This window comes from Pelophylax lessonae (assembly GCF_965119305.1).
Source record: "Pelophylax lessonae genome assembly, chromosome: 11".
NCBI lineage: Eukaryota > Metazoa > Chordata > Amphibia > Anura > Ranidae > Pelophylax > Pelophylax lessonae.
Window position 1 is genome coordinate 16,911,862 of NC_138778.1, and position 72,089 is coordinate 16,983,950.

The window sequence follows — 72,089 nt, forward strand, 5'->3', positions numbered from 1 at the left end:
AGGGGGGGGGGCACGAGGGGAGGGGGGCTGGACACCAAGGGGGTAATAAGATGTGGACAGCCCAGGGAGAGGGGTCGTTGCAGCCGGACAGGAGGACAATTACAGAGCAATGCACTGTGTCTGTGTCTCTCCCTCCAGCTGCTTAAAGCCAGTTTCTCTCCTTCTCTCTCCTGCCGGCTTTCAGCTGCTGGAGGGAGAGACACAGACACAGTGCATTGTTCTGTAATTGTCCTCCCATCCCGCCGCACCGATTCCCCTCCCTGGGCTGCCCACATCTTATTCCCCCCTGTGTGTCCAGCCACCCCCCTCGCCCCCCCTGTTGCGCCGGCAGCTTCCCTCTCCCGCCGGCTGCTGCGGTTACACAGGCGGATGGAGAGTGGGGAAAGGGGCCAGTAAATATTTGATTTACTGGCCCTTTGCTTTTCTGAAGTGGACACAGTGAGCGATTGGTACCAATCGCTCCTGTGTTCATTCATAACTGTGTTTACTATGCTTCAGTTTATGAATAAACGCAAAGCCTCTGCCTCCTGTTCATTCATCCTCAGTACAACTGAGGCAACTAAGAAAGAAACTTAAGAATCTGTGCCCTCAATTCCTTTCTCTGTCGCAGGGGTCTGTTTAGACCCCTGATATTTCACCCAAGCCCCCCCAAATAAAAAACAAAAAACAAGTTGTAAAAAATAATTTAAAAAATGTAAAAAAATAATAATAATAACTTTAAAACTGTAAAAAGAAAATAATTTAAACATTGGATAAAATCATTTTTAAAAATTTACATTTTTGTAATTTTGGGGGGGGTTGCCCTGTCAGGTAGGCTGCACAGGGCCCCTTGATTTCTACCAGCAGCCCTGCACAACTGCACCAGATTCTGTGCTCCAGTTTTAGTAAATCTCCCTCCATGGTGTCTACGATCGTATTGACGAAAGTATGATTGGAAGATCGAAAAGATTGTTCGATGCACCATACACTGAACGATTATAATGATCAATCTACTTTTCTATGATCTGATTTTGTCATCCAGATCAATAATTTTGATGAAGTTGATCTGGTTTGCTCAGAACTGATCGATGACACAAAATGTATCACTTTAATTATTGATCAAAGTATTTGAATTTGTGAAGGACCATTCAATCAGATTACATATACGGCCACCATAACGGTAATCGAAAAAAAAAAAAAAAAATGAATGATTGATGACCAATATAACAAAACGATCAAATTAGACATCGATCAAGCAAGACGGCACAGCTGATAGATAATGATGGGATCAATCAACTCAACTCAATTAGGTGTGGTGGGAAAAAACAATCCTACGGGGTTAATCAATGGTATTTCTTTTTGCACCTTTGTCCCATATACCCCTAGACCATAAAAAACGCCATTAATCGATCTATTTTGATCAATTTCTTTCTGCAGAAACCGAAATAAGCCCATACTGTCTGTCACTCATTGCTCCTCCATGCCGTTTTGTTTGATTCAATTGTTTTTTTTTTTTTTCAAGTTGGACAACAGTCAGGAATGGCCACTTTACGGCTCCAGAGTCTGTAAGTGAATGGAAACATGTTAGCAGGACTTATTTTCAGCGGGAACGCAGTTCCGGCACCTCAAGCACTGAATGTATGTAATGGCAAGGGGCGCTGGGGTGTGCTGAAGGGTCCACTGATGCTGGCTGCTGGGGGATCTATTGTTCCTGAACAAGATCTATTTTTGCATGATGGTCCATTATTGCTGGGGAGATCATTTATTATTGCTGGTGGGGGGGGGGTCTATTATTGCTGGGGGAGGTCAATTGTTGCTGGAAGAGATCTACTGTTAGGAGGGGTCTAATGTTCCTGACTGCTGGGGGATCTATTGTTGCTAGAGGGTATTTATTTTTCTGGAGCAGTCTATTGTAGCTGGGGAGGTCTATCGTTGCTGGTGAGCAAACTTTTGTTGCTGGGCGGGGTCAGTTGTTGCTGGAAGGGATCTACTGTTGAGGGAGGGGTCTTTGTTGCTGGACAGCTTATAGATGCTGGGCTGGCTGTTGGGAAATCTGTTGTTGCTGCCAGGATCTATTGTTGTTGGGGACCATTGTTGCTGGGAAATCTATTGTTGCTGGGGGGGGATGTCTACTATTACTGCTGGCTGTGGGAGATCTATTTTATTGCTTTTCTTGTTGCTATTAACAATATGCATACAAAATACTTATAACCACAAATACTTGGGTCTGTATTCTCTAAAAGGGGCGGTACTGGGAGGTGGGTAGAGGGTGGAACCAGGGGATGGTGCTCAGAGGTGGGTAGAAGGTAGAACCAAGGGATGGTGCTCAGAGGTGGGTAGAGGGTGGAACCAGGGGATGGTGTTCAGAGGTGGGTAGAGGGTAGAACCAAGGGATGGTGCTCAGAGGTGGGTAGAGGGTAGAACCAAGGGATGGTATTCGGAGGTGGGTAGAGGGTGGAACCAAGGGATGGTGTTCGGAGGTGGGTAGAGGGTCAAACCAACTCATGGTGCTTAGAGGTGGATAGGGATGGAACCAAGCTATGATGCTCATCAGTGGTTAGGGGGTGGAACCAAGGAATGGTGCTCAGAGGTGGGTAGGGGGTGGAACCAAGGAATGGTGCTCGGAGGTGGGTAGGGGGTGGAACCAAGGAATGGTGCTCGGAGGTGGGTAGGGGGTGGAACCAAGGAATGGTGCTCGGAGGTGGGTAGGGGGTGGAACCAAGGAATGGTGCTCAGAAGTGGGTAGGGGGTGGAACCAAAGGATGGTGCTCAGAGGTGGGTAGGGGGTGGGACCAAGGGATCTGCTCAGAGGTGGGTAGGGGGTGGGACCAAGGGATCTGCTCAGAGGTGGGTAGGGGTTGGAGACAAGAAGCGACAAAAAAGGGGGCAGTTCCTGCACTTATTCCCTGAGAAAAAAGCCCTGCATGTTAGCTAAAGCTTTCTCTTCAGGGCGGAGCCCAAGCTTGGCATTTATGATGAGGTCCAGCAGCAAAGGAATAGCAAATGTTTTCCAGCACGAGGGATTAATGCAGCACATTTTCTAAAGGGTAAGACCACCCAGACTCTGTATTTTTTGGTAGATGCTGATGAGTGGATGTCCAACTCCAACCCAGAAATATTAGAGCCGCTGTCAGGATTTTCAGTTGCTGTCTGTCTCTGTTGAAGTGACTTTTTCTTATTTCCTGTGAGGACAGGAAGCGATTAGAAATCTTTCAACTCGGCAAGCCACAATAAATTAGCTGCATCCACCAAGCAAAGCATCCATGTTGTATGTACAGCCTCCTCTGGCTGTATGTTAGGAGGACTCAGTTGTCTGTTTTTTACTGCCCCCCCCCCCCCCCCCCCGGATGCCCATGTGAAAGATGCCAGTGAACTTCTCTGTCCTTTCTAGATCTACCAGGCTGGAACTTCTGTTGGTTCTTCACATATGTGGCGTTTTGGGAATGGGCTCATTCTACAACAGTGTTTCTCAACCATGGTTGTGAGCCAGCTGCCAGCACCATAGCAACTGATGACACTCTAGGTTAAGGACACATAGCGTCATTTATTGCCCCTATGCCATGGCAAGACATGATCCAAGGCAGGCGGTATGCAGGGCCACCCGCAGCATTTAGGAGAAGATGGAAATCTGCTTCCCCCAGACCTCCTCCACCTCCCACCCTCTGCCGTGCTGCTGGAGTCAAAAGGTAGGGCTTGGTGTGCAGAGGAGACTGTGTGATTGAGGGGCTCTGTGATTGGGGGACTGCATAATTGGGGGATCATTTGATGTATAGGGGAGACTCTGTAATGATGAGTGGCTCCCATGTTTGGAGGGGTATAAGGGAGACCTCTGATGTAAAGAAGAAGGGTGTAATGTGATGGGGGAACCTCTGGCATGATGAGGGGGAGGCTCTAATGTAATAATAGGACCTCTGTTGTGATGGGAGGACCTCGGAAGTGATGGGGGACCTCTGATGTGATAGGGGACCTCTGATGTGATTGGAGGACCTCTGATGTGATAGGGGACCTCTGATGTGATTGGAGGACCTCTGATGTGATAGGGGACCTCTGAAGTGATGGGGACCTCTGATGTGACGGGGGAATCTGATGTGATGGGGGACCTCTGATGTGATGGAGGACCTCTGATGTGATGGAGGACCTCTGATGTGAGGGGGACCTCTGATGTGATGGGACGACCTTTGATGTGAGGGGGGACTCTTATGTGATGGGGGAACCTCTGGCATGATGAGGGGGGGGCTCTAATGTAATAATAGGACCTCTGTTGTGATGGGAGGACCTCGGAAGTGATGGGGGACCTCTGATGTGATAGGGGACCTCTGATGTGATTGGAGGACCCCTGATGTGATAGGGGACCTCTGATGTGATAGGGGACCTCTGAAGTGATGGGGACCTCTGATGTGACGGGGGAATCTGATGTGATGGGGGACCTCTGATGTGATGGGGGACCTCTGATGTGATGGAGGACCTCTGATGTGATGGAGGACCTCTGATGTGAGGGGGGACCTCTGATGTGATAGGGGACCTCTGATGTGAGGGGGGACTCTTATGTGATGGGACGACCTTTGATGTGAGGGGGGACTCTTATGTGATGGGATAACCTTTGATGTGATAGGGGACCTCAGATGTGATTGGAGGACCTTTGATGTAATAGGGGACCTCTGATGTGAGAGGAGCTCTGATATGATGGGAGGACCTCTGATGTGATAGGGGACCTCTGATGTAATGGAGGCCTGTGATGTGATGGAGGCCTCTGATGTGTTGGAGGCCTCTGATGTGATGGGGGGCCTCTGATGTGATGGGGGACCTCTGATGTGATGGGGGGCCTCTGATGTGATGGGGGGCCTCTGATGTGATAGGGGACCTCTGATGTGATGGGGGACCTCTGATGCAATGGCAAGACTTCTGATGTGATAGGGGATCTTTGATGTGATGGAGACTTCTGATGTGATGGGAGACCTCTGATGTGATGGGAGGACCTCTGATGTGATGGGAGGACCTCTGATGTGATGGGAGGACCTCTGATGGAACAGGGGACCTCTGATGGGACAGGGGACCTCTGATGTGAGGGGGGACTCTGATGTGAGGGGGGACTCTGAAGTAAATGGCGGGGGGTGGGGCTTCTGGTGTGAAAATAATTTCATCAAGGTGGTTGTGTGCATGGTCTCAGGCTCAGGCTTCCCATTGATAGGTAACATTTGGGGGAGGGGTTTTCACAGACTGGGAGGTCTCCAGATTTTGAATTCTTTTAAAAAGTGCCGCCACTGAAAAAAAGCTGAGAAACTCTGATCCTGATCTAGGAAATTAGTGTCTCTGCAGCCAATCACTGTACATTCTGATCCAATGGTTTGAATGTATCTATTTGTTTCCGTTTCCTGTATTCTGTGCTGATCAGCATCAGTTGTATCACATTTAGTACAAATAAAAAAACACTCTCCTAGTAAACCAAGGAGGGGTTATAACATCTGACATATCCAGCCCTCCTCTCCCGGTAATAATCTCTTCTCCTATTTTTTGTCCAGGTGTCACAAGGATAGAATAGAAAGTGAGTGAAAATCTCCCCAATGGGGTCACAGACAGAAGTGAACACCGTCTGTACCCCAGGACAACGTCAGTTGTGACAAAACATGTTGGGTCGCGACGTGCTGACGTCACCGAAAGCTATGGAAATCCCAGAAGTGCAGGTGCAGCATGGAGCTCTTATTGTTCTTTTGGAGATCTACATTTGACTACCAGTGGATTTAGGAACTGCAGTGGACAAGCCACAATTGATTATCTTACCTGTATATCTTTAGCGCAGCTGGCCCTTTCGTGGTCTTTTGTTTCCGGTAAGCAGGCTTTTCATGCGGTAGTGGATTCACATTGTCGGTGGTGGAATTTCCCTACTTACTACTCACGTTGGTGTTACCAGGGAAAGAATCTGCATTTATTATTGATTTTGGACTTTCACAATTCACTCAATTGATTATTGCCATTTATCTGTATGTATTTGTTCACACTTTTTTATTTATTTAATATATATCAACATATTTATTCACAGTTATTTATCAGAAATCACAGGGCAACTTTTTGTTTTCGATTTTGAGAAGTGAACACCTGACGAAAAATTGTAACTCTTCTCCATTCCATGCAAAACTAAAAAAGACAGTTTGACTGGCGTTAAGCTTTAACTCATTATATTTGCGGCCATCCTATTCAATAATTTTGTGGAAAAACCTTGGAGTTAAAGAAACAGTTTTCATTATTTTTTCTTTCCGCCATGTTTAATCCAAGGACTGAGGATGATGTCAGCCTGCAGATGACACGGGTCGGGTGCTGCTGATGGCGTATTAATGTTTGCCACATTACTTTCCAATTACAGCCAATAACAATCTATTTACCAGAGTCAAACAAAAAGAACGCGTTTATTCCTGGCAGATATAATAAGTTGCCTTGAAACCAGGATTCTGCGTGCTGAAAGGTCATTGCGCCTCATCAGAATTCCATCTAATCTTTATGATTAGTCTTCACGGGGTTATCCTGCAGGTTAATGTTGGAGCCACAAAGCGCAGACGCTGGGCTGCGTAACGCAATGAGGTGGCGTGGGCTGGACAGACTCATATCTTTAGCAAAAACTGTTTTTTTTTTTTTTGCTCCATCACATTATACATTGCAAAGACGCACCTGTGCATGGGTGGGTGGTGTATCTAAGGCTGCAGGGCACACAGCGTATACATTTACACAGGACAGCCATCAGATATTTTTGAACCAGTTACACAGCTTTAGGCTTGGGCCCCCCCAGAGCCCGTCCATTGGTCCGCCCACTGGCCATCCCAACAAGTCCTTCAGTGCACCCACTTTTATTTTAACACTCTTAAAACTTAATACGGTAGATAAAAATGAATCCAATCCAGCAAAGAGACATCTCCATATAATCAGCAAAGAGATTGCCCAATCCAGCAAAGAGACAGCCCCATATATTCTGCAAAGATACATCCCAATCCAGCAAAGAGAAGGATCCATATAATCAGCAAAGAGACATTTACATATACTCAGTGCTTTAAGTGGCCCAAAAGAGGTGCCGGTACTCTATTATAGCCTATAAATCTTTTTTTATATCAGGACCCCCACAGAGCGCCCCCCACCTCACATCAGGGTCCCCACAGAGCCCCCCCACATCAGGGTCCCCACAGAGCCCCTCTTACATCAGGGTCCCCACAGAGCCCCCCTCACATCAGGGTCCCCACAGAGCCCCCCTCAAATCAGGGCCCCCACAGAGCGCCCCCCACCCCACATCAGGGTCCCCACAGAGCCCCCCCACATCAGGGTCCCCACAGAGAGCCCCCCCCACATCAGAGTCTCCACAGAGCGCCCCCACCCCACATCAGGGTCCCCACAGAGCACCCCCCTCCTCACATTAGGGTCCCCACAGAGCCCTCCCCTCCCATCCCACATCAGGGTCCCCACAGAGCACCCCCCCTTACATTAGGGTCCCCACAGAGCCCCCCCATCCCATCCCACATCAGGGTCCCCAGAACTCCTCCTACTCATGTTTTTATGCTGAGGCTGACACACAGGACTCACTGTGCTATGCTGGCCTGGAGTAGCTGGAGGGAGGAGGTGGGTGGAGCCAACACTCCACTCGGCGCGCAGCAGAGGAGGAAGGAGGCTCCGCAGTGTATGCTGGGGCCTCGCTCTCCTCCTCCTCAGATGACCTCACTGGTTGCTAGACGCCGGGTGGCGATATCAACCAGTGCACTGCAGTACAGGCCAGCAGCGTGGCAGCTCTGCCGCCGCTGCTGGCCTGGGCTGGGACTCCGGAGCCAGGAGGACTCACTGGTGGTGACTGGTCTGGCTCTGGAGTGGGAGGGGGCAATTGAGGGCGCAGATGTCCAAAATGAGCGTACCGGTAAGCTAAGGCGCACAGAAAGTTAGCGGTACGCTCAAGAGCCATATTTGGAAGTGGCGGTACTGAGTACCGGTGCGTACCGGCCCACTTAAAGCACTGCATATACTCAGCAAAGAGAAATCCCAATCCAGGAAAAAGACATCCCACCGGCTGCATTGGCTCACTCTGTGGCTGTCCTGCTCTAGCAATTGCTAGTTACTACAGCAGCAACAACTCAGTCTTGTTGGGGGCCTGGGCTGCCGGGTTTTTATATCCCTGTACAATAAATTGTTTGGCATAGAGAGCACTATGGTTTCTCTTTATTTTTTGGTTATAGATGATTGATGGACATCTGTGGAGGAGTCTATTTGGTTCCAGGTACATCCAGAGGAAGACCATCCCAGTGAGATCCAGAGGGACATAGTTACAGGCTATTGAGGCTCTGTAGTGGGGCCATTGCTTGGAGGTGAGCGGACATTCCAGCCACAGGTGGTGGTCACTGAAGTCACTGGATTATAGAACTGTAGAACATGATTGATTATTGCACGTCGGTGGATTTTTTTATACTATGACTATGCACATTGATTGCACTACACTTGATGTAATAATTTTAACATTGTGTGGTGGTGTTGTTCTTCAAGCATGGTAAAAAAAAAAAATATTTTCCACTCAGGACAAAACATATAAACTTGATGACTTGTATAACTGTTCCTCAGACTATGTGGTCTGATGCCAAAGATTACCTTCTTGGATGTGGAGATCTAGATTAATGGGACAGGTCTTCTTTGCTCAGGGGAGGACTGGCAAGGGGGGCAGGGTGGCAATTGCCCCTCGGGCCACTCTGAAAAGTGGTAAAAACTAGTAAAAAGGCCGCACTCAGGGCTGGATTAATATAGGGGCCAGATACTGTATACATCTGTCAGTCCAAAACCAGGTGGGCATGGATAGTGAGCTGATTCCATGGTTCAATGGGCCACTTGACTGGACTTGCCCTCCAGGCCTAAGGCTGCCAGCCCTCCCCTGCCTTTGCTCCATATTATACGGAAAACCAACAGCTGGTAATACAGTACTACATGCAACAAGTTCACATCCTAAGCCCCTACTTAAAAGTATTCCCTACAGTCACTCTTTGAGGATTAGACGCAACTTCACCATGGATATAGACTTTCAAAGAGAGGCAAATGCCCTACAAAAACAGTTATTGGAACGTAGCTATAGCAAAACATGTCTCAATAAAGCTTTCAATGGAGCAAAAGCCCAGGACAGGGTATCCCTTCCCTTATATACAAACCTAAGAGCAATCCACAATCCACAACAACCAGGATTATAACCAGATACAGTAGACAACATCAAAAGATTAAAGCTATATATCACAAATATTGGTATCTCTTGACCTCAGATCAAAAGATTTATAAACATATTAACCACTTAAGCCCCGGAAGATTTTACCCCCTTCCTGACCAGGGGGTATTTTGTGATTCGGCACTGCGTGACTTTAACGGACAATTGCGCGGTCGTGCGACTCTGTACCTAAACGAATTTGGCGTCCTTTTTTTCCCACAAACAGAGCTTTCTTTTGGCGGTATTTGATCACCTGTGCGATTTTTTGATCACGCGCTATAAACAAAAAAAGAGCGTCAATTTTGCAAAAATAGCAATATTTTTCACATTTTTTTATATGAAATTCCCCCAAAAATAAATGTAAAAATCAAAATTTTTTAATATTTTCGGCCAATTTGTTTTATGCTACCTATGTTTGGTAAAAAAAAATCGCAAAAAGCGTATTTTGATTGGTTTGCGCAAAAGTTATTGCGTTTACTAACAAAGGGAAAGATTTTTGTCATTTTTGTTGTTTTTTTTTTTTAACGCGTAATGGCGGCGATCTGCGATTTTTTTTGCGGTACTGCGACAATGCGGCGGACAGATCGGACCCTTGACTGACATTTTTGACACTTTTGGGGTTACCAGTGACATTTCTACAGTAATCAGTGCTATATATATGCACTGTTACTGTAAAAATACACTGGTAGTGAAGGGGTTAACTTTATTTGAGAGGGAGGGGCTGTGTGTGTCCCTAGGGGCGTGATTCTAACTGTGATTGGCTGGGGCTTCAACTGTATGCAGAGTGATCAATGGATCTACATAGTAGATCCATGTGATCAGCTCTCATACAGAGAGGAGAATGACAGGCGGCTTGTTTACACAAGCTGCCTGACTTTTTCCCTCTCCCCCGCCGATCGCAGAGTGGCCGGCGGCGATCGGGTCCGCCGGTCACACGCGCGGGGGGGTCCGTGACCACGCGGGAGCGGGAGCGCGCCTCCGGCGGCGCGCGCTCGCTCCCTAAACCCTCACAGGCGAGCGACGTAGCCCTACGTCACTTTGCCTGTGAGGGGCTGACCGCCCACGTAGATAGTCGTGCGGCGGTCGGCAAGTGGTTAAACTGTATCCGGAAATAACATATAAACGCTCAAGATCACTTAGAGACAGTCTAGTCATAAGCCATCATTCAATTGACACCAATAAGGGGGCCTAAGCAACAGGGTCTTTCCCATGTGGAAAATGTAATTACTGCACCCCATCCAGTTTCATCTCCTCCCTCCTGATCAGCCTGGTATCATTCTAGGCAATCGCGGACAGTAGGCGATGCCGTGCCCAGGCTGGAGTGGTTATTGGTCACATGTGCCCTTGGCTTTTATAACATATCCCAGGATGCACCACTGTTTGCGCCAACCCACTGGGATAGTTACAAAGCCTGTGTGTCACTGGCTGGGTTTCCTCCACTGTCCAACAGGCTCCCCTATTGGACACAGTGCCAATTCAGACCAAGTGAATCACACCTGGATACATGCAACAGGCCTAACTACTGATCAGGCTCCTCTGATAGGCAGATGGAGCAAACTATAGTTTACCTGCTGCTCCCCTGATAAGCAGGCAGAACAAACTACGCTCCCTAACTAGCACCTACCTAGGAGGGTGCTACATTACTTACTAGGAATTATTTCGTTTTTCAGAGCAGATATTATTTTCTGCATTATTCAGATCTGTATAAAACTTTACTCGGAACAGATCTGAACGCAGCGCATTACTATACACTCGTGTGATGGAGCCCTTAATGGACATGCACCTTTATTCAATGCTATGTGCGTTGTGCATTAGCTGCTACTGCACAGTGTGCTTGGTCGCCATTCGCAATAAAATAAATTTACCATTTCAGGCAATGTGAGCGCTCAGCCATTTCCATCAGTTTGGCGTTGAATAGGAGACCCGGCTGGGACCAGATCTAAGCCTGATATGGCTCAGAGCAAATTCTAACAGAGCCCATCTGGCCTGCCAATTCCCTATCGCCAACTGTGGAATATCTGCGCTCTTCAGACGCACTCCGCAGATGGGACGCGGCTGCACCTGTGGCCAGTGCGTTCCCGGCCTTTTGGCTATTCACACATCCTGCCTGAGGGAGGGTAAATACAGCAAAAGGTGACAACCAGGATCAGTGACACCCATAGCTTCACAGATCTGTAGAGGAATGAAAGCATTTTAAAGGGACCCTCCACTTCAAATCCGCTCTCCTTTCAGAACCCTTTGTCCAGCGCTTACAGAGACCCTGACTCCATATTACAAAATTGCAGCTAAAACCAGAGGCATAACTAGAACCTTCAGGGCCCCGGTGCAAGAAACCATGAAGGACCCCCTGGATCCCTGGCCGGGGGCCCTTTCCTTCAAGCCTGGGGCTCTTCCCACTGATCCTGGGGCCCTTTACTCTCGTTGCGGGGCCCTTTATTACGGTCCCACAGCGGGACCCTTTCACAAGTTCTGCAGTGGGCCCCCTTCCTGCTATCTTGGGGCCTCCCCACGGTGGTGGAATGCCAGGGCCCGGTCGCAAGTGTGACCTTTGCCATCCTGGAAGTTCACCCACTGGTGTCAGTAGTTTTTTTTTTTTGGTATTCTAATTGTATTATTTTTTATCATTTTATTTTATTTTTTTACAATGTCACTGACTATGACTCTGTCCATTCATAAAAGGAAGGAGCTGGTAAATTACATATTTACCGACCCCTTCCTGGTTCTCTATTGTGACACATCCCCTGCAGCAGCCGGCAGGAGAGGGGAGGGAGCACAGTAGGGGGGGGGGACCAGGGGAGCACAGTGGAGGGGACTGGGGGAGCACATTGGGGGGGGCAGGGGAGCACAGTGGGGGGCGGGGACAGGGGGCGCACAGTGGAGGGGGGGGACCAGGGGAGCACAGTGGGGGGCGGGGGGGACCGGGGGCGCACAGTGGAGGGGGTGGGACCAGGGGAGCACAGTGAGGGGAGGACCAGGGGAGCATACGGGCCCAGAGACAGCAGAACACAAGTGAACTGGATAGGAGGAGTGGGGGGGGGGCAGCATACAGAGGAACCAATCTCCTCAATTTTCCTCCTGCAGCTACAGGAGGAAAAAGGAGGACAGTGATTTCTCTACATGCTGCCCCCGCCCCTCCTATCCAGGTATACAGGGGAGCTGCACAGGCCCCCTGGAGCATGGGGCCCCGGTTGCAATTGCAACCCCTGCAACCCCTGTAGTTACGCCCCTGGTTAAAACACAGAAAAATCAAGCTTTTTTTTTTTTTTTAATTCTTGTTTGATGTGTTGTTTCCTGCCTTCGATCTTGCTAGAAAATTTGACAGCTCCAGGAAGAGTAAATTCCCAAGTCCCGCCTCCTCCCTCCTTGTATGCCATAGCCCTCTCCTGTTCTTTGAGTGCCTCATTTCCATCTGTGTTGGCCCAGCTCCTCCGCCTCTCCCCCTTCTCCCCACGTAACCTTTTATATAGCAGCCAGGCCCGTCATAGCCCTCTCATTCTCTGGGAGTGTCTAAATACAGTCTGTGCTGGCCCAGCTCCTCCTGCCAGGGGAACATTTGATAAAGGAGCGTGCATGGCTCTGTGAGAGCCTCGCGCATGCTCGGAAAGGCGTTGTGTTCCCTGACTCCATGGTGATGTCATACGCTAGCCGGCGCTGCACCTCCACCAGTGGACCGCACAGCTGAGAGCCAGAAGCAGCCATTCTCCCCGCTGAAGACTGTATGGAGATAGAAGATCCTTCACAGAACTCTAATGCTGGTCTTCTCTCTGCCGCTGTAGGAGTTTCACCCACGAAGAGCTTCACCTTATTCCTCCTACATCAGCCTTTGTCAACCTTTTCAACGCGGAGGAACCCTTGAAAAAAACTTTCAGGTCCCAGGGAACCCCTGCTAAAAATGACTATATTTACAAGTATTGATACATTAGTGTGATGGTCAGTGGGATGAATGTTCCTTACACTTGTGGACATTGGGAAGAATTACCTTCTTCCAGATAGCTAAAAAGATCAATGGTGTCAGGGGGAACTTATCTGAGAGGCAGAAATTGCTCATTGCTCAAGAAACCCCCTAGCAACCTCTGGAGGAACCCTAGGAATCCATGGAACCCTGGTTGAGAGCCACTGTCCTATATTAATGTGAGTTTTAAATGAGCTATGTACATGGGATTATTAAATACTACACTTAGAGGCGCTCTCCTATTTCTCTCTTTATTTCATATGGACCTGTGAGCTGGCTTCACTATGGAGGAGATGCCTTAGCCCTAGTGTGGATCACTGACTTTTTACAGTCTACTATTGACTCCTTTGCCGATAATCGGTCGATCCCTACTTTTTATATCCTGCTGTGGTTGATGTGAATACTGCCCCCTTGTGATAGTAACAGGTATGTAAAAAAAAAGAACAACACAGAGAATGGTAAATCATAGGAAACTTTAATAAACTGTATTGACTGAACTATGCCATGTATCATCTTTTGTATTATTAAAGCTATTGTTATTATAATAATAATAATAATAATAATAATAATAATAATATAATATAATAGATATAATTACATATTGTTTTTGTGATTAATCACTATGCTTTAATTATGTTCAATTTGTAACAATGAAAATACATCCTGCATATCAGATATTTACATTACGATTCATAACGGTAGCAAAATTATACTTATGAAGAAGCAACAGAAATAATTTTATGGTTGGGGGTCACCACAACAACACACTATTAAAGGGTTGCGGCTTTAGGAAGGTTGAGAACCACGGCTTTAACCATACTGCCACTTGTATGGAAGAATGAAGTCTTCTTGCTCTCTCTAGCAGCAGACTTGATGCACCGTCCACTGGTTCTTCTAGCAGAAGGGGGTGGCCCTCTCAGGACAGACCCCATGACACAGATCTGTACTCATTGTAGGCAGAATCAGATCCTCTCCAATGTCTTCCTTTAAGTCAGCTCTGCAGGACCTCTGGGTTCAGCTCCTCTCTGACTCTCTAGCCCTCAGGTCGACCACCTGAGGCCACGTGGCAGCTTCTACAGAGGAGCCAAACCCCTCCCTCCGGGACTCTGCTCTCTAGCTGAAAAACCCCAAACACATGTGCTCCTGGCATTTATACAGTATCCCAGCATGCACCATGACACTTTCCTCTGCCAATCACCAGGGCTGTACTAAATGCCTGTGCACTCACTTGTCAGGTTTTCCCCCACTGTCCAATAAGCCTCCCTATTGGACCAGTGTGAAACACTTCAGACAAACTGAGCTGCACCTGAGCACCGTGAGCAGACCTCACTAGCAGATCCTGCTCTCTGGTAGGCAGAAAGAAATATAGATTTACCTGGCCATCTCTCTGGTAAGCAGGAAGACCCCAAAACTATACTCTCTCTTCTAGCACCTACCTAGGAGGGTGCTACATCTGTCATAGTAAGTCCACGGATCGGAGCCACAGCTGCATCACCGAAACCATAATGCAATAACTGCTGCTTTATCATCCACCAAAAAGTTCTCAGGTTAAACAGACAGCACCTGTCTCATCCTTTCTGTTATGTCATTTATTAACCACTTACCGACCGCCCACTGCAGATGTACGTCACTACTTTGACGCTAAATACCGTGGTTATGGCAGCAGATAACTGCCATAACCATGGTATTTTTAAAAATGGCGGGCGAATGTCTTTCAGGTAAGAGTGGTCCCAGCGGCGGATTCGCCGAAGGATCACCCTTACGGGGCAGCGGAAGAGGTGCCCCCCCTCCCCTCCCGGTCCTTTTCCCCGCTAACCGGACCCACCGGCAGCGGGGAAAACGATCCCTCACTCGACTCTATGGTCTTGGATGACCGGAGCGACGTCAAACGTCATTGCCTAGCAACCGACTTAAAGAGCCGATTTCTTTAACCATTTTTTTTTTTAGTGTACTTTTTGACCCCAGATCTCACAATAAAGAGGACCTGTCATGGCTATTTCTATTACAAGGAATGTTTACATTCCTTGTAATAGGAATAAAAATTATCAATATTTTTTTAAACTGTGTAAAAATCAAAAATAATAAATAAAATAAAAAGGGAAAAAAATTAAAGGGCCCTGTCCCCGTTAGCTCGCATGCAGAAGAAAATGCATATGGAAGCCCCGCCCACATATGTAAACGGTGTTCAAACCACCCATGTGAGGTATCGCCACGATCGTTAGATCGGGAGCAATAATTTGAGCCCTAGACCTCCTCTGTAACTCTAAACTGGTTACCTGTAGAATTTTTTAAAATGTCGCCTATGGGTATTTTTAAGTACCAAAGTTTGTCGCCATTCCGTGAGCGTTGCGCAATTTTGATGCGTGACATGTTGGGTATCTATTTACTCGGCGAAACATTATCTTTCACATTTTGGAAAAAAATTGGGTTAACTTTACTGTTTTTTATATTTTTTAATTAAAAAAAGTGATTTTTTTAAAAAAAAATTACGTTTGGAAGACCGATGCGCGAATACGGTAATATTGCAACGATCTCCATTTTATTCTCTAGGGTCTCTGCTAGAAAAAAAAAAAAAAATATATATATATATATATATATATATATATCTATATATATATATATATATATAATGTTTAGGGGTTCTAAGAAGTTTTCTAGCAAAAAAAAAAAAAAAACTGATTTTAGCTTGTAAACACCAAGTGTCAAAAATAGGACCGGTCTTAAAGTGGGTAATAATGTCCACCATGGTGGTTACTTCCCCTTTAACATTTCATTTCTAAATTGAAAGCTCAAATATGATTTTACATAAATGACATCTGCAGAAGGTTCTTCCTTCCTGGTGATGATTTGTTTTACAAGCAGATATCGCCATCTAGAGGTGATCTGGAAGAAGGCTACACTCCAGTTCTTGGCATTGCTTTTTTTTTTTTTATCATAATGGCAGAGATAACGAATAAACTCATCTGATGGCACACAGAGAGTTAGGCTACGTTCACATGTGGGCGCAGCGATTCACAGGCAGAATCACTGCGTTTCTGCCCGCGATCCGGAAATCATCGCAAATCGCGGGACGCCTGTGCGATGCCCGTGATTTCCAATAGCACCCCAAGCGCTGTGTGATGTTGCCGCGATTTCCGCCTGCCGAATCGCGGTAACATCGCGCAAACAAAATCGCGGGACGCATGACGCCCAAAAAAAGTACAAGAGCTTCTTTTGTGCGTCATGCGTCTGGCAATTTTGTTTGCGCAATGTTACCGCGATTCGGCAGGCGGAAATCGCGGCAACATCGCACAGCGTTTGGGGTGCCATTGGAAATCACGGGCATCGCACAGGCGTCCTGCGATTTGCAATGATTTCCGGATCGCGGGCAGAATCACGGTGATTCTGCCCATGATCCGCTGCGCCCACATGTGAACGTAGCCTAATGGTGGGTGCACACAGAGAGTTTTTTTTTCTTCATTCAACCCAGCAGGCTGAGTGATATAAAATTTACAGATCGCTGTACTTACACACAGGGCTGCTGTTGGAAACCACGGGGTCCTGTACAGCCTACCTGGCAGGGACCCCCCCCCCCCCCCACCCCCCGAATCTATCAAGACAACATTTTTACAAAAAATTCCCTAAAATTATTATAAGCAGACACAAACATAACAGAGAACCTAAGTAAATTTAATTGTGGTTTTAATTTTTTTATAGTTAAAAAAATATATAATTTTTTTAAAAAATGTTAACATTTTGTACAATTTTAGTTTAAAATCTCTAAAATGATTCATTACAATATTTTATTATTATTATTATTTTTTTTACAATTTGTTATTTTTCTACAGGACAGGAAAGCCTGCAGCACTGTGGGGAAGGGGAGCGCATTAAAATGGGGGCACAGTAAATGAGGGGCACACGAGGAGAGGGGGGGATCAGAAGCAAGCAGAACAGGGAGGGGTGATTGGTGTCTGAGAAGCAATTACAGGAACGATGCCCTGGGTCTGTGTCTCTCCCTGCAGCAGCTGAAAGCTGGCAGGAGGGAGAGAAACTGGCTTTCAGCTGCTGCAGAGAGCCGCACAGGGCTTCCTTCTGTAATTGCCTGACTGCACTGATTCCCCGTGCTGTTGGGGCCCCCCTGTGTGCTCGGGCCCCTACAGAAGGACTGGTGGTCCCCCCCTATCAGCGGCCCTGCTTACACATCCGATGTTAGTGCAGCAATCTTCCCGCAAAAAATAATTGCGTTCTGAGAGGGGGACTGGCCCCCCCTTCTCCCTCTCAGAACACATTGGCTGTGAGTGCTGATTGGATGCTAGTTTTTACACTTGTGTGACCTAAAAGTCGCGCGATTTTGTTGTCGCAATTTTACCGCGATTTTGATGCAATTTTGACTGGGCTTTAAGCAATTAAAATCGGGCCAAAGTAGTGCAGGGACTACTTTGAAGTCGGTGCAACTTCAAGCCGCACAGATATGAACGGTACTCATTGGAAATAATGGAGAACGACTTGTCATGCGATTTTGCAGTCCCAAAGGGCTCTAAATGTTGATGTGGGGGGGGGGGTCATTCACTAAATAATGTGGGGGTTGTATGTGGCTCTGATACTAGCCTGTGCTTCACCAACCACTGACCCAATCCCCCCCCCCCCCCCCGCACACCCCTGGGAGGCAGGCCTGCCTGACCAGATACTATTACACAGAAGAGCGTACGGCCAACATTATTAGGAACATTGTAATACCCGTCCCCCCAAAAAAATCCCCCAAATAAGTTATCATGTTCATTGGTGTTGTCACGTTGTGTAATATCCCTGAGCCTCAGCTTTCCTGTGCTGCATCCTAGGAGCTTTGGGGCCCCAGCGGTGGTCACTAGGGGGGTTTTCTTTCTTCTTTTTTTTTTCTTTTAGATCTGATGGTCAGTTGGACCCTGTTGGGGCAGAGGGTGCCGGAATGCAGTTGCTGTTGGCGATCGTTCTCTCTGAGGTCAGCGCAGGGCAGAGGCGTAACTAGAACCTTCAGGGCCCCGGTGCAAGAAACCATGAAGGGCCCCCCGGACCCCTGGCTGGGGCCCTTCCCTTCAAGCATGGCGCTCTTCCCACTGATCCTGGGGCCCTTTACTCTCATTGCAGGGCCCTTTATTATGGTCCCGCAGCGGGACCCTTTCACAAGTTCTGCAGTGGGCCCCCTTCCTGCCATCTTGGTGCCTCCCCACGTTGGTGGAATGCCAAGGCCCGGTCGCAAGTGTGACCTTTGCGATCCTGGAAGTTCCCCCACTGGTGTCAGTAATTTTTATTTTTTGGTATTTTAATTGTATTATTATTTTATCATTTTATTTTATTTTTTTACAATGTCACTGACTATGACTCTGTCCATTCAGAAAAGGAAGGAGCTGGTAAATTACATATTTACTGACCCCTTCCTGGTTCTCTATTGTGACACATCCCCTGCAGCAGCTGGCAGGAGAGGGGAGGGAGCACAGTTGGGGGGGGGGACCAGGGGAGCACAGTGGGGGGGGGGCAGGGGAGCACAGTGGGGGGGGGCGACAAGGGAGCACAGTGGGGGGGGGCAGGGGAACACAGTAGGGGAGGGAGGCAGCACAGTGGTGGGGGGGGCAGGGGAGCACAGTGGGGGGACCAGGGGAGCACACAGGGGCCCAGAGACAGCAGAACACAAGTGAACTGGATAGGAGGAGTGGCGGGGGCAGCATACAGAGGAACCAATCTCCTCCATTTTCCTCCTGCAGCTACAGAAGGAAAAAGGAGGACAGTGATTTCTCTACATGCTGCCCCCCCCCCCCCTCCTATCCAGGTGTACAGGGGAGCCGCACAGACCCCCTGGAGCATGGGGCCCGGTTGCAATTGCAACCCCTGTAGTTACGCCCCTGGCGCCGGGCATGTGACAATAGCAGCATGGAAGCTTGTCCCTGTACCTCTGTCATATGTAAGAACAGGGAGAGGGTGCAAGGACAGTGGGCTCCCAGTGTTGGACCGTGTGTGCTCCCCCTATAGGCAGATGATGGGAGCAGCTGTCTGCTCTGGGTTGCAGCTGGCACAGCGAAGGTCGCCCGCAGGCTTGCCGCAGCTGACTGTTTCCGATCGATCGGCGAGCTTACACGCCAGGCAGAGGACAGCGGAGGATATGACAATTAACTCTTCATGTGCTTGAAGGTCTACAGTTGAAGGTGCATGGGAATTCAGCCATAGCCCTTGTCTTGGGGCTCATTCATATCACAGGCTCGGATATCCATGTACCACACCGTGTGGGAGAGTACCACGCATGCCTTGCAATGCCAGGTATTTTAAATAGCACCAACGCATGTCCAGAGGGCAGATTTCTTACACAGCACCAAGCGCACAATGTGTGCAGAATAATGCAGTAGGAGGGATTTTAGTTCTATTACAGCCCCTAAATCTGACCTCTGACCTTCCCTTCAGTCTTACACAGTCGTCCCGGCTCCCAGTGCCAGGACAAGGTCATCCAGCGCCCAGGGCAAAGATGCCAAACTGCGCCCCCCCCTTTCCCTAGGGTTAGGGTCAGGGTGCCCCCATTCCTGCAACAAACCATTGCGCCCAGGGCAGCCGAACCTCCTGCCCACCCCTTGTCCCGGCCCTGCCGGCTCCTCTCCTGGACTGAAATGGCTTCCTCTGATTTCACCGCACACTGTGAGCTTCTCACAATATGCATTAGAAGCTGCAGCAAGTCAGAAAGAGCCCTCCTCGTTTCCTGGCTGGAGGACGTCCTGCATTGTCTAGTCCTTTCCTCCCCAGCTTGGCTGTCCCTGGCCCCGCCCATTTCATTTATTGGATTTCAGTTCTATCAATCATGGAGGATCAGCATTGCACGTGGGCATTACCTATGTAACAATGTACATTCTGATCACTGGGGGAGGGGAGAATGAGGAAATGCTTCATGCTGCCTTATACAAAGTTACAATGTACCAGTCTGATCACTGGGGGGAGGGGACACTGAGGAAATGCCTCCTCCTCCTACAAAGTTACATTGTACAGTCTGATCACGGGGGGGGGGGGACTGAGGAAATGTTTCTTCCTCTTTCTACAAAGTTACAATGTACAGTCAGATCACTGGGGGAGGAGAGACTGAGAAAATGCTTCCTCCTCCTTCTACAAAGTTACAATGTACGGTCTGATCACTGGGGGAGGGGGACTGAGGCAATGCTTCCTCCTCCTTCTACAAAGTTACAATGTACAGTCCGATCACTGGGGGAGGGGGAGACTGAGGAAATGCTTCCTCCTGCCTGCAGCAGACTGATGACATCATCTCAGCCTAGGCAGAGTCACTGAATGGAGCTAAAGGATGACTCAATAATAATAAAAGGTGGAGCTTTTCTAAGCAATGATCTTTTTACTGTATATTGTGACAGTAAAGTCCTCTTTAGGTTATTATATATAAGGGAATGCACAACTCCAAACTTTCTGGGATGAGAATGAGGGACACCTATTATCAAAAGTATGTAGGCATAGGACACACCCCTTGCCACGCCCCCTTAAAGGAGAATCATACAAAAATAAATAATTTGGTAAACATACAAGTTCTTTTTTACCTCTATTATTGGTTTATATTGGCTTTTGGAGTTTACAAATGTAGAAATTTAGAAATTGGATGAAAGGTTTAGCACTGGGAAACACTTTTTAACCACTTTACCACCGGAGGATTTTCCTGCTTTACGTCCAGGCCACTTTTTGCGATTCGGCACTGTGCGACTTTAACTGACAATTGCGCGGTCGTGCGACGCCGTACCCAAACGAAATTTACGTCCTTTTTTTCCCCACAAAAGAGCTTTCTTTTGGTGGTATTTGATCACCTGTGCGATTTTTACTTTTTGCGCTATTAAACAAAAAAAGAGCATTTATTTTGAAAAAATAACAATATTTTTAACATTTTTTTATATGAAATTCCCCCCCCCCCCCCAAAAATGTAAAAAATCTAATTTTTAAAATTTTTGGCCAATTTGTTTTCTTCTACCCATGTTTGGTAAAAAAAAATCACAATAAGAGTATTTTGATTGGTTTGCGCAAAAGTTATCGCGTCTACAAACTAGGGGAAACATTTATGTCATTTTTATGTTTTTTTTTTTTTTACTAGTAATGGCGGCGATCTGCGATTTTTATGCGGGACTGCAACATTGCGGCAGACAGATCGGACCCCTAACTGACATTTTTGACACTTTTGCGGGGACCAGTGACATTACTACAGTAATCAGTGCTAAAATATGCACTGTTACTGTAATAATGACACTGGCAGGGAAGGGGTTAACACGGTGGGTGATCAAGGGGTTAAATTTGAGCCTAGGGGAGTGATTCTAACTGTGGGAGGCGTGGCTTGCGAAATGACTATAGAGACCTGTGATCCTATATAGAAGGATCACAGGCGCTCTGTGATCATTCCAGGGAGAAGGACGGCCAGATGTGTTTTCAACAGCTGACCATTCTTCTCTCTCAGCGGGGAGCAATCGCGGGTGTCAGGCTGCAATCGGAGCCGCCGGCCCCGTGCATCAGAGTCCCCGCTGACGAGTGGGGGCGGGAGCGTGCCACCGGCAGCACACGCTCGCCCCCTAGCCTCCTGCTCGCAACCGTCGTACAGTAACGGCGGTTTGCGGAGGAGCGGCTGCCTGCCGCAGGGCGGTCGTAAAGAGGTTAAAGGAGAATTGTATAAAAAATAGTAATTTGGGAAACATATAAGTTCTTTTTTACCTCTACTATTGGTTTATATTGGCTTTTGGAGTTTACAAATGTTGAAATTTAGAAATTGGATGAAAGGTTCAGCACTGGGAAACACTTTTTGAAAGAAAAATAATGCATTTTATATACAACTATATAGATCAGAGCAAAATGAGGGACAAATGAGGAGGAAAGAGGGACAGAGGGACTTTGTTCCAAATCAGGGACAGTCCCTTGAAATCCGGGACAGTTGGGAGCTATGGGAATGGTCTGCTCCAGTTCCTGATGTTGCCATCATACTTGGTCGGAGATTTCGGGGGTTTCTGACATAGGGATGTATTTCGGGCGGGTCGGTTGTCTGTCAGTCGGAGCTGATGGTGCGGAGAACATCGGATTGGATTTTCATGCCTTGCTGGAGAAGGAATTGATGGCAGACACAGGCAGAAGCTTGACTTTGCCCTCAGCCAGGGACATGGATGTCACCCCCAGGGGCCACACTGTGTTCCAATCTCCAGTCAATGGAGTCCAACCCCGATCTGACCCGGCCCAGACGCCCCCCCTACGGGCTCTGCTCTCCATCTGCTAATGTGTCCCTGATGCAGGAGCCCCAGCTGAGCCCCTCTGTGGAGGAGTCTTAATTGGGGGTATTATGGGCGCGCTTTACGATTCAGGTTATCAATATGTTTTACGCATCCATTGCTGTGTAAGTGTGACCGTATGTGACCCAATTATTTCCAGCCAGTGCAAAGAACGCCAGGCTGTATCAATCCCCCCCACCAACACATGGCGAGACGCCACACTGAGCATCGCAAACCTTCCCCAGGACAGGATCCACATAATCAGCACAAAAAATACCAAAACTGTATCCAAAAAGAGAATTTATTGCACATACATATCATCAAAAAGTTCTTTTATTCCAGTAATTCCATTCAAGAAGTGAAACTAAGTATATTTTATATAGATGTGTTACACACAGAGTGATATATTTCAAGCATTTCTTTTTTTTTTTAATTTTGATAAGTATGGCTTACAGCTAGTGACACCCCAAAATTCAGTATATTCAGAAAGCTAGTATATTAGTATATTATATTAGTTTATTATATTATATTAGTTTATTATTTATAATAATATTTATTACTTTATTATAATATGTATTTATAATAATTTTATAATATTTACAAATATTAATTAATATTATTATTATTAATACTAATAATAATAATACTCTCCAGATTAACTAAATAAACCCCTCATGAGTCTACAATATTGAACTTTTTTTCAATATACTATTTTCTGGGATAGTAAGTAAGCTGTAAGCCATAATCAAAAATTAAAAGAAAGAAATGCTTGAAATATATCACTCTGTGTGTAGCGCATCTATATGCCAACATTTAAAAAAAAATTTCCAGGGACACTTTGCAGCACAGCTATCAATTACTTACCACACCCACTTCCCCGAAGCTCCGCCCACTCTGCATAATTAATCTCCGCCTACTTATCAGATTATAGGGTCTACTTCATAAAGAGAGAATTACAGGAAATTGAAAAGGGAATTGAAAATTTGAGGCCAAAGTAGCAGAGTTGGAATAATTCTCCCATTCAGCTGCACTACTTCTGCCTAAAGTTTAAAATTCTCATCACAATTCCCTGCAATTCTAAAGTGTCAGCTTGTCGGAAGGTGCTCTGCCTCCCCCTGCTGGTGGATTTCGGAAAGTGCACCATGCTGACACCCTGCCTCCGGTGACATGTTAAATTTGCGACAGGCGGGAAGAGTGAGCGGGCACTGAGAGAGAGAGACAACCTGCTGCCAGAACTACAACACATAGCTGGGGTGAGAGCGACACTGTGCGGAACAAAATAAAAAAAAAAAATGATGATTTACATTGTCCCTGATTAACAGGGACAATGTAAATTACCCGGGACAGGCTCCTATTTGCCGAGATTGTCCCGGGAAAAACGGGACAGTTGGCAGGTATGAGATAGATATACAGTGGTGATCAAAAGTTTGGGCAACCCAGGTAAAAATTTGTATTAATTATTATCATACAGGATTTATATAGCGCCAACAGTTTGCGCAGCGCTTTACAATTTGAGGTAAGACAATACAGTTCAGACCAGGAGGTAACGTACATAAAGAAGCCAAGGAAAGATGGAAAAATCTCCAAAAGGCATCAAATTACAGATTAGACATTCTTATAATATGTCAATAAAAGTTAGATTTTATTTTCATTATTTACACTTTCAAAATTACAGAAAACAAAAAAATGGTGTCTGCAAAAGTTTGGGCACCCTGCAGAGTTAATATCTTGTACTGCCCCCTTTGGCAAGTATCACAGCTTGTAAACGCTTTTTTATAGCCAGCCAAGAGTCTTTCAATGGCTTCTTTATGCACATTAATACACATTTTTACCTTCGATCACCACTGTATCTATATATATATATTTATACACACATCTACATATATACAGTATATATATATATATATATATATATATATATATATATATATATATAAAAGTTTTCACATTTTTAGAATGATATTCTAATTTTTTGAGATGCACCTGTATATGTTTTTTTTTTTCTGCTTTATTTTCCCCTGGTGATCCTGCCAGTAACACACTTCCTGTTCTAGGGTGGCCACGCTCACTCACCATACTGTATCTATGGAGGGGGTTCTGGAAACAATGTATCTGCTTGGAGATGGCACAGACCCCCATCCCCATTTCCATAACATAGAAAAGAGGCGTTTTGTAGTTCATGGAGAGAAATGGAAACAATGTAACTGATAACAGTGCAGCATAGGCAGAATGTACAGAAAGCTACAAGATAGCTAGATTTCTGGCAGGATCAACAGGCTTTTTTATTTACACTTATTGAACAGATATACCAAGACGACCTAACTGGTATATTTAACAGACCAAAGGGAGCAGAGAAGAGAAGTTTGTTGTTGAGGTTTACATATACTTTAAAGGGTAACTCCACTTTCGTGGGGAAAAAATAGCAAATAAAGAAAAAACAATATAGCGTATACAATTGTGACACAAATCATATTTTCAATCTGCAGTTGTTGTAACTTTCTGAAAATGCAATACAATATGGCCGCCTGGAGGTGTTCTGTACACAGAATGTATACTGACCACACCCCCAGAAACATCATTTCCTGCTTGTGTGATTGGCTCACCAATTTTCCCAGAAGTCTGCACTAAGATACAAGTCAGATTTCTGGCATCCCCTGCAATAAAAATGTCATTTTTGGTGAGATACTCCAAATAGGAACACGTCTAAAGAATTGCCGGCCCAGCAGATTTCCTCATTAGAGCTCTGCAGCTGCCACAGCTGATAAATAATTATGAAACCCCTCCCATTAGACCCACTCAGCACAGAGGAACAAACAATGATTTCTTCAGAATAACAAAAGATAGGAATCTGCAACAAAGTTTGTTAAAATTCTTGTAATGTACAGAGATCACCCAGAGGGGAATGTTTTTTTCTCAACAAAAGTGGAGTTACACTTTAAGGAGTTTATCTCTGTTGCCATTCACAGGAGATGCTAATTGCATGCCGAGATATACAGAACACCACTAGGGGGTGTACATTACCGCCTATCTTTATTTTGTAAAGTGCTAAAAAATAATAAATAGAGGGATCACTCTGCACTTCTACTATTGGATGAATAACAACATACTGTATATGATAACAGTGCAACATAAAAAGAATGTACAGAAAGCTACGAGCTAAATTGATTTCTGGCAGGATCAACACGTTTTTTAATTTGCACTTATTAAAGGGCAAACATAAAGCTTTTATTTATATTTTTTATATTATTTATTATTATTATTATTATTATTATTATTATTATTATTATTATTATTTTATATTATTTATTTATTTTATATTATTTATTTTATATTATTTATATTTTATATTATATTTTTATATATATTTATATTTATTCTCAGCAACTGCCACCTTTGTGCTTGCCAAAAAGGGTTTCTCCACCAAGTGCTAAATTGTGTTTTGCTTGGGGATCAAATTCCTGTTTTTAATAACTGAACTGCAACTCAATTTATAACATTTGTTTTATGTGATTTTTGGTTGATATTATGTCCCTATCATTCAAAATACACCTATGATAAAAAATAATAGAGACTCAATTTCTTTTTAAATGGGCAAATTTACAAAATCTGCAGGGGATTAAATAATTATTTTCCCCACTGTAAGCAATCATAATGTGTAAAAAAAAGAAAAAGGCTGATCACCTCCCCAGAGTGGAACAGTGTTACTCTGGTAATACTGTATTGATCTGGTCACTGTATTTAAAAAAAAAAAAAAACCTAAAAACATGTAATGAAAAAAAAATATTTAAAAAATATTACTTTTTATTTTTTTTGTTTATTTTATTTTTTTTTAGATATCATCAGTCAGTGTCCCTAATCACCGCCACTCCATTTATATGATGATGCTGTACTGCACTTGTGACAGTATGAAAAAAAATTAAAAAATTGTGAAAACTTTTTTTTTTTTTTTTTGTATTTCTTTAGTTTCCAAAAAAATTGTGACAAAAAATTACAACTTTAAAAAAACTTGCCATGCCTCTTACTAAACACCCTGGGCTGTCTATTTTCCAAAAAGGGGTCATTTGGGGGATATTTGTACTGTCATTTTTAGGCCTCAAAAAATTAGATAGGCCATCAGTACATCAGGTTTGATCAATTTTCAAATATATACAGTAAACCCCCTTTCCACCGCGGTTTAGTTTTTGCGGTGCCGGTATATTGCGTTTTTTTCTGTAATGTTATTTTGCTAATTAAATCATTGAAAATTAAATATTTTTGTGTTTTCCATAGCTCTTGCTCTGTCTCTCAGTATCTTTTATGTGTTTAAATTAGTTCTATTGTTTTAAAAGTGTGTTTAAAGACCTTAAAATGCTTTTAAAAGTACAGTGACAGTTAAAAAAAAACACTGCTTACAGTGTATTTTAATAGGGTTTTTCTATTTTGCGGATTTTAACTTTTCGCGGGTGGGTCCGGAACGTAAGGGAGGGGGGTTTACTGTATCCCATAGTTTGTGGACCCTATAACTTCCCTACAGACTAAATAAAAGACACTGATTTGGGTTATTTTCACCAAAGAAATGTAGCAGTATACATTTTGGCCTAAATTTATGAAGATTATTTATTTGCAAAATGTTATAAACTAAAAAAAAAATCACAATTTTTTTTCGTTTATTTAGCAAAAAAATAAAAAATAAAAAAAGAAAGAACGCTCTATTTGTGAAAAATAAATAAATAAATAAAAATGCTAAAAATATCATATGTACAGTGTTGCATTCAAAGTGTAACAGCGCTGAAAGCTGAAAATTGGCCTGAGCAGGAAGGGGGTAAAAATGTCCAGTATAGAAGTTGTTAAAAAAAAAAAAAAAGGGTCTCCAAACCCCGGTTATCTGTGATTTTTTGTTTATGTTGTTCAAGTAGATCTCCAACTCTCAAAGGGTGCCTCCCCCTAAAACAGTACAATAATAAATAATCTAATAATAGGAAGACAAATTAATAGAACTATTTCTACCACTACTACTACTACTTTGAAAAAAAAAAAATAATTTAATAATTAATGAAATTATTTCTACTGCTACTAGAAAAAAATAATAAAAATGATAAAAAATAATGATAGCAAAGAAACAAGAAAATTGTGGCATATGCCAGGATTTTTGGTATTTCACCAGTTTGACAAACATTTATCCAGGGCTGAGTCCTGCCAACGTGTGTGGCTCTTTAATGCAGATGAGTCCTAATCTGCTCAGATGGTGTGAATGCTTCCACTCCATTCACTTGTTTTTTGTGTCCCAACAGCGGTGACAATGCAACCTTTGTGGCATCCTGGGGGATAAACACCGTCTCCAATGGCAATGGCTCTTTTCCAGATGCACCAATGAGCAAGCAGCGACAGCCCGGGAGGACCAGACGCCTGTATATAAAGAGAGGAGCCGGAGACCCCCACCAGAAAATGTGCAGTGTGCCCACCGCAAGATGGAGAGGACCCACCAACCTCGCCCTGGCTGGGGAAGGCAGTGCCTGGCCTTACTGACCATTGTTATCATCACTGCACAAGCAGGTAAGTGGAATGGACTTGTATAAGGGCGAGGGAGACATATGGACTCCAACAGGTTTATTGAAGGCAATGAGCTGCAAAACTGCAGTAGCCTGTAGCCACCAATCTTTTTAGTTTAAAACTATCAAAAGATAACTTCTGATTGGTTGCCACAGATTGCTCATTTTTTCCCTTGAATAACCCTGCAAGCCTGGGGGGTGCTGCATGCTGAGTGTTCTAGTTCTACACTGTATGATCTGCAGACTGCAATGTTACATATTCAAGTTGAAAAAAAAAAAAAACACACACACACGAATCAATTTATTCTAAATATAGAATAAATAAATAACAAACCTTCATATACAGAATCCTGTACCCACCCATATCCTATATCCAGAGGAAGGCAAAAAACACAACACAATGTTTTCTAAGGTTTTATTATTATTATTATTATAATTATTATTATTATTATTATTATATCAATATAGAATTAAGGAGGAATTCAGAACAGACAAGAGATGATCACATGCTCTACTATATGTGCATTTTCTGTTTTTCTTCTTTTTTTTTTTATTTAAACTTTTAATACCATTAAAAATTAAAATGTTTTCCAGTAATTTTTTTCTCGTTGATTTCCCTTGCGGTGCTCTACTATGGGCGCATTGTATGCATTATCTGTTTTTCTTCTTCCTTTCAATTAAAAAAAAAATATATATATATATATATATACATACAACATAACCTTTTTCTTTATTATTGAAACTGTATAAAAAGCACAAATATTATATATAAAAAAGTTACACGTAAAATGCAATTTTTATTATCTTATGTGTTTTGTATGACATAAGGATGTACCTTTATAACATATAATCTAGCAACACAAGTGCAAAGTGTTTTATTATTATTATTTATGATCCAACAGTAGACATGCAAAGTCTACTTATTATTATTTTTATTATTATTTATTTATATTCCAGCAGTATAGGTGCAAAGTGTTCCCTTTATTGTTTTTAATTCTTATTGTAATTATTAATATTATTATTTTTAATTATTTTTATTTATGATCCAGTAGAAGTGCAAAGTGTTTCCTCAATTTTTTTAGTTATAATTATTGTTGATATTATTATTTATGATACCACAAGAGACCTGCAAGGTTTTCCCTCTATTTATTATTATTATTAGTATATATGATCTAACAGGAGACATGCAAAGTGTTCTCTCTATTTATTATTATTATTATTATCATTATTATTAATAATAATAATTTTAATATAATTATTATTTATTTCTAATCCAGCAGTAGCAGTGCAAAGTGTTTCCTCTATTTTTTTTTAATTATTATTTTTTTTCTTATTATTTATTTTATAATCCAGTAGAAGTGCAAAGTGTTCCCTCTGTTTATTATTATTATTATTATTATTATTATTATTATTATTATTATTATTATTATTATGTTATTAATGTTATTATGTTTATAATTATTATTATTTTTATTATTATTTTTATTTATAATCCAGCAGTAGCAGTGCAAAGTGTTTCCTCTATTTTTTTTTAAGTTATTATTTTTTTTCTTATTATTTATTTTATCATCCAGTAGAAGTGCAAAGTGTTCCCTCTGTTTATTATTATTATTATTATTATTAATATGTTATTAATGTTATTATGTTTATAATTATTATTATTTGTATTATTATTGTTATTATTTTGTTTATAATCCAGCAGTAAAAGTGCAAAGTGTTTCCTCTGTTTTTTGTTGTTGTTATTATTATTATTATTATTATTATCATTATTATTTATGATCCAGCAGGAAAGGTGCAGCATGTTCCTCTTATTATTATTATTCTAATTTTGTTAATATTAGTATTATTATTTATTATCAAGCAGTAGAATGCAGAGTGTTCCCTCTTATTATTATTATTATTACTAATATTATATAGATCTTTACAACAAAAAAGGGGAGACAGTACAATTGCACCCTCTAGTGGTGTTCTGTATGTCACTGCATGCATTTAGCATCACCTCTGAATGACAACTGGGAAAATATAAACTGCTAAATACCTTTTCTCACCAGCAGTATATAGCAGTCTTGTGACATCTATCAGTGTCTGGTTAAAGCTTGTAGGAGGAGTTTTCATTCTTCCTTGATTGTCCTATGAGGCTGAAGGACCCCTGACCCTCTGTCTGGACAGTGCTGATTGGCCCTGTGCTGATCACATGCACTCTCCCAAGAAACAAAAAACTCTCTAGCCATAAACACCAAACTGAGCATGTGCAGAGTTCTGGATGAGCGAGTTTGGGGTGGAGGAACCTGACTGGCCTGCACAGAGTCTTGACTTTAACATAATAGAACACCTTTGAGATGAATTAGAGCGGAGACTGTGAGCCAGGCCTTCTCGCCCAACATCAGTGACTGACCTCACAAATGCGTTCCTGGAAGAATGGTCAATTATTCCCATAGACACACTCCTAAACCTTGTGGACAGCCTTCCCAGAAGAGTTGAAGCTGTTATAGCTGCAAAGAGTGGGCCAACTCAATATTGAACCCTACGGACTAAGACTGGGATGCCATTAAAGTTCATGTGTGTGTAAAGGCAGTCGTCCCAATACTCTTGGTAATATAGTGTGTGTATGTATATATATATATATATATATATATATATATATATATATATCTGGAGTTTAGCTTTAAAGTCCCCTCACCCATATGGGGCTTTTTCTTGATAAAGTCAGTACCTAGATTTGCATTCATGTGCATGTAAAAGCAGGCGTCCCAATACTTTTGACAATATAGCGTATGTGTTACATGGGCGGCAACAGGTTACATTCATCCCTGGTGATCCTGCACATGAAGGCTCCTGCTCAGGCACTTCCACTTATAGGGTGACAACGCCCTGTTCCCGTCTCCCACTTGTGTTGTCACAAGGTCTCCTGATGGAGGCTATAAATGGCACTTTGAACACCCATGACGGAGGTGTGGCCACCGATGACCTGTGCTGAGAATTGCCTTGCAGCTATCCATGCAGTGTGACTGTAGACAGGAAGTGGCTGCAAAGCACCTGCAGGAGATCAGCGGCACTAATGTAACAAAGGATAAAAAAAGGTGAAAGGGGTATTTTTTTTTTTTGCTTCAGTTTTTATTTGTGTATTCTTTTTACGTCTTTACGCCTGAGTTTCCCCGGGATGAGATAAGCCAATCAGGCTCATTGTGTTGTATTGCCAACAGTTTCAAAGAGTTTTGAAAGGATCTGGAAAGGGTTTTAGTGCGTCTCTTTGGATTTCGTTTGTGCTGCCTCCCCGGGATGAGACCTTCAATGGGCCTTTGTGAGGTTTTCCAGTTGACTTCTAAAGGCGGACTGTAAGCGAGCGGAACAGCGCAGGAGGGGGGTCCCATCTCCGCTGAGAGGCCGCCATTGAATGCCATCGGTTACTGGGCTGTGAAGCCTTTTTTTCATGTTGTCACTGACAAGACGCAAATGAGTTTCTGAAAGAGAGAACGCTGAAGAGATTTGTGTGGGTGGCGTATTGTCCGCGCATCAAAATAACACTAAACAGTCCGTGTCCTGGAAACATGGACTGAAGAGAGGCGCCGCCATCTCCCCAGAGGGCAAATCCAGTCTAAGCAAACCCAAAAAAAAAAAAAGTTAATGTGTATCTAAATCTCATTTTTTTTTTTTTTTTAAATTTCGGGATGAAGTGGGACAGGGTTGGCACCCAGCCAGTTTTATATAGTTATGTATACGGCCCAAAAGGGCCTGAGAGTCCAAAAATGTTTAATACCAGTGTTTGTTCAATAAGACCAGGGTCCCCAAACTCTCTACACAAAGGGTCAGTTTATTGACCTTCAGATCTTAGGGGGGCAGTGGGAGTAATAAAATGACATAGTGCCAGTGGACAGTAAGAGGGGGAATAGTGTCCCATCATTGGTATCAGTGGGAGGAATAGTGCCCCATCATTGGTGTCAGTGGAAGGAATAGTGCCCCATCATTAGTGCCTGTGGGAGGAATAGTGCCCCATCATTAGTGCCAGTGGAAGGAATAGTGCCCCATCATTGGTATTAGTGGGAGGAATAGTGCCCCGACATTAGTGCCAGTGGAAGGAATAGTGCCCCATCATTGGTATTAGTGGGAGGAATAGTGCCCCATCTTTGGTGCCAGTGGGAGGAATAGTGCCCCATTATTGGTTTTAATGAGAGGAACGGTGCCCCATCATTGGTGTCAGTGGGAGGAATAGTGCCCCATCATTGGTATTAGTGGGAGCAATAGTGCCCCATCATTGGTATTAGTGGGAGGAATAGTGCCCTGACATTAGTGCCAGTGGAAGGAATAGTGCCCCATCATTGGTATTAGTGGGAGGAATAGTGCCCCATATTTGGTGCCAGTGGGAGGAATAGTGCCCCATTATTAGTTTTAATGAGAGGAACGGTGCCCCATCATTGGTGTTAGTGGGAGGAATAGTGCCACATCGTTGGTGCAGGAAGGAGGAATAGTGCCCCATTATTGGTATTAATGGGAGGAACAGTGCCCTATCATTGGTGTTAGCGGGAGTAATAGTGCCACATCATTGGTGTCAGTTAGAGGAATGGTGCCCCATTATTGGTATTAATTGGAGGAACATTGCCCCATCATTGGTGTCAGTGGGAGGAATAGTGCCCTATCATTGATGTCAAAAGGAGGAATAGTGCCCCATCATTGGTGTCAGTGGGAGGAATAGTGCCCCATCATTGGTGTCAGTGGAAGGAATAGTGACCGATTATTGGTTTTAATGAGAGGAATAGTGCCCCATCATTGGTGTCAGTGGGAGTAATAGTGCCCCATTATTGGTATTAATGGAGAAACAGTTCCCCATCATTGGTGTCAGTGGGAGGAGTAGTGCCTCATCATTGATGCCTTTGGGAGGAATAGTGCCCCATCATTGGTATCAGTGGGAGGAATAGTGCCCTATCATTGGTATCAGTGGGAGGAATAGTGTCTAGTGGGAGGAGAGTCATCTTCTTTCAGTAAAAATACTTTTGATGGCCAAATAACTGATATTTTCTTCCTTCTGCAGCTCACAAGTCCGATGCGGGCAGTGACATCTCCACCACCCTCCTCAACCACTCCTCCATGCTCATCCAACGCCTGCAAGAACTGCTGCAGTATGGAAACTCCACCGACATCACCCTCCGCATCCGTACCACCAGTTCCGATGAGGTGAAAGTCATCCAAGCCCACCAGCTACTTCTCACCCTGCAGAGTGACGTTTTCGAGGGACTCTTAGCCAACCAGAGCCTGGTGACCCTGCAGGAGCCGGCTGACTGCGCCATACTCTTTGAGAAATTCATAAGGTAAATTTCTAGATTCTTAAAGACAAAATTGTAACCAGACCATCATACTCTGTTGGATATTGTGTCTGTTGAACCTGTGGCATGGCTTTTAATTTTTTGAGGCTTTATGTGGCTCTTTGGTGCCCAAATCAGGTTACTATCTCTGAAATGGACAGAGAGGGATAACTTGAGGGCTGGTTTACACGTGCTTCAAAGTCTGGCAATGGAAACGCTTTTTTAAAGCACTCTGAATGCCAATCAAAGCGGCTTTCACTAAATAAAATGGTTATCCTGCAGTCCTGTTCACACGTTGTGTTTTCTTTGCTTCATAAATGATACTCCATTTCTCTTTCTTGGTGGTTCAAAGTGTCTCCAAAGCCTCCATAGAAGTCCATGACAATGCTCGCTAACAGCACCGGCAGGATTTGAGGGGCTTTTATTTATTTTCGCTTAGTTTTGGAGGTATTGCAGGTATGAAATATGCCACTGTGCACTGGTAAACCAACAAGCGTACCTGAAAGTCACCCTGAGTGGTCACTTCCGGTGTATATATTCTGGAAGTGTCTGTGCAGGCATCCAATCTGGTGTGCAGCGTAGAACAGCAGGAAGGTGAGTGGGGTCCAGACTGGAGAGGAGCAACTAGCGAACGACACACATGGTGCGCAATGTGGAAACGCTATAGCAGAAGATGAGTGGGGACCAGAGAGAGGACTGGATAGTGAAGGATCAGCAGAGCTGGAGGACTGGAGCAGGAGAGGGAGAAACAGCTGGGAGCTATTATTGCATCCAGTGGGAGCAATATTGTGGGTGTAGGTGAGTGTGAGTGGAGACTGGAGAGAGAGAGGAGGATCAGCAAACCAGGGGATGTGCAGATCTTCGGGTTACTACTGAGTGGGGGATCGGCAGAGTTTTGGGTTACTACTGAGTGGGGGATAAGCAGAGCTTGCGGCTACTACTGAGTGGGGGATAGGCAGAGCTTGGGGTTACTACTGAGTGGGGGATAGGCAGAGCTTGGTGTTACTGCTGAGTGGGGGATCGGCAAAGCTGGGGGTTACTACTGAGTGGGGGAGTGGCAGAGCTGGGGGTTACTGATTGGGGGATCGGCAGAGCTTGGAGATACTACTAAGTGGGGGATCAGCAGAGCTTGGGGTTACTACTGAGCGGGGGATTAGCAGAGCATAGGGTTACTACTGAGTGGAGAATTAGCAGAGCATGGGGGGTTACTACTGAGTGGGGAATCAGCAGAGCTTGGGATTACTAGTGAATGGGGAATCAGCAGAGTTAGAGGTTACTACTGATTGGGGATGAGCAGAGATTGGGGTTACTACTGAGCGGGGGTTAGGCAGAGTTTGGGATTACTACGGAGTGGGGGATTGGCAGAGCTGGGGGTTACTACTAAGTGGGGGATTGGCAGCACTGGGGGTACTACTGAGCGGGGGATCAGCAGAGTTGGAGATAACTACTGAGCAAGGGATAAGCAGAGGTTGGGGATACTACTGAGTGGGGGCATCAGAGGAGTTGGAGGTACTACCAGTGCTGTATTTTGGCCTAGGCCAACAAGGCCCAGGCCTAGGGCAGCATTTTGCAGGGGGGCAGCAAAAAAGCCACCCCCCACCACCTGAGATTCTATTGGCCACTGGTTGCTAGAACCACCTCTCTCACCCCCCTCTCTCTCTCACTCACCCCCCTTTCTCACTCTCTCACCCCTCCTCTCTCTCTCCCTCCCTCTCACCTCCCTCTCTTTCTCACCCCCTCTCTCTCTATCATCCCCCTCTCTCTCTCGCTCTCATCTCCATCTCTCATCCCCCTCTCTCACCCCCCTCTCACTCTCTCTCTCATCCCCACTCTCTCTCGCTCTCTCTCATCCCCCCTATTTCTCTCGCTCATCCCCCCTCTCTCGCTCATCCCCCCTCTCTCGCTCATCCCCCCTGTCTCTCTCATCCCCCTCTCTTTCTATCATCCCCCTCTCTCTCTATCATCCCCCTCTCTCTCTCGCTCTCATCTCCATCTCTCATCCCCCTCTCTCACCCCCCTCTCACTCTCTCTCTCATCCCCACTCTCTCTCGCTCTCTCTCATCCCCCCTATTTCTCTCGCTCATCCCCCCTCTCTCGCTCATCCCCCCTCTCTCGCTCATCCCCCCTGTCTCTCTCATCCCCCTCTCTTTCTATCATCCCCCTCTCTCTCTATCATCCCCCTCTCTCTCTCTCGCTCTCATCTCCATCTCTCATCCCCCTCTCTCACCCCCCTCTCACTCTCTCTCTCATCCCCACTCTCTCTCGCTCTCTCTCATCCCCCCTATTTCTCTCGCTCATCCCCCCTCTCTCGCTCATCCCCCCTCTCTCGCTCATCCCCCCTGTCTCTCTCATCCCCCTCTCTCTCTCTCATCCCCCTCTCTCTTTCTCTTCAATTCCCCCCTCTATCTCTCTCTCACCCCCTCTCTCTTTCCCTCCCTCACCCAACCCCTCTCTCTCTCTCCCTCCCTCACCAACCCCTCTCTATCTCTCTTTCATCCCCCCTCTCTCTCTCTCCCTCCCTCATCCACCCCCCTCTCTCTCCCACCCCCTCTCACCCCCCCCTCTCGTAAGATCTCAGGGGTTCATGTTGGGACTTGTAGTCCTTCAATTTAGGAGGAAGACACATCCATTAAAAAAGGAGTGGGAAAAATGTACACGGGAAGGGCGCCCAATTTTAGTCTTGCCTAGGGCAGCACAAAACCAAAATACACCACTGGGTACTACTGAGCCAGGGATCTGCTGAACAAGGGTATGAATGAGCTGGGGATCTGCTGAGAAGGGGTATTAATGAACTGGGATAATACTGAGTTGGGGGAACTTCTGAGCCCCTTTAAAAAAAAAAATAGAAAAGAACACATACAGGGCAATTTCAAAGCTTCATTAAACTTCAGGAAAACATCAGAGAAGCATCAAAAACACATCAAAAAAGCATGTTGAAGCGATAGGCGCTTTAATGTGTGTTAAAGTCGAAGAAAGTGTAAATGAGCCCTGACACAGTTGACCAGCTGCTCTCATTCTTTTCAATTAGAGAACACATACTGTCCACAGAGGCTCATTGGACAGTGTAATAAAATAATAAACCTAATCAAAGAGGATGCAAGGAAAGGCTTTTCTGGAAAACCAAGGTAGCGTTCGCTCGTAGGTAGGAATATTGTATTGAAAAATGTAAGTAAGGGTACAGGTTCACTTTAAGAAACAGTAACCAACCAGAACCCCTCTTGTATTGGTCTTGAAATTAACATGAATTTTGATTTATTGAGATTCTTTTTTTTTATCTTCATGCAATAATCTATATCTGTCCTTTAGGTATTTTTACTGTGGGGAAATATCAATCCAGTTAAGCCAAGCCATTGCGCTGCATCGGCTGGCCAGCAAGTACCATGTTCCCGCTCTTCAGAGAGGTGTCACAGAGTATATGAAGACCCACCTAGCTAGCGAGTCATCCCAGGGCCACGTGGTGAGTTGGTACCATTATGCAGTATCCATGAGTGATGAAGAACTTCAGGAGAGCTGCCTGAAGTTTTTGGCCTGGAACCTTTCCACTGTGATGAGCAGCAATGAGTGGGCGACGGTGAGCAGCAACCTCATGGTGTCCCTGGTACAGCGCTCTGACCTGGTTCTGCAGAGTGAGCTAGAACTGTTCAGCGCTGTGGAAGAGTGGATCATGAAGAACAACCCGAACGCTTCCATTATTGAGAGGGTACTGAGATCTATCAGGTACCCAATGATCCCACCACACCAACTCTTCCAGATCCAGAAACAGTCAGGCCTAATAGCCACCTACCAGAGCTTTATCCAGGATCTTCTCTTTCAAGCTTTTCAGTTCCATTCCTCTTCTCCGCTACATTTCGCAAAGTATTTTGACGTGAACTGCAGCATGTTTATTCCTCGGAATTATCTGTCTTCGTCTTGGGGTTCCCAGTGGATCATCAACAATCCAGCCAGGGATGACCGAAGCCTCAGTTTTCAAACACAACTAGGCCCAAGCAGCCATGACTCCAGCAAAAAGATAACTTGGAATGCGCTTTTTTCTCCACGCTGGCTTCCCGTTAGCCTTCGACCGGTTTACTCCGAGTCCGGGTCCAGCTCTTCCCAATCCAGCCGCCTTGAAGAAGGAAAACCGCGGCTGGTAGTGACTTTGGCCATGGGCGGTCTAGATTTTGCTGGTGTTACGTTCCAAAAAACCGTGCTTGTTGGAGTAAAGAGACAGCAAGGCAAAGTGTTTGTGAAGCACGTGTACAGCGTCCACCAGAGCACCGATGAAGTGTCCGACTTCCTGGCCCATGCCGACCTGCAGAAACGCACTTCGGAATATCTGATCGACAACTCTCTGCATCTGCACGTCATTATCAAGCCCATCTACCATTCCCTCATCAAGGCCAAGTGATACAGACCAGAGCCACCTAACTTTGCCGTATGGCTACCATTGTGGTACTTAAAACTACCGACGTGGCAGAGATCTAGAATTGCTAGACAAGCCACACAGAGAGTTTGTTTGACAACCATGTAGCAATAAAAGGGTCTACAGATCTTCAACTGTCTACTGAAATGGGTTTTAGGGTCCAGAATAGATCAGAGTTCCATACCAAGCCAATGCAATCTGAGCATTGTTCACCATGATCAATGGCTGAAGCCAGCTTTAGAAGAAGAGGCCATTGTACTCCAGAATTCACCAAACTCCTTAGAGTCCCCCTTTTTCATCCCAAGCATCACTATAAGCCCAAATGAAAGGGACACCTAACATCCCCGAAACGCTTTTGCTTGTTATCCTGGATTTTTTCAGACTAAATAAATCATTCTGGACTCTTCCACCTTTGGTGTTGCAATCTTGTTTCCTCAAACTCTTCTGGTCCTTTATTGAGGGGCTTTTAAGTTCCTGGGTTGCCTAACCAGAGCCATTGGGTAATAGACTCTGCCTATGCATTGTAATACGGAACTAACAGAACCTCCTATCCACTCTTTCAGAAGAATATTGAACCAGGCTGCTTCATCAGGGGTTGTCCATTCTTTTAGAAGTATACAGGGCGGCCATTGTTGAACTCCTTCTAAAAATGATGCCATTCTTAGCTGTTTGCACAAAATTCTCGGGAAGAATTTGTAAAAGTTCCAAAATGTTAAATGACTACCAAAAAGTAATAAAGATTGGATTGGTTTCAGAACTTCAAACTTTGGGAACCGGACTGTGGATAGTGGGAGTATAATATGCCCTGGCATTGGTGAGAGTAAACAGTGCCAAAGGATTGGTGGTTAGTGGGAGTTAAAAAACTAGATCATTGGTGTCAGTTGGAGGAATAGTGCCCCATCATTGGTGTCAGCGGAAGGAATAGTGCTCCATCATTGGTGTCAGTGGGAGGAATACTGCCCCATCATTGGTGTCAGTGGGAGGAATAGTGCCCCATCATTGGTGTCAGCGGGAGGAATAGTGTCCCATCATTGGTGTCAGCGGGAGGAATAGTGCCCCATCATTGGTGTCAGTGGGAGGAATAGTGCCCCATCATTGGTGTCAGCGGGAGGAATAGTGTCCCATCATTGGTGTCAGCGGGAGGAATAGTGCCCCATCATTGGTGTCAGTGGGAGGAATAGTGCCCCATCATTGGTATCAGCGGGAGGAATAGTGCCCCATCATTGGTGTCAGTGGGAGGAATAGTGCCCCATCATTGGTGTCAGCGGGAGGAATAGTGCCCCATCATTGGTGTCAGCGGGAGGAATAGTGCCCCATCATTGGTGTCAGCGGGAGGAATAGTGTCCCATCATTGGTGTCAGTGGGAGGAATAGTGCCCCATCATTGGTGTCAGTAGGAGGAATAGTGTCCCATCATTGGTGTCAGCGGGAGGAATAGTGTCCCATCATTGGTGTCAGCGGGAGGAATAGTGCCCCATCATTGGTGTCAGTGGGAGGAATAGTGCCCTATCATTGGTGTCAGCGGGAGGAATACTGCCCCATCATTGGTGTCAGCGGGAGGAATACTGCCCCATCATTGGTGTCAGTGGGAAGAATTGTGCCCTATTTTTCCCTATGAGTAAGCTACAGTGGGTGGAGTAAAACACATTGGGGGCGTGGAGGGGGTCTACGCTGAGACTGCCACTTTTCTACACACAGCTGGTTTTGTTCTCATGTGCGGCTCCCGGGATCTTCTTCTCTTATCTGTCATTGTCTAGAGCAGGGATGCTAAAACTAAGGCCCTCCAGCTGTTGCGGAACTACACATCCCATGAGGCATTGTAATACTCTGACATTCACAGACATGACTAGGCATGATGGGAATTGTAGTTCCGGAACAAATCGAGGGCCATAGTTTGAAGGCCCCTGGTCTAGAGTGTGGGCAGGCTCCTCCCTAGCCAGCACTCACAGCAGCAGGCACAGGACTACATTTCCCAGCAGCCTGACTGGCTCACATACATACCATGGGTCTCCATTGTTTGCATAAGTGGGAGGAATAGTGTCCCGTTGTTGGTGTCAGTGGGAGGAATAGTGTCCCATCTTTGGTGCCAGCAGAAGAAAGCGTGCCTCGTATCAGTGGAAGGAATAGTGCCACAAGGGCCACTGCTTTGTGCACTGGTGCGCAGTCATGTTGGAACAGGAAGGGGCCGTCCCCAAACTGTTCCCACAAAGTTGGGAGCATGAAATTGTCCAAAATGTCTTGGTATGCTGATGCCTTAAGGGTTCCCTTCACTGGAACTAAGGGGCCAAGGCCAACCCCTGAAAAACAACCCCACACAATAACCCCCCTCCACCAAATGATTTGGAATATAAGCCGAGGCCCCTAATTTTACCACAAAAAAGTGGGAAAACGTATTGACTCGAGTATAAGCCTAGGGTGGGAAATGCAGCAGCTACTGGACCCAACTGGACCACCACGAGACACAAAACAGGGGCTGCGGGCATGGTACAGGAGATGGCGCAGGTCATGGTAAGGGCATGGCACAGGTCATGGCACAGGTGATGGTACAGACATGGCACAGATGTTGGTATAGGCATGGCACAGGTCACGGTACAGGCATGGCACAGGTCATGGTACAGGAGATGGTACAGGCATGGCACAGGTGATGGTATAGGCATAGCACAGGTGATGGTATAGGCATGGCACAGTAGGTACAGGCATGGCACAGTATGTACAGGCATGGCACAGTAGGTATAGGCATGGCACAGTATGTACAGGCATGGCACAGGAGATGCAGTGCTGCGGGCATGGTACAGGAGAATGTCCTGTACCATGCCCGAAGCACTGCATGAGGAAATGCAGGGGCTGCGGAAGAGTCTCACTTACCTGTCGGTTAGGCGCCTTCGATTTAAAAATCGCGCCGCCCGGCGCCAATACGTCACTGCAAATGCGCCGCCGAAGCCCGTACACATTCGGCTATTCCCGGGCATGCGGCGCATACGCGGTGACACGACAGTGACTCGAGTATAAGCCGAGGGGGGCTTTTTCAGCATGAAAAAACATGCTGGAAAAACTCGGCTTATTCTCGAGTATATATGGTAGATGAGCGAATTTGGGGTGGAGGAACTTGACTGGGCTGCACAGAGTCCTGACCTCAGCCCGATAGAACACTTTTGGGATGAATTAGAGTGGAGACGACGAGTCAGGGCTTCTCTCCAACATCAGTGCCTGACCTCACAAATGCGCTTCTGGAAGAATGGTCAAACATTCCCATAGACACACTCCTAAACCTTGTGGACGGCCTTCCCAGAAGAGTTGAAGCTGTTATAGCTGGAAAGGGTGGACCAACTTAATATTGAACCCTACGGACTAAGACTGGGATGCCATTAAATTTCATGTGCGTGTAAAGGCAGGCGTCCCAATACTTTTGGTAATATAGTATAAATATATATATATATAGCTGGAATTTAGCTTTAAAGTCCCCTCATCCATATCCTTGATAAAGCCAGTATTTATATTTCCTCTCCCTTCCTGCGGTGTCACCGGGACAGGAAGTGAGTAAACATCCCCCCCCCCCCATTAATGGTGCTAGCAGACGTTTTTTACTTCAGACTCAAAACTCCCACAATCCTCGATCCAGAAGAATCACCAAAATGAGTTTATTTCAATTAATTTATATAAAAAGACAGTAAACAGGAAAAAAAAAAAAATCAGTACAAACATACAAAGTGAACATGGAATGATCCGAAATACAGATTCAGTAGTGAAGCCTCCCCTCCCCCAAGGCGATGGTGGGGGGGGGGGGGGGGGGGGGGTTTACAAGTGCTAGTCCTGAAGAGTCTCTCAGTGTCGGTTAATGCAGATTCTAAGATGAGGTGGAGGTGTAAGAAAACGTGATTTGTAGTAAACGACTGCTGTCCTATAAAATGTGTGATTTCCTCCATGAAAGTGCATCGCGGTGATATGAAACTCCGGCAAACAATGTATCCACTGAGCGTGTTTAATGGTGACCCGTTCACACCGGAACGCAGTGTGGGAAATGCACAGAAACGCGCTGCCCTTGCTAGACGCACACTGGTGCCATTAAATGTTGACAGCAATGCAAACGCGGCGTACTTGCACCCACCAAACTCCAGGGAACAGTAGTACCCTGCAGTTTGGTGTGGCGCAAATCTTAAAAGTCTCACCTGCCTTTGTCTCCGCCCCCTCCTGAAGTTTCCTGCAGGAAGCCTAGAGTGGGTGGAGCATGCTGGGCCCCTCCCATAGCTCTGCTCTCTCTCCTTGTGCAAGGGAGCTGGTCTTGTCGCCACCCCCTCCTGTAGCTTTCTGTGGTAGGCGGAGCCTGCTGGGCTCCTCCCACAGCTCTGCTCTCTCTCTTTCCTTGTGCAGGGGAACTGGTCTTGTCTTCGCCCCCTCCTGTAATTTCCTGTAGGAAGCCAAGAGTGGGTGGAGCCTGCTAGGCTCCCCCCCCACAGCTCTTCCCTCTCTGCTGGGCTCCTCCCACTCCTTGTGTAGGGGGGCTGGTCTGGTCTCCACCCCTTCTGTAGCTTTATGTGGTGGGTGGAGCCTGATGGGCTCCTCCCACAGCTCTGCTCTCTCTCCTTGTGCAGGGGGACTGGTCTTGTCTCCGCCCCTCCTGTCGTTTTCTGCAGGAAGCCAGAAGTGGGTGGAGTTTTTTGCACGTTCCTGTGCATTTGGCAGCCAACCAAAATGCATGGGCCGTCAAGAATGGAACACGCACGCATTCCGCTGTCAACCGGCCCTTAATGGGCCGCTGTCTCTTTAGGGAAAGCTGCTTTCTGATTGGTTGCTGTAGGTTACTGCATATGACATCACTTAGCACAACAGTCCATGTCATGTATGTCCCCGGAGGTAGAGGTGCGCTTGTTGCTGATAGCAACCAATTAGAGGTACCTTTCCTTTTCTCATGGCTGCTCCCCGGCATCTGGTTGCTATAGGCAACGAAACCTGTTCTTGGTTAAAAAAAAAAAAAAGGGGGGCCCTGTGTTCTAATAGATACATTCACCCACATATACTGGTTAGAGTAGATGTTAACCTATCCGATGACATTAAAGGGTTAATTCACCTTTACCAAAAAACTGGCACCCCCGCGCACCCAGTGCTGCCTCGCATGACCCCCCCCCCCCCTCCCCACCCTAATAATTACCATCCACAGCCGTATAATAATCTTAAAGTGTTAGTTCACCTTTACCAAAAAAGTCCTGGTAAATGGTAACAGCTGGGAGTGTCTTAGCGACGTCCTAGTAACAAGGCAGGGCAGAATGATGCCATCTCTGGGAGTTTTTCAGCCAGACTTCGGGAGGTACATACATGGTTTACACCTGGAGCAAGGGTATTTACATACCTCCTGCAGTCTGGCTGAAAAACTCCCAGAGATGGCATCATTCCGTCCTGCCTTGTTGCTAGGACGTTGCTAAGACTCTCCCAGTCATTACTGCTTACTAGGGCTTTTTTTGTCCAATGACGAAAAGGTAGGCAAGACTAGGTGGGCAGGGTGGGGTGGCACTCTTCAAATCCCGGGCGCTCCGTCCTCGCTGTAGCTCATTAAGGTTGGTTTGGATACACAACGCACCATTACTGAGCTGGTTGCTAAGACGCAAGCGAGTGGCCTGCACTACCTCATTGGTTGTAATGGTGCAGGCAGGACAGGAAGTGGTCAACAAAGGATGAAGAGAAGATGAAAATAAATATTTTATTTTTTAAAAAAACATTAGAGGGTGACCGAGTCCTTAGGATTAGCAGCAAGCCAGTGCCCGGGGCAAAGAACTGCAGCCCCTGCCCCATTGCTAACACATGATGTAGAGAAGTGTACCGCCATGCATGCGCTGGTGCACCTGTTCTCCTCTCCTCCCCCATGCTCCAGCTGCCCAAAGTTGGCATAGAGGGCGCACAGCCATTTGCTTGATTGCTAGCTGCTGCGGATGAGTGACTGTGCATGTGTGGTGTGTTTTTTGTGTCAACTGTGGGTGGTTAGGGCAATAGGGATGGAATGTGGGTGCAATGCAGTGAGCTGTGACAACAGGCCTGGTAGAAAGGGGGCCATGGTCCGCTACCTCCCCTGTGCAAGGACGCTGTACCTGGGGCGCCCCACCCCTTCTGCCCACCCCTTGTCCTGTCCCCGAAGGCAGCCATTTACTCCAGGTCTCCTTCGCTGGGCTGGAACGTTCCGTGGCTCTAATTACCATTCATGCGCTCTGAGATGCTGATCACAGAAATTCACAGTAAAGTCGTTTGGAAATTGCATAGTAATAAAAAAAAAGTGGGCTTGTGCGCACGGCGGTCCGCAGGGTCACCTCCCCCCACGTCACAGCGTCATTTTAAAAATTAAAAAAAAAAAGGAAGGAGGGGAGTAGAGACATTTGCATAGTTCTTTTTTGTTACCTCACCCACCCAGCACCCTCCCAAAAATGTTATAACCATTTGTCTGGGCCGGAAGACCCGCAGCAAACTGCGCATGCATGGAAAAATCCTAGCCAATCATAGCCGGCCTCTCCTTAGGAACAAATTCATTTTTCTGCAGAAGAAGGAGTGGTGGCAGCAGACCAAAGCTTGGACAGGTCAGTATTCAAATTTTGGAGTGGGGGCCTAATAAAACAAAAATGTAGTCATCCTTTAAACAGCACATATATATATATATTATTTATTTATTTTTTTTCAATAGGCCACCAACACCCAGAAAACATGTGCAAAAACCAGAGAACCCTGGACCTTTCTCTGCCCCTTGTCTGCGCCATGGCTGCATCTAGGGGGTGCTGGCGGTGGGCTATGCCCCCCCCAGATTTCAGTTGTGCCCCACCTCTGCATGCCAGCAAAACCCCTATCCTCCGCCCTGCCAATAGTGACCCCTGTCTTCTTCCTTGACCCCTGTACTCCACCCTGCCAGCAGTGACCCCTGTTCTCCGCCCTGCCAGCTGTGACCCTTGTCCTGCACAGAGCAGTGAACCCTGTCCTCTGCCCTGCCGGCAGTGACCCTTGTCCTGCACACAGCAGTGAACCCTGTCCTCTGGCCTGCCAGCAGTGACCCCTGTCCTCTACCCTGCCGGCAGTGACCCCTGTCCTCTGCCTTGCCGGCAGTGACCCCTGTCCTCTGCCCTGCCGGCAGTGACCCCTGTCCTCTACCCTGCCGGCAGTGACCCCTGTCCTCTGCCCTGCCGGCAGTGACCCCTGTCCTCTACCCTGCCGGCAGTGACCCCTGTCCTCTGCCCTGCCGGAAGTGACCCCTGTCCTCTACCCTGCCGGCAGTGACCCCTGTCCTCTGCCCTGCCGGCAGTGACCCCTGTCCTCTGGCCTGCCAGCAGTGACCCCTGTCCTCTGCCCTCCAAGCAGTGACCCCTGTCCTCTGCCCTGCCAGCAGTGACCCCTGTTCTCCGCCCTGCCAGCTGTTACCCCTATCCTCCGCCCTGCCAATAGTGACCCCTGTCTTCTGCCTTGACCCCTGTACTCCACCCTGCCAGCAGTGACCCCTTTTCTCCGCCCTGCCAGCTGTGACCCTTGTCCTGCACAGAGCAGTGAACCCTGTCCTCTGCCCTGCCGGCAGTGACCCTTGTCCTGCACACAGCAGTGAACCCTGTCCTCTGGCCTGCCAGCAGTGACCCCTGTCCTCTACCCTGCCGGCAGTGACCCCTGTCCTCTGCCTTGCCGGCAGTGACCCCTGTCCTCTGCCCTGCCGGCAGTGACCCCTGTCCTCTACCCTGCCGGCAGTGACCCCTGTCCTCTGCCCTGCCGGCAGTGACCCCTGTCCTCTACCCTGCCGGCAGTGACCCCTGTCCTCTGCCCTGCCGGAAGTGACCCCTGTCCTCTACCCTGCCGGCAGTGACCCCTGTCCTCTGCCCTGCCGGCAGTGACCCCTGTCCTCTGCCCTCCAAGCAGTGACCCCTGTCCTCTGCCCTGCCAGCAGTGACCCCTGTTCTCCGCCCTGCCAGCTGTTACCCCTGTCCTCTGCCCTGCCAGCAGTGACTCCTGTCCTCTGCCCTGCCAGCAGTGACCCCTGTTCTCCGCCCTGCCAGCAGTGACCCCTGTTCTCCGCCCTTCCAGCAGTGATCCCTGTCCTCTGCCCTGCCAGCAGTGACCCCTGTTCTCCGCCCTGCCAGCAGTGCCCTTGTCCTGCCAGCAGTGACCCCTGTTCTCCGCCCTGCCAGCAGTGACCCCTGTCCTCTGCCCTGCTGACCCCTGTACACTGCCCTGTTCCCCCCCTATACACTACTCTACTGACCCCTGTGTTCCAACCTGATGACCCATCCTCTGCCCTGCAGAATCCTGTACACTGCTGACCCCTTTCCTCCATCCTGCGGACCCTGTATACTGCCTTTCTGAACCCTGTGCTCTGCCCTGCTGACCCCTGCCCTCCGTCCTGCGGTTCCCTGTACACTGTCCTGCTGACCCCTGTGTTCCTCCCTGATTACCCATCCTCTGCCCTGCAGAACCCTGTATGCTGCCCCCTGCTGACTCCTTTTCTCCACCCTGCAGACCCTGTATACTGCCCTTCTGAACCCTGTGCTCTGCCCTGCTGACCCGTTTTTCGTCCTGTGGTTCCCTATATACTGCCCTGCTGACCCCTGGTCTCTGCTCTCCTGACCATTTTCCTCCAGCCTTTTGACCCCTGTACACTTTCACACAAAGAATGGCCTCTGTACACTGCCCTCCGAACTGCTGACTCTATCCTCTGCCCCCCTGACATTTTATACTGCACCCCCACATCAGACAGGATAGATCCAGCCCTGGTTTGCGCACAGAGAAGGTGGGAAATCTGTTTTTAGAAGAGATGACTAATTCTTTCTTCTGTCCAGATTCGGCTTCGCCTCCTTTTCCTTTTAAAAAAAAAAAAACTGTCGCAGGAGGGGTGGGGCTGCGAACGACCGTGCGCCCAGCCTAACAGTATAATAGACGCTCCATTGGCGTTTGCCAACCCAGCAGCTGCCTGGACTGTAGTTTAGAGTTCAATGACTGCAAATGTCTCAGTCTGTATCCAGTCCCCCCAGCCCCCATCCATTGCATATTTGAGATTTAAAGGGGTTTTTAGAGTAGAAATCAGCCATTAGATTACATAACGCACTGTGGGACCATTTTGAATTGGGACCTATAGAAGTCCCTGCACTGAAGATTACAGATCAGTTACTGTGTTGCAGATACTGATGTTGCTAGTTGAAGAATACTGAGAATATAGAGATGGGGGCCAGTGTTGGGTCAAACTGCATTGTGTGTCGTGGCTGTTTTTTTGTCCAAAGAGGTAGCACCTGTTCTGCTACGGGCCCCAAACACTGCCAATAAAATAGATTTTTTTTTCAAAACCAGCTACGCACATTGCAATAGAAGGTATGCGGACCGGCAGCCAAAACTGATTTTTTTTTTTTTATAGAATGTAGAAGGATCAGAGCCCCTGTCAGGTTTTTATTGGGTGAATCTCTGCTGGTGACCTCCCTTTACGCTGAGCATTGCTGTATTTTGGCCTAGGTTGACAAGGCCCAGGCCCAGGGCGGCACTTTTCAGGGGGGGCAGCAAAAAAGCACAAATTCTCTATCTTTCAAATTTCCCTTCCAAGCACAAATCCTCTCCCCCACTCCGAATTCCCCACCCAGCACAAATTATTCCCCCTAATAGCACAAATTTCCTCTCCTAACATAAATATCCCCCCAATCATTCCTACTAGCACAAATCCCCCCACCCAAAAAAAAAATTCTCCCTCCTAGTACAAATCCCCCCCCCCCCCGCTCTCTACCATTTTACTGTACCCCTTCTAGCACAAGCCCCCAAAATCCCTCCTCCTAGCACAAATACTTTTCTCTCAACCCCCCTCCCAACACAAATCCCCCCCCCCAAATTACTATTCCTAGCACACACCCCTAATTCCCCCACCTAGAACAACTCTTATCCCCTGCCACCTTCCACATTCCCTCTCCCAAAACAAATCTCCCCCCCCCCCCCACCTCACATGCTACAACAGTGCCCAAGGCAGCCACTCCCGTCTGCCCACCCCTTGTTCCGGCTTTGAATGGGAACGCCTGTTCTGGTGATCGCGGTCATTGGTGGGAATACCTCTTGCATTGGGGAGACTTCCATCTACTTCCTGTTATGTCTCAGGGACAGGAAGAGTAGGCAAATCTCTGCAATGCGGACATAATCAGCAATAAAACTCTGACGGGTTCTTCTAACCCTTCAACATTCAAAAAAGTGTGGGCCGGAGTTAGACTTTTTTTGGCTTTCCCCACCCTGCAGGAAATACATAGGCTGCCATTGAAGAGCCTCCTTCTGAAAGTACTTTTATGCTGATTCTCTTGCTTCTGTACTTGCCATTGCCAACCCAATGAGCCACGCAATTGGCATTTTCAGAAGCAGGCTGACAATAAATGCAAACATTTCTTGTGACAATTTCTTTTTTTTTTTTTAAAGTGACCCAGCGATACATTGTACAAAATCAACTCAATCGGCAGCCTGTAAAATAATACTTCTATTACGAACCCTTCCAGATATGTCAGATATAGCGCCCCTCATTGAATGCTGGGTTTCCTGCTGGCCACTACTCATATTGTGTCACCAGAGCCAATGGGTGAAAACTCAAAGTGGGGGGGGGGGCGCACTAACACACCGGGAAGTGTAAGATAGAAGCCATAATCAGAATTGTAGGTATTGAAGGTGGAGTGTATTCCACATATGTTCTCCCTCCTCATCAATTATTTTTAAAAAGTATGTTTTCATTACATACATTATTTTAGACCCTGTGATGTCATCGCTGGGTCTCTGTGCTTCTCTGTGTGATGCAGGCAGATCATGGCTGGAGGAGGGGCCGGCAGGGGGCTGTACATAGCTTCCTGAAAACATCACAACAGCCCGCCTCAGTGCTCCACTCCAGAGCCATCAGTCCTAATGCAAGCAGGAAAGTCAATACTTCCATCAAAACTGCTCCTCTTGGGAGGAGCTATGCAAATATCAAAATGCCTTGATAGGTGAATATCAGTCTGGAGGAGTGGGCGTTCCTAAACAGACTTCATTTGGATAGAGACCACCCTAGGTAACCCCCACGTGTAATGCTGAGCCTCCATGATTGAAAGAAGATGAAATTCAACAGATGAAAGGGGCTGGGGAGGGAAGCACTAGATGATGGAAATGGGGCTGGCTCTGTCTGATTTACTGCAGCTTCTAAGGCACATTATGAGAAGCTCACAGTGTGCAGTGAAATCAGAGGAAGCCATTTCAATCTAGGAGAGGAGCCGGTACAACTGTGCAAGACTGAAGGGGAGGCCCGAGGGAAGATTTAAAGAAGGATTTTTTGGGTTATTTTTTGTTAGCTAATTTATGCAGTCTGTTTCCCATTGGGGAGAATTCTCTGCACTTCCTGTCCCAGGGATTCTACAGGAAATCTCTACATAAGGAGGAGAATTCCCTATCTTAAAACGCTTGTCATAGAAACCAGTGTCCTCATTCGATAATCTATCCTCACCACCAGCTCCCATTGGATAATCTATCCTCGCCACCATTTCCCATTGGGAAATCTATCCTCGCCACCATTTACCATTGGAAAATCAATCCTCTCCACCATTTCCCATTGGAAAGTCTATTCTTGCCAACATTTCCCATTGGAAAATCTATCCTTGCCACCATTTCCCATTGGAAAGTCTATCCTTGCCACCATTTCCCATTGGAAATTCTATTCTTGCCACCATTTCCCATTGGATAGTCTATCCTTGCCACCATTTCCCATTGGATAGTCTATCCTTGCCACCATTTCCCATTGGAAAGTCTATCCTTGCCACCATTTCCCATTGGAAAGTCTATCCTTGCCACCATTTCCCATTGGATAATCTATCCTAGTCACCAGTTCCTTTTGCATAATCTATTTTCAATACTGGTCCCCATTGGATAATCCATCTTCACCACCAGTTCCCATCGGATAATCTATCCTCACCACCATTTCCCATTGGATAATCCATCCTCACCATCAGTTCCCATTGAATAATCTATCCTCACCACCAGTTCCCATTGGATAATCTATCCTCACCACCAGTTCTCATTGGATAATCTATCCTCACCATCAGTTCCCATTGGATAGTCTATCCTCGCCACCATTTCCCATTGAAAATCTATCCTTGCCACCATTTCCCATTGAAAAGTCTATCCTTGCCACCATTTCCCACTGAAAAGTCTATCCTCGCCACCATTTCCCATTGAAAAGTCTATTCTTGCCACCATTTCCCATTGAAAAAGTCTATTCTTGCCACCATTTCCCATTGGAAATTCTATTCTTGCTACCATTTCCCATTGGAAAGTCTATCCTTGCCACCATTTCCCATTGGATAATCTATCCTAGTCACCAGTTCCTTTTGCATAATCTATTTTCAATACTGGTCCCCATTGGATAATCCATCTTCACCACCAGTTCCCATCGGATAATCTATCCTCACCACCATTTCCCATTGGATAATCCATCCTCACCATCAGTTCCCATTGAATAATCTATCCTCACCACCAGTTCCCATTGGATAATCTATCCTCACCACCAGTTCTCATTGGATAATCTATCCTCACCATCAGTTCCCATTGGATAGTCTATCCTCGCCACCATTTCCCATTGAAAATCTATCCTTGCCACCATTTCCCATTGAAAAGTCTATCCTTGCCACCATTTCCCACTGAAAAGTCTATTCTTGCCACCATTTCCCATTGAAAAGTCTATTCTTGCCACCATTTCCCATTGGAAATTCTATCCTTGCCACCGGTTCCCACTGCATAATCTATTTTCAATACTGGTTCCCATTGGATAATCTTTCCTCACCACTGGTTCCCATTGGATAATCTATCCTCACCACTGGCTGCCTTTGGCTAATCTATCCACAGATGTTGTTATGGTGACAACCCTATAATTTTGGATTTCGCTTTCCTTTCACAGTGGTCACCAGGACAAATCAAGGGGTGAATCTCCCCAATGGGGACACAAACAGCAATTAAATCCCCTTTCATATTCTATCAAAAATAAGAGGAAAATTAATTGGTTATCCTTTAAGGATTCTTGATTTGCAGGCTGCCGATGAGTCCATTTTTTTTAGGTCACTTTAATCTCTATTTAATTCTTTATTTATTCTAATTTATTTTAAACTAATCTCTATTTAATTCTTTAATTTAATTTAAAATAGTCTCCATTTATTGCTAATTAAAGGGCCCCTTTAATCTCTGGTATATTCACTCCCTCCCACATTAATGGCACGGAGGCCACAGCAATTAAAAAAAAAGAAAAAAAAAAGATTATATGAAGCAACCCCCTAATACCCAGCATTGGTCAGTGACCATCCAATAGCAGCAGCCTAAATTAGCATCCTACTGAAATCTTGCTGAAGATACAAAGGATTTTTAGGAGACCAGTGCAAGTTGGTAGAAAAAAAATTGAAAATTTACATTGAAAGGAAAAATTGTCTTGCAAAATTGATTCCATAGAAGAGTGAAGCCTCTACAGGAGGGCCCCTGTGTATGGGTTTGTAGTCAGTGAACCCCAATAAACTTTCATCCTTATGTCTTCCTTCCGCTCCAATGTCTAAAGTACGGTCATTTATAATAGAGGGTAAGAGTCCAAGGGTGGTGGCCACCATGGGTCAATAGCCTTCTGCTCCTTCAAGATAGCCAGCACAGTATCCCAGATGAAGGGAAAGGGTGCGGCCATGATTCAGCAGGTTGGGCGTATGATGGTAGTCGTAATACCGGTACTCCATATACTGCTGCATTCCCCTTGTGTGTCCAATACTGAAGCCGGTCGACTCTCCTTAGCTCCGACACTCCACCAAGTGAGCAGCCTAAGGTCCATGTGTTCCATTTCCCCTCCTTAGTGGCCTCATTGCAATCACTGAGGGGCAAGTCAGAGTCGTAATACCTGTGGTAGGGTAAGGAATGAGAGGTGTACCCTCCAGAATATAGACCCCATATGGATTTTTTGATACTGCTGGAATTAAGTAGCTTTGAACCTCAAGTCAGCTCAAAAAGGTTCCTTCAATGACTGGCCAGACTCCAGGCCTATTTCTTGGCTGTCCCGCGACGTAGCAACCACCACTGCTTAATATTTCCGAACCTTCATCTCTTTGCCGGTTACGCCAGTGGCATTGGAGTTAACATAGTTGAATCGCGGACGCTGGTTGGAGGTTTGCTTCTTCGTGTTGACTGGGGGGTTGGGCTGGGACCCCATTCCCTGGTGGTCTGGCTGTTTCCCTGGTCCTGTATGGATTGAGAAGAGAACAATGTAATTTTTCGGACTTTCAATGTCACTTAAGGTAACAGAGCAATAAGTCTCAGGAAGCAATAACCAATGGGCTTGCAATGGCTGTTTTAAATGGGTGGAAGGCACAGGTGGAAGTACTGCCCTAGCAGCCCACGTGACTTCTATAGACATGGGGCAGGCATGGGTTTGGTTGAGGGATGGGAGATGTGTGAGTAGGGTTGACTGGTCCGACCTGGCAGATGCTTGGACTGGATAGTGATGATACAAGGCAAATTCTTATTAATTGGTTTGTCTGGGACAGTGGTCCCCGAACTCCAACCCAGGAACCGGATCTTCCCCTTCGCTTGCCTTGATTCAGCCCTTGGCACAAAACTCCTCCCACTGACACCAATGATGGGGCACCTTTCCTCCCGCTGATACCAATGATGGGGCACCTTTACTATCACTGACAGCAACAAAGAAGCACCAGTCCTCCCCACTGACACCATCAATGGGACACCTTTCCTCCCATTGAGAGCATCAATAAGGCAATATTCCTCCCACTGACACCATCAATGGGGCACCTATCTGCAACTGACCATCAACTGGGCACTATTCCGTCCACTGACACCAATGGTGGGACACTAGCTGTCCCACTGACACCAATGATGGGGCACTATTCCTTACACTGACACCAGTGATGGGGCACTATTCCTTACACTGACACCAGTGATGGGGCACATTTCCTCCCACTGACACCAATGATGGGGCACTATTCCCCCCACTGACACCATTAATGGGGCACTATTTCTCCTATTAGCACCGATGACGGGGACCTATTCCTCCCACTGACACCAATGATGGGGCACTAGTCTTCCCACTGACACCAATGATGGGGCACTAGTTCTCCCACTCACACCAATGATGGGGAAATATTCCTCCCACTGATACCAAAGACAGGGCACTATTACTCCCTTTAACAGCAATGATGCAGCACTAATCCTCCCACTGACACCAATGATGGGGCAATATTCCCCCCACTGACACCAATGATGGGGCACTATTCCTCCCACTGACACCAATGATGGGGCACTATTCCTCCCACTGACACCAATGATGGGTCACTATTCCTCCCACTGACACCAATGATGGGGCACTATTCCTCCCACTGACACCAATGATGGGGCACTATTCCTCCCATTGATACCAATGATGGGGCACTATTCCTCCCACTGACACCAATGAAGGGGCACTATTCCTCCCACTGACACCAATGAAGGGGCACTATTCCTCCCACTGACACCAATGAAGGGGCACTATTCCTCCCACTGACACCAATGAAGGGGCACTATTCCTACCACTGACACCAATGATGGGGCACTATTCCTCCCACTGACACCAATGATGGGGCACTATTCCTCCCACTGACACCAATGATGGGGCATTGGTTACTGCCACTCATGTTGGGGCATTTTCTACTCCCACAGGCAACAGTCTGCGCTACCCCCCCCCCCCCCCAAAACATGAAACTGGCTCTTTATTTACAAAATTTGGCACCCCCTGGTCTAGGATGACTGCATCTTGTACATTTAAAGAAGAGTCCTAACTGGATGATGTTTTATTGTGTTTAGGCTTCTGTACTTATAAGCTCATCTCTTGGTCACTCTCTCCTCCTATCAATACGCTCTTCGCAATGTAGCGCAACTGACTTGCCTTGTGTGCTGCTTCTCCCCAGTCTGAGCTCTGCTGTACGGCTAGAGGCTGACACCAGGTCACATTCAGGTACTTACATTGTATTTAAAAAATAAATAAATCATGATGTATTAGTGATTACAGAGCTGCACTGTTGGTGTTTCTGATATCGGAAATCACTCACCCGTCTGGTTCTGTGGAAGTTTGACCTGCGCTATCGGCAGTACGACCTTCCCTGGAGCACGGCCGTTTCCTCCCTGAGGGCCGTTCGTCTGGATCTTGTGCTCAGAGTTGCTCTCTAGGATTCTGTTTCGGGAAGGATGGTTCTTTGGTCTGACCAGCTGCAGAAGCACAAGAAATCATTCATTAAAGGGGGAGTCCCAAAAAATGATCTTTGTGTTTATTGGTGGAGCCTGGTGGACAGAGGCGGCCCCTGACTTATTATGTGTCCCAGACTCTCCTATCACATTCTCCATAATATAAACAAAGCATAATATCCAACAGGGATGGTGGGAACTCCTCATAATGGACACAGCAGGTGTACAGACCCGGGAACTCAGCACAGGGATGGTGGGAAACTGCCATTCCACTCCCTGACAGCGAGGTGTGAGGTTGCTGATTCCTTAGCTCGTGTGCTTCCAGAAGCCAGGGGCTAGAGTTGTTTCTCTGCCCCAGGAGGGATGCTGGATCCTGGGGAGGACCCCGGCGGGGGCCCCCTGGATAGGCCTGAGACTAGGCCTCAGCCTATGGAAGACATGGAGCTCGGCCCAAGGAGGGGTGAATCCCTATCTACCTTTAGACGGAGGATTGTGGACAAGCTGACAAGGATTGAGAAAGAGGAGGAGAAATTGGCAGCTTTAAAAACTGAATTTAAAAAGAAAAAGTTGTATTGTGCCAAACTGTACAGTAAGAAGAGACCGGCTCTGAGGCCTGAATTAAAGGACTTGGAGCAAGCTTTGAGGAAGCAGAAAGAGTTGGTGAGCTCTCTGAAGGAAAGTAGCGGAGCTTTTAAGGAAAAATACAGGAATGAGGAACGTTTCAGCCGTATGAGGAGAGGAACCGTTTCCAGCATGGAGAGTGACCCAGCCAGTGAAGAGATTCAGGTACCGACAGAGTCAGCAGAGAGTGAGAAAGTGGGCCCGGAGGATGAGCCCAGCTCTTCAACACCTCAGACATCTGCTGAGCCCCCAATGGCGGAGGCCTCTGTCTCCCTCCCTCTGCAGCAGCAATGTGGAACATCTGAGCAGGAGGTTGAGGGGGGTACTGGCATGTTGGAGTTCATCGCTGAGCTGGAAACCCCTCTGGATGGAAGAAAGTTACATTTTTCTGCGGATTCCTCAGATGAGGAGATGGATACCGTTCCTCGCCCTATGAAAGAGAGACCTGTGGAGAGAGGAAAATTCACCATGAAGCCTGCAACAACCAGGAGGAAGTTTGATCCCACCATCAGCCATGACACTGCAGAGGTAACAACACAGCAAGCAGGTACAGTGTGTGTGCAAGGTGGTGATGTGAACTTTAATGACAATGTGCTTGCTGAGGGTTGTAGTGCTATGGGCTGTCAGCCCACACCCATAGACAATGTGCAGCATGCAGTGCAACCTGATGCACCTGCTAAAAAAACTTTAAATGCGATTGGTGGGAAAACTGAAAATAACTTTGAGCTTTTGGTTGAAGTGTCTGCAGAGAGGAGCACCACGGACATTGCAAAGGCTTTTCCTGACCCAGATAAAGCTGTTGTTCCTGGAAATGGTGCAGGAGATGCTGGGAGCAGTAGTGCTACAACTGTTGGGGATTCTGCAGTAAAAAAAACTGTGATTGAACCCAGGAAAGCAGCTGAGTGCTTAGAGAAGGGGGAGGGGGTGGGTCTTGTCTCTGCTGCTCCAAAGACTGCAAGGGTTGATTCAGGCTCCTTGTCAGCAGGTGTGGTTGTGTCTAAGGACAATGCTGTAATTACTGGTATGTCTGGGAGGAAAACCTATGCTGGTGCTGCTACAGGATCTGGTAGGGGGGAGCATGGAAATGGTTTATCTTCCTCACTATTTAAAAGGAGGAATGTGGTTCAGCTCAGATGGGAAGGCGAAGGTATTCCCCCATATAGGAGAGCTGTGGTTGATAAGATTCTGCAGATGGGGTTTAGACCCGAAGATATCTTCGCCCTGATCAGTCCGACCGGCTCCTATGAGTATGATTTGTCCTTTATCCGTCCGGAGTCTTTGGACATATTTTGGGAGAAATATGAGCATGTGTGTAGGAGCCTGCCGGACTGGAGAGGGCTCATCCCCAAAGTTGTGTCACGTCAGCCACTTATTAAAATGGTGACGATTCTTGTGCGCAATGAGTCCATACCACAAGGGGATTTATCTGTATGGCTGAGGAGATATGGAGACATCCTGAGCCCCTTACACAAAATTATGGATGACCGAGGAATATGGACGGGGGGATGGTCTGTGCAGCTAAAACTGAGGGTTATTGATAATGTCATCCAGCATCTGCCATCCTCAGCTTTCCTGGGAAGGGACAGGCTGACCATCTTTTATCCAGGCCAGCCAAAACTGTGTAATAAATGTGGGGATAAAGGGCACTTTGCATCCTCCTGTCCAGTGATGAAATGCTCTCTGTGTCAGGATTTAGGGCATTTGGCAAAGGATTGCAACATTATAAGGTGCAACTTGTGCAATTCGGTTGGGCATCCTTATAGCCAGTGTCCCGAGGCAATGCATAACCAGCCTGAGCTCATGAGAGAGTTCTTCCGCCTGGACATGGAGGATGCTCAGAGCTCAGCAGCTAGGGTGCCTGCGATTCCCTCTGAGTCTGTGCCAATGCCCAGTGTGCCTGTGTCTTCCCAGTCTGTGCGTTTGCCTAGTGTGCCTGTGTCTTCCCAGTCTGTGCGTTTGCCTAGTGTGCCTGTGTCTTCCCAGTCTGTGATTTCCCAGTCTGTGCCAATTCCCAGTGTGTCAGTGTCTTCCAAATCTGTGGTGCCCCAGTCTGTGCGTTTGCATGTATCAGTTACCGAGAATGTGTCCAATCCTTCTGTGTCTATGTCCTCCAAAATTGCAGAGGCCGCAAGAGGTGCTGATGCAGGGGCATCAAGTGCAGTGCCAGTCCCACCCCCTCGACATTTCAGGGCTTCTATTGGGGACCAGGGGATGCAGAGGAGTGGGGAAAATGGTGAAGAGGCTGGCCTGGTGGCAGATAAGGTAAGGGAGAGTGGGGGTGAAGGGGAGGCTAAGAGTGGGGAGACTGTAATTTGCAGTTTGTCCAAGGATGATGTGGAATGGTTGGAGGAGAAAAGGAAGAAGGGCAAAAGAAAAAAAAAAAGGTGTTCAGTTGCCCAAAGTCCTAAGGTTTTGCCCTTGAAAAATAAGTTTGGGGTCCTGTCAGATGATGATGATGAATGGGACTCGTTGAGTACGGCGTCTTCTATGGATGATGAGTCCCAGGGTGCATTGAAGCGCACTGGTTCTCCTGGGAGAGAGAGTAGTCAGGCTAAGAAACGGCTGCCTCAATTATCCTAATGGCAGTTCCCACTCCGTTAAAAGTGGCAACCATTAATGTTGCCAGCTTAAAATCAGTGAGTGCTCGTCATATGGCCTTATTTTTGCTCAGCGAGTTTGATGCTGACATTTTGTTTTTGCAAGAGACCCATCTGAGTAGTCTGGCTGATATACATCTGGCAAAGAAGGAGTGGAAGCGTGGTCCCTCCTTTTGGTCTCTTGCGGCCGAGCCTTACAGCGGGGTTGCGGTCCTTTTTTCTGGTATGGTAACATGCCGACGGGTAATTGAGGTAGAGATTGGGAGATGCATGATTTTGGATGTCTCTGTGAGGGGGCAGGACCTGCGCCTGATTAACATCTATGGTCCCCAGACAAAATGGGACAGGAAATGCCTCTTTACAAAGATTAAGCCTTTTCTTTTTACGGCTCAGCAGGTTATCTTTGGAGGTGACTTCAACACCATTACTAGGCCTAAAGACAGGAGAGGTTTCAGAGATAAGCTGGGCTATGACAGCCTTTTCCTGAATGCAATGGTTAGGGAAGCAGGTCTGGTAGATGTGCACATTAAGCGCTGCCCAGACAGCACGGGGTTCACTTTTCAGCGAGGTAATAGTCAGAGTAGGATAGATAGGTTTTTTTTAAAGGAGGACTCTGCTTTTTCGGCACCTGTTTGTCGGGCAGTGGAGTTTTCTGATCACTGTATTCTATATTTGACTCTGAATGCCTCAGGCGTGCCACCTAGGGGGAGGGGTATCTGGAGATTGAATTCGGCCCTCCTGGATGACGAGGAAGTAAGACAATCCTTTGAGGAATTTTTTCAGGCACAGGTAACTATCCTAGACTTTTGCAACAGTAAGTCAGAATGGTGGGAGCTTATAAAACAGCGGACTGTTAGGCTTTTCAAGGCCATAGGGAGAAAGAGACAGCAAGATAAGTATATCACCTACCAGCGTTTGCGGAGGAAACTTGACCGCCTTGTATCGAATGGAGGAGATTCTGGGGCGATCTCTGAGGTGAAGCTCCTCCTGAGGACCCATCAATATGACCGGCACGCCTCTTTGGTTCAGGAAAGGGACTATGGGAAATACCATTCGCCTGACCCTTACCAGAATTGTAAACAGAGCGTAGCAGTTAAGACGGTCAATGGCCTGAAGGACAGTACGGGCTCTCTGACGAAGTCTAGGTCAGGGATCCTGGAGGTCGTCAGGTCATACTATGCTGATCTCCTGGGAGGAAAGAACCTTGATCGGACAGGGATGTTGAGTTTTTTGGACTCTACGCCAGGTCTGGAAAATATTGTTCCTTTGATGAATTTGACAGATGAAATCACTGCAGATGAGGTGATCCAGGCTATTGATAAACTAGCCATCAGGAAAACGCCAGGGCCAGATGGTTTGACAGCCGAATTTTATAAATGTTTTAAGAAGATCCTGGCTTCACACCTTGCGGAGGTTTTTAATGGCTGTTTGCATGAGGGTTCTCTCCCTCCTTCCATGAGGCAATCTGCAGTGGTTCTTCTGTCAAAGGGCAAAGATCCTTCGATGATTGAGAATTGGCGCCCCATTAGCCTTCTTAATGTCGATAGAAAGATACTGGCAAAGATTTTTTTCTGGCGATTATCATCAGTGGCAGGCGATTTGTTATCCCATCACCAGCACTGCGCAATCCAGGGTAGAAGCACTTTCTCAGCTGTGTTAGCTGTCCGGGAGGCCTTGGAGCGTTGTAGGGCTGCTGGTTGGGGTAAATATCTGCTGACATTGGATCAGGCTAAGGCCTTTGATAGGGTTAATCATGAGTACCTATGGCTCCTTCTTGGCAAGTATGGCCTGGAGGGGGGTTTCATTGATTGGCTCAAGATTTTGTACAAAGGGGCTGAAAGCTTTCCTCTGGTTAATGGTTGGGTTGGGCAGCCCTTTGTGGTTGGCTCAGGTGTGCGTCAGGGGTGTCCTTTGAGTCCTCTGCTATATGCGTTTGCAATCGACCCCTTCATTAGAAGGCTAGAGAGTGGACCATTGTGTGGGGTACCTTTGGGCATCGCTGGTGAGCCTCCTTTGAAGGTTGTGGCTTATGCTGATGACGTTTCTGTTTTTGTCTCTGGGACTGGGGAAGCGCAGGAGGTGGTCTCAGTGACAAGGCAGTATGCGGAAGCATCAGGTTCAAAGGTCAACCAGGACAAGTGTGAAGCTTTCTGGATGGGCGTGGAAGGTGAGAGCTTTGTTCTCCCGGATGACTTCCCGGAGCCCCAACAAAAAATTAGAGTTCTAGGCATTGAATTTGGCCCAGGTGACTATGGTCATGCAAATTGGGTGAGCAGGCTGGAGAATGCCAATGCCAAGGTGGCGAGCTGGAAAAGTTGGCGGTTTTCCTTAAGGGAAAAGGTTGATCTGATCAAAGGTTACCTGATTCCAATTTTTCTGTATGTCAGTTTTGTCTGCATTTTGCCAGTGTCTCTCTATACCAGGATCTATAGTTGTTTCTTCCAGCTGTTATGGGGAAACAGAATAAACCTTGTCAAAAGGAGTGTGACTTATCTTCCTAGGCGAGAGGGTGGTCTAGGAATGATCAACCCTGTAGTCTTTTTCTCTCTGATGTTTGTAAAGTACAACCTTGGTAACATGTTGGCAGAGAGACCGCATGGGTGGGTTGGTATTTTCCAGTCCTGGTTTAGGCCCTTTCTGCGAAACTGGGAAAATGGTGGGCCAGTGAAAAGCCTGAGGGTCAAGCATGATAAGCTCCCGACTTATGTTGCCCCGTGTTTGAAAATACTTCGGCAGTGGCAAGTAACGGCAGGGGAGATCAGATCTCTTCCAAGGAAACTTCTTGAGAAGCGGATCATGAGCTCTGTTTTTTGCGAACCACTGGCCTTAAGGGATTGCCCAAGCCTAGTTTTGGGGGAGGGTTTGCGTTTGATTAATTTGGAGAGAATCCCAATGAAGTTTAGGGATCAGGCTTGGCTCGCTTTCCATGGAAAACTATATGTGAAGGGCAACCTGAAGTTTCTCTCTGTGAGTGATCGTGGCTGCCCGAGAGTAGAGTGTGGAGGTGCGGTGGAGTCCATGGATCATTTTTTGCTTCAGTGCCCTTTTAATATAGAGGTGTACAAGAGGGTAGGGAGGGCTCTGAGTGTACCCTTCCTCCCCCATATGAGTTATGCAGAGTGGGTGTATGGGGCATTCCAGACTCGCCGGGATTATGATTTGGAAACACTTTTTTTAGTTAGTGTAGTAGTCCGTTATTTCACGTGGAGTGCACGGTGCCAGGTATCCTTACGGAGTAAAATCCTCCCTGTTGAGGTGGTGGTGCAGAACATTCTGGGTGAGGTTGGGAAGATTCGGGGTCTTGAGAAAGACAGGTGGCGGCAGGAGGCCTGGATAAAGGCGTGGAGGAATATCAGGACTCTGTAGCTGCTGCCTGTTGATCTCGGGGTGTGCGGCTTTTCTTTCTGTCCTTGCTTCACTCCCCTAGATTTTCAGATAAAATATATTTTTGATAAAAGGCTACATGCATGGTGACGGTGATGTTCCTTAGTCTGGCTCTCTCGTAGGGTTTATGCTGTGCGCAATTTGGTTTATTTATTATGTTCTTGTTTGGTTTTTGGTTTTGTATAGTTATATTTAATTATTTTGTAAATATGTTATTTATTAATTTATTTATTATGGTTTTATTGTATATAAGTTGTTGTTTGTAAGATTTTTCAATAAACAAAATTAACCCATCATAATGGGTACAGCAGGTGTACAGACCCAGGAACTCAGCATAGGGATGGTGGGAACCCCTCATAATGGGTACAGCAGGTGTACAGACCCAGGAACTCAGCACAGGAATGATGGGAACACCTCATAATGGGCACAGCAGGTGTACAGACCCAGGAACTCAGCCCAGAGATGGTGGGAACCCCTCATAATGGGCACAACAGATGTACAGACCGGGGAACTCAGCACAGGGATGATGGGAAACCCTCATAATAGGAACAGCAGGTGTAGAGACCCCGGAACTCAGAACTGGGATGGTGGAAATTCCTCAATACCTGCCCCTAGAAATGCTTGTTACCTGGCTGTCTCAAAGACACCAACCCAGAAAAGGCACTCAGATCAGGAGAGTCAGGGGGAAGTCAAGATGGGGTAATACTGGTTTTGGTGACCTGTAAAGCCTCAGGATCTGGGGGTAAGCCAGGAACCAGGCATTTTCAGGAGAGGTCAGAGATGTTATCCAAAATCCCGCTGTCCTTTGACCCTTACCCCCTGACCGGTGACCTCAAAGGACCTCGACCTCTTCTTCCTGCGTTTCACCTCCAGGGCCTCCTCCCTCTTCTCCTGCTTCTGGGCCCCTTTCTTTGGCACGCGCTGCCAGAAACCTGGAGAATCCCTCCCGCGGTTTCCTCCCACCAGTACCGCGACCATCTCCCCGGTGCTGGTGGAAAGGTTATCTTCGCTGGCAGCGTGGTGGAGTGGTGAGGTGGGCACCCGCTGGTCTCGGAAGGGGTTGTCCTCGCTCTCGCTCAGGGAGTGGATGGACAGGTTGCTCCTTTCCTTCATTGGCTGAAGAGGCTGGAGACGATCGCCCTCGATGACCCGGGAACGCCGTCTAGCCGCCTTCACCGAGATATTTTTTATGCTGCTGAGAATCTCCTTCTTTTCTGTAATAAAACATGGCACAAAATGAATAGGCTGCCCTACAATCGATGGGAGCTGGTGGGACGGGTTCCTGAACATGAGACAGCCAACCACAATGGTCATGTGATCAGGAGGTCTGTCCCACCCATGAGGTTCTCACTATACCTTACTCCATCTAAAACTTAGGGTTGGCTTTACATACATGTTCATTTCCTTTTGAGCCTTGTGGCTGCTGTTCTACTTTAACCCCCTCAGGACAGGAAAGTCATAGCACCTCCCTTAATTTACCCCAACAAATGAAATCAGTGGGCGGGGCTTTGACACAGTAATCTTGTCCTGCTACTTACCTTTGCGTGTTAAAGCGATCTTGTCAACGCTTTCAGGGGAGGAGTTGATGTGCTGGCTCACGCTCACCAGATTGCTCCGTGGAAATGACTGCAAAAGTATAGAATTTTGTAATTAAAGTGGAACTCTGAGCAAACAAAAAAAAGCCCACCCTCTAGGACTAGTGGTTCTCAATTACCAGGCCTTGGCCTCCCTCCTCCTGGGCCTCCAGCTAGACCTCCAACCTCCCACAGTGCCACCCAACCTCCCACAGTGCCTCACAACCTCCCAAACCTCTCACAGTGCCTCACAACCTCCCACAGTGCCTTACAATCTCCCACAGTGCCTCACAACCACCCACAGTGCCACCCAACCTCCTGCTTCCCAACTTCCCACAGTGCCTCCCGGACTCCCACAGTGCCACCCAACCTCTCAGTGCCCCCCGACCTCTCACAGTGCCACCTAAACCTCCCACAGTGCCTTAACAACCTCCAAAAGTGCCTCCGCTCCTCCCACAGTGCCACCAAACCTCTTACAGTGCCATCCAACCTCTCACAGTGCCACCTAAACCTCCCACAGTGCCTCACAACCTCTAAACGTGTCTCCAAACCTCCCGCAGTGCCTCCCAACCTCCCAAAGTGCCTCCCAACCTCTCAGTGCCCCCCAAACCTCCCACAGTGCCTCCCGACCTCCAAAAGTGTCTCCCAACCTCCCACAGTGCCTCCCAAACTTCCACAGTGCCTCTTAACCTCCCACAGTGCCACCCAACTCCCCAAAATGCCTCTCAACCTTTCACAGTACCCCCAGGCCCCCAAGAGCCCTCAGTGCTCCAAAACTGACACCTTACAGCTCAATATCTCAAAATCTCAGCTCTTTTTCCCATGGTAAGTAAAATCCAAACCACTTACCTCCTTGCTGACCATCCCGTTCACGTGAATTGGAGGCGGAGTCACCACCGTGGAATTCTTCAGGTAACGGGCACGAGGGCTGGTTTTAAACACTTTATTGGTATCACTGTTGAGGAAAGAATCAAAGGTTTGTTAAAATTAATTTTATCCCTGGTATAACTGCAGGCAATGTACATAAAAAGCTAAAGAAAATAGACTTGATTCACAAAACTATTACACAGGACAGGAATCTTTATTTTAGCTGAGCACAGTGGCAGTCGTTTTCAGCTCAGCCCCGTGACAGTCGTTTTCAGCTCAGCCCCGTGACAGTCGTTTTCAGCTCAGCCCCGTGACAGTCGTTTTCAGCTCAGCCCCGTGACAGTCGTTTTCAGCTCAGCCCAGTGACAGTCGTTTTCAGCTCAGCCCAGTGACAGTCGTTTTCAGCTCAGCCCAGTGACAGTCGTTTTCAGCTCAGCCCAGTGACAGTCGTTTTCAGCTCAGCCCAGTGACAGTCATTTTCAGCTCAGCCCAGTGACAGTCGTTTTCAGCTCAGCCCAGTGACAGTCGTTTTCAGCTCAGCCCAGTGACTGACGTTTTCAGCTCAGCCCAGTGACAGTCGTTTTCCGTTCAACCCAGTTGTTTTCAGCTGAGCTCAGTGACCGTTATTTGCAGCTGAGCCCAATGACAGTTATTTTTAGCTGAACCCAGTGATAGTTATTTTCAGCTAAATCCAATGAGATTTAAAAATCACACAGGTTAAAATAAACATGGTTATTCCTCTGTGAAGCTTGTGCACTGGATCTCTGTGCCGTATGTGTCTTATATATACATTCTTGCAACTTTGCCTAACTACTGTAACTACCTTTAAAACTATCTTGTGTGGTTTTTTTTAATACATAAAAACAGACGGTTGAGTTGTGATTTTACTGCCCTCTGACCACCCAACCCAGGTAGCATGCAGCTGTTTGGGGTTGTACAAAGTCAACATCAAACAAGACAAATTAAATTTAATGTGGCAGCATGGGAACCCTTAAGGCCCTTTTCACACTTGTCATGCGACTTGGGACTGCAAAGTCACATGACAAGTCGTACCCAATGATTTCCAATGAGTACCATTTATATCTGTGCGACTTCAAGTCACAGCGACTTCAAAGTAGTCCCTGCAGTACTTTGGTCCGACTTTGATGCGACTTGAGGTCCATAGACCTCAAGATTACACAAGCATTGCTTCAAAATCAGGTCGTACAAGTGTAAAAGGGGCCTAAACGATAACTAAATCCAACAACAAAAATGGCAAATATTGCAGCTTACTAGTCTTTACCAGTGGTGGCTGCATTTGTTTTTCCTTTCATTCTGCAAGTACAGAAAACATCTATGGTTTCTGATAGAAATCCAGTGTCCTAGTCACTTCCTGTGCACTAACTTGACATATCAAAGTATCTCATCACCCTTCTCAGCTATCTTCTGTGAACTACTATACACCACCTCGCCATTTAAGAAAGACGAGGAGAGCAGGAGGTGTTCCATGGTCCTGTCCTATGGTGACAACACTGTTCCTCCATACAGTATGGTAAGAGAGCGTTGTCACCCTAAGACAAGAAGTGGCAGGATCACCAGGTGAAAAAAACAGAAAAAAAAGTTAATCTGAGGACTGTTATGCTGCAACATAATGATAATTCCAGAGGCAACAGTCAGGACACAGAAGAAATATTTATAGTATGAGCCCTTCCTCTCACCTCTCAGCCTCAGAAAGAAGTCGAGGTAAGATTCGGCGGTATGACTCCCTGTAATGGAGATTGTGGTTGTCGGATCCGAAAGTTCTCACGCTCTCTTGGTCCGAATCCGGTTCCTGGGAGGTCTCCTCGGCGGTGATCTGAGGGATTTTGGGTAAGGAGCTCTGGCTGTCCTGCAATGGAGGGGTTGAAGGTCCGCTCAGTATATATCATCACACAATAAAGCAACATAAACTGCTTGTATTCCCAATAACACGAACACCCAAGGTCTCACAGATGTACAGTATGTGTCTGGATTTCAAAACCAGCATGTTTTAGGTTGGAAATTATTATTATTATTATTATTTTTTTTTTAATTTAGTTATTGTCATTGTGTCTTAGGTAGGATAAAAAAAAAAAAAAAAGAGCAGAAAATTGTATTTAAATTCTTACCTTAATTTTCCTTTCCTGGCACCAATCCATGGCAGCATACATGTGGTAGTAGCCCCGCCTACTACATGTATGCTGCCATGTTGGAGCCAGGAATATTTTTTATATTCGTTTTTATTTATATTTAGTGTCAGTGTAATTTACGTTGGATAAAAAAAACAGAAAGCAAAAAAGCAAAATGTGCACTATTGTTCCTGGGCCCTACTATGGGTAGATACAGTGCTGCTTTTAGAAATCATGGGGCCCCATGCTGCCTACCTGACAGGGCCCTGCTTCTTTTTGCTAAAAAATATACTAAAATTATTATTTTATAATGATTATGACATATTCTCCACCCTAAAAACATCCCAGCTGCCAGCGGGAGAGGAGGGAATCCGGGAATGCTGCGGGGAAAAGGACACGGGGGGGGGGGGCCCGGAAAGCAGGGGTGGGGCCCTGGATGGTACAACTGATGGCCCTGCAGCACAGCTGGAGGGAGGGAAAGGAGGAGAAGCCGGAAACACAGCAGGGGGGAGGCAAAAGAAGATCGGTGTCTGTAGTAAGGCAGTACAGCCGGCCCTCCTGCTCAGCAGGTACCCGGGCCCCCCTTTTGAATTGATGGGACCTGGGCCCAGTACAGGAGGGCTGGCTGTACTGCCTTATCCGTGGCCCTGGGTAGATACAACAAATAATATACACGCGTGGTATCCTTATTTAGGTAGGATAAAAAAAAAAATGGTTTTAGATTTAGGCCCCTTTCACAGGGGCTTTCTGATCCGGTCCGCCTGTCAGTTTTTCAGGCGGACCTGATCGGATGCTCCATGCACCTCTATGGAGCAGTGGATCAGTGGAGACATGTCCGCTGACACCCGCTGCTATCCGATCCGATCCTGTCCGTGAAATCCGGAGGGATGGAAACCCTATCTGGAGGATCGGATCGGAAAGGATTGGATGAAAACGGACAGGCGGTTTCCGATCATCCGATCTCCCATAGAGGAAAGCAGCGCTCTGACAGCTCCGTCTCGTGTGAAAGGACCCTTCGTTTCATATATACAAAGTACGCGTTCGTGTCAGTTTATTTTTTACGTTGGATAAAAAAACAAAACAAAAAAAATAAATAAATAAATGTGCACTATTGTTTTTGGGCCTTACTATGGGTACAAAGAACAAATAATATACACATGTGGTTTAATTTTTTTTTATCTTTTAGTTTGGATTAAAAAAAAAAAAAAGGTTTTATATTTAGTTTTCATACATTTTAGGTAGAATAAAAAAAAAAAAAAACACCCAAAATACGCACTATTGTTTCTGGGCCCTGCTACGGGTACAAGCGGTAAAAAATGTACATGTGGTATCCTTTTTTTTTTTTTTTCCAATATTTTGCGCCTTTTTTTTTATCCTTTAGGTAAGATTAAAAAAAAAAAAAAATATTTTATATTAAGTTTTTTTATATTTAGTATCAGTGAATTTTAGGTAGACTTAAAAGAAAAAAAAAAAGGGGGGGGGGGGAACTATCGTTTCTGGGCCCCACTATGGGCACATACAACAAATAAAAGACACATATGGTATCCTCATGCATGTCAGGAGCCGAGGAATTTATTTTGGGTTGTTTTTTGGTGGTGGGTCATGGTAATGGCAAGAACGATATACAGTAAACCCCCCTCCATTGCGGGGGTTACGTTCCGGACCCAGCCGCGAAAAGTGAAATTCCGTGAAATAGAAAAACCCTATTAAAATGCATTGTAGGCATGTTTTTTTACTGTCACTGTACGTGTAAAAGCAATTTAAGGTCTTTAAACACACTTTTAAAACAATAGAAACTCATTTAAACACATAAAAGATACTAAGAAACATAGCAAGAGCTATGGAAAACACAAAAATATTTCATTTTTAATGATTTATATAGTAAAATAACATTACAAAAAAAAACGCGAATTACCGGGACCACAAAAACTGAACCGCGATGGAGCGAGGGATTACTGTAGCTACATTTCAAAAATAGATTTTGTTAAACGAATATGGCAATATTGATAATATAACGTTGATAATAACAAATAAGGAAATCTCCATTAACATTTACTACCAAATAAAGGTCCAATTCATCCTGAAAACGCTGTAGAATTCACCCAGATACAATAGGTAGTTGCAATGATATGTACAGTTTTACTAGCAGAGGTCAAAGTTGCAAAACTGCAGTGCGGTATTAAGAATTGTTAGGACTTTGGTCAATAATCATTCCCTGCATGGGAGCAGCACTAGACTTCTTTCGAGCTTCTTGCCAGGATCGTGCTCTTATTATTCCCATGGTGCTCCCAGGGCTGGGACAAGGGGCAGGCAGGAGGAGAAGCCGCCCAGGGTGCAGTGGTAGGGAGGGCGCCTCTTCACTGCACACAATCCCCAGATTGGTGGCTAGCGTCCAGCATGGAGCAGATTCATGTCTACTCTAAAAGCTACTGATGCCATACATGCTGCAACCCCATCTGCCCACAGCTGACACAGAAGACATACCGAGCATATGCAACTACCTTCTATTTGCTAGAAAGCAAGGTATTGGCCAATAGTGTAGTGAACATTACAGGGTTACCATGAACAGTTGGTGCAAAGGGAGCTGAGAATGGGCACAGGGTGGTACACCCATTTTAATGCATGTATTAACAGCACTGTAGGGGACGCAGTTCCTAATTCTTGCTCTGAGCACTTAAAAAAACTGGGTACTGGGTGCTCCCATCTACCTTGTGTGATGCCAGCAGGGAAGACCAACATAACATTTGTTGGGTCTGACTGTTGAGGGACTGGTGGTTCCTTCTAAGGTAGACTCTCCACCCAACATTGTTCTTCTTGGTGGCTTTGTAATGGTTGTCAGAATTGGACAAAATTAAACATCTCCTGGGACTATCTGGCCACAGATGCACACAGTCAACAGATTTGGAAGCTGAACAAACCTTCAAAGCCAAAATTGAAGACCGGTCAACGAGACTAATACGTTCTAAAGTGCCATCTTCCAGCTCTCGAAGGTAGACTTCATACAGGTCCTCCAGACGATGTGGGACAGCCAAGTTGTGATCTGTAAAATGATGTATATGGGCTATCAGTAGTTATACCACTAAAAAGGCTAGCAAAGTACTTTCTACAGAACAAAGAAGAAAATTAGGCACATGACGGTTGGGGAATTATACCACAGCCAGGAGATGTGTCTGACCTCACGAATGCGTTTCTGGAAGAATGGTCAAAAATTCCCATAGAGGAAAAAGGGGGGGAGATTGGCGCAATCGGACGGCAAGAGCTGCTGCGATAATCTGGATATGGGCAAAAAGCAGATGGCAGAGTCCAGAGGAATTGCTAACACTTTGATGGCTGCAGGCTTTGTAGGGTGAAGTAACCCTGTATGGATCCAAGACAAAAGAGAGAGAGAAGACCAAGCGCCGATCTAAGTGTAGCAATAAAGTCAATTTAATAGCAATTTAAAAGAATATTACTCACAAGCGAGCGTAAAAAACAGGCATCTCAATAAGTATGGGGCATCTGGGCACTGTTCGTCCAGGGTGTCATTCGCGCCAGCTCCACAAGGGATCCCGAATGACACCCTAGACGAACAGTGCCCAGATGCCCCATACTTATTGAGATGCCTGTTTTTTACGCTCGCTTGTGAGTAATATTCTTTTAAATTGCTAAAAAATTCCCATAGACACTCCTAAACCTTGTGGACAGCCTTCCCAGAAGAGTTGAAGCTGTTATATCTGCAAAGGGTGGGCCAACTCAATATTGAACCCTACGGACTAAGACTGGGATGCCATTAAAGTTCATGTGAGTGAAAAGGCAGGCGTCCCAATGCTTTTGACTATATATATATATATATATATACACACTACATATATTATATATATATATATATATATTTTTTTTTTTTTTATTATTTATTTTTATTTTTTTTTACACACACATATATTTATTTATATATATTTGTTACTAAAATTTACCCAGAAAAAATAATTTAAGTGGCTTTCCAGATTTACGCGATTCTAATTTACTTGCTGTTTGATATTATGTTTTATATTATGATAATTCTGTTATTACAGATTTCTAACTACATCCTATATTCATAGTCATATTACTTATTTAATGCTGAACTTCGGGCAACTGTAAAAGACTCCTATTAATGCAGCTCTGTATTCATTAATAGTGATGTCGCGAACCTAAAATTCGCGGTTCGCGAACGGCGAACGCGAACATCGGCAAATGTTCGCGAACCGGCGAACCGGGCGAACCGCCATAGACTTCAATAGGCAGGCGAATTTTAAAACACACAGGGACTCTTTCTGGCCACAATAGTGATGGAAAAGTTGTTTCAAGGGGACTAACACCTGGACTGTGGCATGCCGGAGAGGGATCACGCAAAAAAAAGTTCTTAAAAATTATAATTTTTTGATAGAGAGCCAATTATTGGAAAAATTAAAAAAAAATAAAAATAAAAAATTTCTTTGGATTTAGCATCTGGGGGGTCTAAAAAGTGTACCTGTGAAGTTTCAGCTCTGTAGCATGTCCAGAACCCCTAAAAAACAGCATTTTTCTTATATTTTCAGGAATATGGCTTCTCTGCGGCTGGCTTTTTCTCTTGCAGGCATTTAGCGGGCATTTTTTAAGGCAGGCATGTCATTTTTTGTATTTAGTGTCTGGGGGGGTCTAAAAAGTGTACCTGTCAAGTTTCAGCTCTGTAGCATGTCCAGAACCCCTAAAAAACAGCATTTTTCTTATATTTTCAGGAATACGGCTTCTCTGCGGCTGTCTTTTTCTCTTGCAGGCATTTATCGGGCATTTTTTTAGGCAGGCATGTCATTTTTTGTATTTAGTGTCTGGGGGGTCTAAAAAGTGTACCTGTCAAGTTTCAGCTCTGTAGCATGTCCAGAACCCCTAAAAAACAGCATTTATCTTATATTTTCAGGAATACGGCTTCTCTGCGGCTGGCTTTTTCTCTTGCAGGCATTTATCGGGCATTTTTTTAGGCAGGCATGTCATTTTTTGTATTTAGTGTCTGGGGGGTCTAAAAAGTGTACCTGTCAAGTTTCAGCTCTGTAGCATGTCCAGAACCCCTAAAAAACAGCATTTTTCTTATATTTTCAGGAATACGGCTTCTCTGCGGCTGGCTTTTTCTCTTGCAGGCATTTATCGGGCATTTTTTTAGGCAGGCATGTCATTTTTTGTATTTAGTGTCTGGGGGGTCACAAAAGTGTACCTGTCAAGTTTCAGCTCTGTAGCATGTCCAGAACCCCTAAAAAACAGCATTTTTCTTATATTTTCAGGAATACGGCTTCTCTGCGGCTGGCTTTTTCTCTTGCAGGCATTTATCGGGCATTTTTTTAGGCAGGCATGTCATTTTTTGTATTTAGTGTCTGGGGGGTCTAAAAAGTGTACCTGTCAAGTTTCAGCTCTGTAGCATGTCCAGAACCCCTAAAAAACAGCATTTTTCTTATATTTTCAGGAATACGGCTTCTCTGCGGCTGGCTTTTTCTCTTGCAGGCATTTATCGGGCATTTTTTTAGGCAGGCATGTCATTTTTTGTATTTAGTGTCTGGGGGGTCACAAAAGTGTACCTGTCAAGTTTCAGCTTTGTAGCATGTCCAGAACCCCTAAAAAACAGCATTTTTCTTATATTTTCAGGAATACGGCTTCTCTGCGGCTGTCTTTTTCTCTTGCAGGCATTTATCGGGCATTTTTTAGGCAGGCATGTCATTTTTTGTATTTAGTGTCTGGGGGGTCACAAAAGTGTACCTGTCAAGTTTCAGCTCTGTAGCATGTCCAGAACCCCTAAAAAACAGCATTTTTCTTATATTTTCAGGAATACGGCTTCTCTGCGGCTGGCTTTTTCTCTTGCAGGCATTTATCGGGCATTTTTTTAGGCAGGCATGTCATTTTTTGTATTTAGTGTCTGGGGGGTCTAAAAAGTGTACCTGTCAAGTTTCAGCTCTGTAGCATGTCCAGAACCCCTAAAAAACAGCATTTTTCTTATATTTTCAGGAATACGGCTTCTCTGCGGCTGGCTTTTTCTCTTGCAGGCATTTATCGGGCATTTTTTTAGGCAGGCATGTCATTTTTTGTATTTAGTGTCTGGGGGGTCACAAAAGTGTACCTGTCAAGTTTCAGCTCTGTAGCATGTCCAGAACCCCTAAAAAACAGCATTTTTCTTATATTTTCAGGAATACGGCTTCTCTGCGGCTGTCTTTTTCTCTTGCAGGCATTTATCGGGCATTTTTTTAGGCAGGCATGTCATTTTTTGTATTTAGTGTCTGGGGGGTCACAAAAGTGTACCTGTCAAGTTTCAGATCTGTAGCATGTCCAGAACCCCTAAAAAACAGCATTTTTCTTATATTTTCAGGAATACGGCTTCTCTGCGGCTGTCTTTTTCTCTTGCAGGCATTTATCGGGCATTTTTTTAGGCAGGCATGTCATTTTTTGTATTTAGTGTCTGGGGGGTCACAAAAGTGTACCTGTCAAGTTTCAGATCTGTAGCATGTCCAGAACCCCTAAAAAACAGCATTTTTCTTATATTTTCAGGAATACGGCTTCTCTGCGGCTGTCTTTTTCTCTTGCAGGCATTTATCGGGCATTTTTTTAGGCAGGCATGTCATTTTTTGTATTTAGTGTCTGGGGGGTCTAAAAAGTGTACCTGTCAAGTTTCAGCTCTGTAGTATGTCCACAACCCAAAAAAAACAGCATTTTTCTTATGATTTTTAGTAGAAAACTAATGCAGTGTCTTTCCAGCTGTCTTTTTTTCTTTCTGGCAAGCTGAAATATGATATGCCAAGGCAAACATGCCTATCAGTTGAGCTATGACACAGACAACACTGCACACATGGGGAAATATGTAAAACAAAAAACAGGAAAAGGAAATTAGGTGACGGTAACAAAACATGATATTGTGATTGGCCAAATAAAAAGTCACCTCGCGATGAGGTCGCGCCAAAGTCGCGCTAAGTCGCGCCAAAGTCGCACTGGAAGCGACGCTACTTTAGTGGTAGCGGCAGTGTAAACCAGCACTAAAACATCCAGTGTGTGAATACGATCAGGTATGATGTTTTATCGGTCAAGTAGTGTAAGGGTTACGCCCGTTGCCCGCTTCACAGTGACAGACCAAACTCTGACAGACCAAACTCCCCGTTTAACAGTCAGTCAGTC

At 46.0% G+C, this 72,089-nt stretch overlaps 2 protein-coding genes across 3 annotated transcripts in view; one reads left to right on the forward strand and one right to left on the reverse strand.

The window, feature by feature from the left end:
- Positions 1–27,758: 27,758 nt before the first annotated feature.
- On the forward strand, positions 27,759–37,749 carry BTBD17 (BTB domain containing 17). The gene is made up of 3 exons (XM_082272345.1): positions 27,759–27,898; positions 32,921–33,197; positions 36,498–37,749. The coding sequence occupies exons 1-3, from the start codon at positions 27,814–27,816 to the stop codon at positions 37,576–37,578; spliced, it is 1,443 nt and encodes a 480-aa protein (XP_082128471.1). The 5' UTR covers positions 27,759–27,813; the 3' UTR covers positions 37,579–37,749.
- Positions 37,750–51,593: 13,844 nt separating this feature from the next.
- KIF19 (kinesin family member 19) overlaps positions 51,594–72,089 on the reverse strand; it is a 96,756-nt gene continuing 76,260 nt past the window's right edge. For both annotated transcript variants that reach the window (XM_082271799.1, XM_082271798.1), the window contains 7 exons: positions 67,862–67,983; positions 64,515–64,684; positions 62,800–62,905; positions 61,915–62,002; positions 61,193–61,590; positions 53,642–53,798; positions 51,594–51,782 (listed from right to left, as the gene is read on the reverse strand). In XM_082271799.1, coding sequence (XP_082127925.1) covers positions 51,625–51,782; positions 53,642–53,798; positions 61,193–61,590; positions 61,915–62,002; positions 62,800–62,905; positions 64,515–64,684; positions 67,862–67,983 — 1,199 coding nt within the window. In that variant the 3' untranslated portion in view covers positions 51,594–51,624. The remainder of the gene's footprint in view (positions 51,783–53,641; positions 53,799–61,192; positions 61,591–61,914; positions 62,003–62,799; positions 62,906–64,514; positions 64,685–67,861; positions 67,984–72,089) is intronic.

Coding starts and splice junctions, on each gene's coding strand:
- BTBD17 (XM_082272345.1), top strand. CDS start 27,814: ATGGAGAGGACCCACCAACCTCGCCCTGGCTGGGGAAGGCAGTGCCTG. Junction 27,899..32,920: donor TATCATCACTGCACAAGCAG/GTAAGTGGAATG, acceptor TTCCTTCTGCAG/CTCACAAGTCCGATGCGGGC. Junction 33,198..36,497: donor CTCTTTGAGAAATTCATAAG/GTAAATTTCTAG, acceptor TCTGTCCTTTAG/GTATTTTTACTGTGGGGAAA.